Source organism: Arvicanthis niloticus, chromosome X (genome assembly GCF_011762505.2).
Source record: "Arvicanthis niloticus isolate mArvNil1 chromosome X, mArvNil1.pat.X, whole genome shotgun sequence".
Lineage (NCBI taxonomy): Eukaryota > Metazoa > Chordata > Mammalia > Rodentia > Muridae > Arvicanthis > Arvicanthis niloticus.
Genome location: NC_047679.1, coordinates 67,762,585 through 67,834,673, shown reverse-complemented (window position 1 = coordinate 67,834,673; position 72,089 = coordinate 67,762,585).

Here is a 72,089-nt window from a genome sequence, read left to right as displayed (position 1 = left end):
ATATCAAATAAAATTGATTTTCAACCAAAAGTAATCAAAAAAGATAAGGAAGGACACTACATACTCATCAAAGGAAAAATGTACCAAGAAGAACTCTCAGTTCTGAACATCTATGCCCCAAATGCAAGGGCACCCACTAAGCTCAAAGCATACATTGCATCTAACACAATAATAATGGGGGATTTCAACACCCCACTCTCAGCAATGGACAGATCATGGAAACAAAAACTAAACCAAGACACAATGAAACTAACAGAAGTTATGAACCAATTGTACTTAACTGATATCTATAGAACATTTCATCCTAAAATAAAAGAATATACCTTTTTCTCAGAAACTCATGATACCTTCTCCAAAATAGACCATATATTTGGTCACAAAACAGGCCTCAACAGATACAAAAAGATTGAAATAATCCTGGGTACCCTATCAGAAAACCATGGACTAAGGCTGTCTTTAATAACAACAAAAACAATGGAAAGCCCACATACATGTGGAAACTGAACAATGCTCTACTCAATGATGACTTGGTCAAAGAAGAAGTAAAGAAAGAAATTAAAGACTTTTTAGAATGTAATAAAATGTAATAAAAATGAGGACACATCATACCATAACTTGTGGGATTCCATGAAAGCAGTAATAAGAGTAAAACTCATAGCTCTAAGTGGTTACAAAATAAACTGGAGAGAGAATACACTAACAACTTGACAGCAAACCTGAAAGCTTTAGAACAAAAAGAAGCCAATATTCCCAAGAGGTGTAGAAAGCAGGAAATAATCAAACTCAGAACTGAAATCAACCAAGTAGAAACAAAAAGAACTATACAAAATATCAACAAAACCAAGAGCTGGTTCTTTGAGAAAATCAACAAGATAGATAAACCCTTAGCCAGAATAATCAAAGGGCACAAAGACAATATCCAAATTAATAAAATCAGATCTGAAAAGATAAACATAAAAACAGAAACTGAGGAAATAAAAAAAATTATCCTACTACAAAGGCCTATCTTCAACAAAATTGAAAAATCTGGATGAAATGGACAATTTTCTAGACAGATACAGGGCACCAAAGTTAAACGAGGAGTGGATGGACCATTTAAACAGTTGCATAACCTCTAAAGAAATAGAAGCAGTCATTAAAAGTCTCCCTACCAAAAAAGTCCAGGACCAGATGGTTTTAGTGCAGAATTCTATCAGACCTTCAAGGAAGATCTAATACCAATTCCCTTTAAACTATTCCACAGAAGAGAAACAGAAGAAACACTACCCAATTCATCCTGTGAAGCTACAATTAAGCTTATACCTAAGCCTCACAAAGACCCAACAAAGAAATAGAACTACAGACCAATCTCGTTTATGAATACTGATGCAAAAATACTCAATAAAATTCTCAAAACCGAATCCAACAACACATCAAAACAATCATCCATCATGATCAAATAGGCTTTATCCCAGGAAAGCAGGGATGGTTCAATATTTGAAAATCTATCAATGTAATCCACTATATAAATAAACTCAAAGAAAAAAACAACATGATCATCGCACTAGATGCCGAGAAAGCATTTGACAAAATTCAACATCTCTTCATGGTAAAAGTCTTGGAAAGATTAGGAATTCATGGTTCATACCTAAACATAGTAAAAGCAATATACAGCAAGCAAGTAGCCAACATCAAACTAAATGGAGAGAACCTTGAAGCAATCCCACTAAAATCATTGACTAGACAAGGCTGCCCACTCTCATCCTCTCTATTCAATATAGTACTGGAAGTCCTAGCCAGAGCAATTATACAACAAAAGAAAGTCAAAGGGATACAAATAGGAAAATAAGAATTAAAAATTTCACTATTTGCAGATGATATGATAGTGTACTTAAGTGACCCTAAAACTTCCACCAGAGAACTCCTAAACATGATAAACAACTTCAGCAAAGTGGCTGGATATAAAATCAACTCAAACAAAACAGTAGCCCTCCTCAATTCAAATGATAAACAGGCTGAAAAAGAAATTAGGGAAATGACACCTTTCACATTAACCACAAATAATATAAAATATCGTGGAGTGAATCTAACAAAGCAAGTGAAAAATCTGTATGACAAGAATTTCAAGTCTCTGAAGAAAGAAATTGAAGAAGATCTCAGAAGATGGAAAGATCTCCCATGCTCCTGGATTGGCAGGATTAACTTAGTAAAAATGGCATCTTGCCAAAAGAAATCTATAGGTTCAATACAGTCCCCATCAAAATTTCAAATCAATTCTTCATAGAGATAGAAAGAGCAATTTGCAAATTCATTTGGAATAACAAAAAACCTAGGATAGCGAGAACCATTCTCAACAATAAAAGAACTTCTTGGGGAATCACCATCACTGACCTCAAACTGTATTACAGAGCAGTAGTGATAAAAACTGCATGGTATTGGTACAGAAAGAGGCAGGAAGATCAATGAAATAGAATTAAAGCTCCAGAAATGAACCTACACACCTATGGTCACTTGATCTTTGACAAAGGAGCTAAAACCATCCAGTGGAAAAAAGACAGCATTTTCAACAAATGGTGCTGGTTCAACTGGAGGTCAGCATGTAGAAGAATGCAAATCAATCCAATCTTATCCACTTGTACAAAGCTCAAGTCCAAGTGGATAAAGGACCTTCACACAAAACCAGATACACTGAAACTAATAGAAGAGAAGGTGGGAAAGACCCTCAAATACTTAGGCACAGGGGAAAAGTTCCTGAACAGAACAACAATGGCTTATGCTCTAAGATCAACAATTGACAAATGGGACCTCATAAAATTGCAAAGCTTCTGCAAGGCAAAAGACAATGTCAATAAGACAAAACAGCAACCAACAGATTGGGAACAGATCATTACCGATCTTACATCTGATAGAGGGCTAATATCCAATATATACAAAGAACTCAAGAAATTAGACTCCAGACAACCAAATAACCCTATTAAAATGGGGTACAGAGCTAAACAAAGAATTCTCAACTGAGGAAATTGGAATGGCTGAGAAGCACCTTAAGAATGCTCAACATCCTACATATAAATCAAAACAACCCTGAGATACCACCTCACACCAGTCAGAATGGCTAAGATAAAAAAAAAAAATCAAGTGATGGTAGATGCTGGCTAGGATGTGGTGAAAGAGGAACACTCCTCTATTGTTGGTGGGATTGAAAGCTGGTACACCACTCTGGAAATCAGTCCAGCAGTTCCTCAGAAAATTGGACATAGCTCTACCTGAGGACCCAGCTATACCACTCCTGGGCATATACCCAGAAGATGCTCGAACATATAATAAGGACATGTGCTCCACTATGTTCATAGCAGCCTTATTTATAATAGCCAGAAGCTGGAATGAACCCAGATGTCCTTCAACAAAGGAATGGATACAAAAATGTGGTACATTTACACAATGGAGTACTACTCAGCTATTAAAAATAATGAATTCAAGAAATTCTTAGGTAAATGGATGGAACTAGAAAATATCATCCTGAGTGAGGTAACCCAAACACAAAAGAACACACATGGTATTTACTCACTGACAAGACAATGTTAGCCCAGAAGCTTGAAATAGTCAAGGTTCAACTAACTGACCACATGAAGCTCATGAAGAAGGAAGACCAAGTGTGCATGCCTCGGTGCTTCTTGGAAGGAGTGACAGAATGCTTAAGAGAGCAAATAAGGTGACAAAGTATTGGACAGAAAGTCAAGGATGGTCCATTGGTCAACCACTCTATCTTGATATCTGTCCCATGTATAGTCACCAAAGATACACGCAGATATGGATGTCAGGAAGTGCATGCTGACAGGAGCCTGATGCAGCTGTCTCCTCAAAATTCTGCCACTGTCTGACATATCCAGAGGTGGATGCACACAACAACCCATTGACCTGATCAAGGGTTCCCAATGAAGAAGTTAGAGGACTGAAGGAGCTGAAATGGTTGGTGGCCCCAAGAGGAGAGCAACAGTGCCAGCCAACCAGAGCTCCCTAGGGTTTAAAATCACCAGCCTGGGAGCACAAAGGGAGGCACCCATGACTTCAGCTGTATATGTATGGGAGGCTGGCCTTGTCAGGCATGTGTGGGAGAGGAGATCTTTGGTCCCATGAAGGCTGAACACTGAGTGGGGAGGAATTCGAGGGTGGAGAGGGGGGAGTTGGGGTAGGTGGGGCATACCCTTGTGGAGGCAGGAGGGGGGATGAAATAGGGGGTTCCTGGGTGGTTGGGGGAATGGGGATAAAATCTGAAATCTAAACATAATATCCAATAAAAATATGAAAAAAACATTAACAAAATTAAGAGCTTATTATTCCACAAAAAAAAAAAAAAAAAAAAAAAAAGATAAACTTTTAGCCAAACTAACTTAAGGGCACAGAGAGTACCCAAATTAACAAAATAAGAAATGAAAAGGGAGACATCACAACAAAAACTGAAGAAATTGAAAAACTCATCAGATCCTAGTACAAAAGCCTATACTCTACAAAATTGAAACATTTAGATGAAATGGATGATTTTTCAGACAGATACCAGATAACAAATTTAAATCAGAACCAGATCAACTATCTCAATAGTCCCATAACCCCTAAAGAAATAGAAGTCATTAAAAAAATCTCCCAACCAAAAAAGCACAGGGACACAAGATATTAATGCAGAATTCTATCAGACCTGCAAAGAAGACCTAATACCAATACTTCCCAAACTATTTCACAAAATAGGAACTGAAGGAACACTAATTCATTCTATAAATCTATAGGAAAGCTGATACCTAAACCTCACAAAGACCTTACCACGTAAGAGAACTTCAGACCAATTTTGCTTATGAATATTGGTGCCAAAATACTCAATAAAATTCTTGCAAACCAAATCCAAGAACACATCAAAACTATCATTCACCATAATCAAGTAGGCTTCATCCCATGGATGCTGGGATGTTTCAATATAAGGTAATCCACCAACACAATCCACTATATAAACAAAATCAAAGAAAGAAATTATATGATCGTCTCATTAGTTGCTGAATAATTCTTTGAATAAATACTACACTTGTCATGTTAAAAGTCTTGGAAAGACCAGAAATTCAAGGCATATATCTAAAAGTAATAAAAACAATATATTTTAATCCAACAGCCAACATCAAATTACATGGAGAAGAATTTGAAGTAATCCTTTTAAAATCATGGACAAGACAAGGCTGCTCACTCTCTACTTACTCAATATAGTACTTAAAGTCCTAGCTAGAGAAATTATAAAAGAAAAGGATATCAAAAGGATACAAATTGGAAATTCAAGGTATCACAATTTTTGGATGATATAGTAATACATATAAACAACCCCCAAAATTCTACCAGAGAACCCCTGTACCTGATTAAAACACAAAACTTCAGTAAAGAGGCTGGACATAAAATTAACTGAAACAAATCAGTAGCTTTCTCCTATACAAATGATAAATGGGCTGAGAAAGAAATGACACCTGTTACAATAGTCACAAATAATATAAAATATCTTGGTTTCACTCTAACCAAGCAAGTAAAAGATCTATATGGCAAGAACTTCAAGTCTCTGAAGAAAGAAATTCAGGGAGACCTCAGAAAATGGAAAGATCACCCATGCTCATGGATCAGTAGGATTGATGTAGTAACAATGACCATTTTATCAAAGGCAATCTACAGATTCAGTGCAATCCTCATCAAAATTCTAACACAGTTCTTCACAGAGATAGAATAGCAGTTCTCGACTTCATCTGGAATAACAACAACAACAACAACAACAAACAACAACAACAACAACAAAAAACCCAGGATAGCAAAAACAATTCTCAACAATAAGAGAATTTCTGGGGAAATCACCATCACTAACCTCAAGTTGTACTACAGAGCAATAGAGATAAAAAACACATAGTATTGGTACAGAAAATACAAAATAGCATGAAGACACAGAAATAAACCCACATACCTATGGTTGCTTGATCTTTGACAAAGTAGCTAAAAAGAAACAACCAGCAGAACAAACAAAAAAACATTTTCTATATATGGTGCTGATCTAACTGGCAGTCTGGATGTAAAAGAATCCAAGTTGATCCATGTTTATCTCTTTGTACAAAGCTCATGTCCAAGTGGATCAAGTACCTCCACATAAAACTAGATAAGCTGAATCTAATAGAAGCAAAAGTGGGAAGGAATTTGGAACACATTGGCACAGGGGTCTGGGTTCAGTCAGAGAAGATGCATCTAACCCTCAAGAAACTGAAGGCCCCAGAGTTTATAGGTCTGGTTGGGTGGGAGTAGGAGTAGGGACATCCTCATGGAAACAGGGGAGTGGGGAGGAGGTATGAAATATGGTAGAGTTGGAGGGTGAACTAGGGTGGGCAACAAAATCGAGAGTGTAAAAATAAATGAATGAATGAATAAATAAATAAATAAATAAATAAATGACAAAAATGAAAGAGAGAAATTTTTTTAACAGAACAGCAATGGCTTCAGGCTCTAAAATCAGCAATTGACAAATGGGACCTCATGAAACCAAAAAGATTGTATCAGTCAAAGGACACTGCCACTAGGACAAAATCAGCAACCTACAGAATAGGGAAAGACCTTTACCAACCCTTCATCTGATAGATTGCTAATATCCAAAATATACAAAGAACTCAAGAAGCTAGACTCTAGAGAACCAAATAACCCTATTAACATTAGGGTACAGAGCTAAAGAAATAATCCTCAACTGAGGAATTTCTAATGGCCTAGAAGCACCTAACAAAATGTTCAACATTTCTTTTGAAATGAGCAGGAGAGACAGGATCAGGTATGAAAAGTACAAATCAAAACTACCCTGAGTTTGCCCCCTATAACAACGGTTAAGATCAAAAACTCAGGCAAGGTGATAAAGAGGAACACTCTTGCATTGCTGATGGGATTGCAAGCTGGTACAACCACTTTGGAAATCAATCTGGCAATTCCTCAGAAAATTGGAAATAGTTCTACCTAAAGAACCAGCTATACCACTATTGGTCATATTCCAGAAATATACTCCAACATATGACAAGGACACATGTTCCACTATGTTCATAGCAGCCTTATTTATAATAGGCAGAAACTGGAAACAACCCAGATGTTCCTCAAAGAAAGCATGGATACAGAAAATATGGTATGTTTAAATACAGGGATACTATTCAGTTATTAGGAATGAGACCATCATGAGTTTTGCAGGCAAATGGATGGAACCAGAAAATGTCCTGAGTGAGGTAATCCAGACTCAAAAATACATACATGGCTTGTATTCACTGATAAGTGGATATTGGTCTAAAAGTTCAGAACTCCTATGATACAAATCACATACCATATAAATGTAACAAGAACAAAGGCCAAAGTGTGGGTGCTTCAATCCCACTTAGAAGGGGGAACAAATAATCAAGGGATTCAAAAAGAGGGAGAGACCTGGGTGGGAGATGGGAGGGGTAGAGAAAAATGGGGGACAGGATCAGGGCCAGAAGAATGAATAGAAATATGTAGAAGGGGGAGTGTAGGGGGAACCACTAGAAAGTCCCAGAAACCAGGGATGTGAGAGGCACCCAGTACCTAATAGGAATGATATTAGCTAAAATACTCAAGAATGAGGACATAGAACCACATGGCCCCCAGTGGACAGATGGAGCTGCCAACCACTCATCTCAATATCCTTAACCCAGTATTGTTCCTGTCTAAAGGAAATGACACAGAACCTGAAGGTAAAGCAATCTACAGACTGCCCCACTTTGGGATCCATCCCATCCGCAGACCACAAACACTAATCGTCAATCGTCGCAGGCCAGGCAAAATGTTGAGGCCCGGGCTGACCCACGTTTGGGCGGCCACTGTATCCCAGCCCAAGCTGCCGCTCCGGTCAGGGTTCAGCAAGAGTGAGGGTGAGGGCAGACTCGAAGAATGGAGACCAGACAGGGTGTGATTCAATCCCGTTTATTCTTCAGTCTCTCTTCCTCTAAGTGTCTCCTTCTCTGTCTCCTCTGTCTGCTGTGTCTGATTCTGTCTGGAGCCAAGTGTCTTCTACCTAATGTCTGATGTTTCTGATTCTCTGATCTCAGTCTGATTCTGATCTGTTCTGTCTCTGCCTTTTATATGTCTCACTTCTAAGCCACGCCTTTTGGTCACACCTTTAATCATGCCCTTAGGTCTTGTCTCTAACTCTGATCTCTATACTTCTAAGTTATACTCTTAAGTTACACACCTTTAATCTCACACACCTTTAATCTCAAGCACCTTTAATCTCAAGGTATCTAAACCAAGATTATCGGAGTGTGCTCAGCTGTTGTAGGCTACTGTAATCGAAGTCTCATGTCAGGGTATATGGCTCAAGATGGCTGCAAAGCTGATAGCCGCTTTTTGCTAAAAGTCGGCCCCCAACAACTAATACTATTGCTTATTCCACGAAGAGCTTTCAGGAAAGAACCCAGTATGGTTGTCCTCTGAGAGGCTCTGCCAGCACCTAAAACAGATGCAGATACCCAGAGCCAACCACTGGACTGAGCACAGGGTCTCCCAAAGGAAGAATTAGAGGAAGGACTGAAGGAGATAAAGGGATTTGCAACCTCATAGGAAGAACAATATCAACTAATGGGACCCCACAGAGCTCCCAGGGAATAAACCAAAGAGTATATGTAACTGTGTCCATGGTTCCTGCTACATATGTAGCAGAGGACTGCCTTACCTGGCATCAATGTGAGGGGAGACTGTTGGTCCTGTGGAGGTTTGTTGCCCCAGTGAAAGGGGATGTTATTTGGTTGAGGAGAGAGGAGGTGTGTGGGCAAGCACCTTCTTAGAGGCAAAAGGGAGGTGGTATGGGGCTGGTGGTATGTGGATAGGAGTCCATGAAGGGAACCATTTGAATTGTTAATAAATCAAATAATTAGTAATAATAATAATAATAATAATAATAATAATGATTTCAAACTCTATTTTTATGTGTTGGCTTGACTTCATTATTTCTTACATGTTTTTCTCTTTATCATCTGTGAGTTGTTTTACCACAGTCATAATCATTCCGCTAAGGACTTTGAAGGTTTCCTCTCTTTTTAAGTAGGGACCATTGCTGTATGATTTGAATTTTTTTTGATACTGTTTTTATGTCTACATTGGTATTTAAAAATCTAGAGTTACTTTGTTAGCTCAGTTTCTCTTTTCTTTTACAAGCTACACTTTTTCTTTCAGCAGGGTTGTTTACAATGTTCATGAGGGGGTAAATTCATAGACATATTGGGATGTCAATATATTCTGTTTTTCTGGTATTTGGGACTACAATGTCTTTCCCAAGTTTTCTGCTTGTTGGCTTTATTCTAGTACCTTCAGAGCCTAGGTCAAGGAGCTTGAAACTCAGTTCCCCTGGCAGTATAGACTGGTCTTTCATCTTAAGGTCATATAGGTCAATGGCAGTATCCCTATCAAACAGTTTCTAGGACTATGGTGAGTTCTGAAGGGAGATGGTTTTTTGGGTTACTTGGGAAAAGTATTAGTAGTTAGGAAGTCACTCCTGGAGCTCATATTGTAAGTCTACTAAGGATGGAGAAGGGCTGTAAGGATGTAAAAGGTCCCTGGAAAGTTACAGAGATGACCACTATATAAGGAACTTAAAAAGAAATATAAAAGTAGTCTACCTGTCACTCCATGCTAAGTTGTTGAGCGACAATGTCTTTGGTAAGCAAATATCTATGACTAGTCTCAAAAGGAGATAGAGGGTCCAGGGGGATTTGTAATCCTCAATGGGCAGCAAGAAGGTGACTAGAATGCATGTGTGCTGTATAGGGGAGTGCATGTGTATTATTACACATTTTATAACTTAGGGTATACAGTTATGGTGTAGGAATGCATTTTCCATTTCATTTCAATTTTAACTTATGCATGTATGTGTGTTTGTATGTTATTGTCAGTGTGTGGATTTGTGCATATGAGTTTAGGATAAAAGGAGTGTGGAATATACTATCTGATTCACTGAAACTGGAGTTACAGGCAGTGGTCAGAAGCTTATTATGAGTGCATGGCAATAGCTATGGTCATCTGTAAGAATAACACATAATCATAACTACTAAGCCATCTCTCCAGTTCCCACAATTTTTTTTTTCAAATTTAAACATTCTGTAAGTATGATGAGTGTTGCTGGGATTTAGACCAAGAATATGTTACTATCAATCTATCATCTGTATTTCAGGTTTCTGTTGCTGCAATAAAACATCATGAACCTATGCAACTTGAGTAGAAATGGGTTTATTTGGCTTACATATCCTAATTACATAATTCTGAATGGAATTCATGGCAACAAAGAAAATAAATATCAGAAAGAACATTGCATACTGGTTTGTTCTCAATGGCTTGATCAGTTTTCTTTCTTAAACAACTCAGAGCCTACTTCCCCAGGGGTGGCACTGCCCATAGTATGTTAGAAATTCTCACAGCAATCACCAATCAAGGACATAACCCACAGCCCAATCTGGTGAAGATGTTATATCTCATTTCAGATTTTCTCTTTCCAGTTGAGGCTATGTTGCCTAAAATTTACAAAAACAATCCAGCACAATTTATCTGTGAATCATCTATCTATGTATCTATACATCTATTTATTTCATCTCACCCTTTCTATCTATCTATCTATCTATCTATCTATCTATCTATCTATCATATTATTCATCTGTTTAAACATAATTTTGATATAGCTAGTATGAGGATTGTATTAATATAAACTGCATAGTATACATGCCCTATATATTTTCTATTATGTCTTCTATGTTTCTCAAATATGATAAAAGTTGAATCAACTACTGATCTTGTTTAATTTGAAGAGATGTCCTTAAAGTCTGATTAACCATATTTAATGAATTGTGAAATGTTTTTTGCACACACACACAAACACATGTATATATACTACTTTGTTGATATATATATATATATATATATATATATATATATATATATATATATATATCCCAGCTTCTTCTGTTTGTTTTGAGAAAGTAAATTGGAAACACTCATCCAAAAGCCACAAGTAAATTTTGGATTAGCTTGTCAAATGATTTTGAAAATGCACTATGAAGAATTAAAGCAAATCAAATATATGCTATCTAGCTATCTATAAATAATTTTCACTCATGTCAATGTTCATAGTGTGTGATACTTCTGCACACTGATATTTAAATAACATTATTGTGCAGCCCAATTGTCCTACTGCAAATTCAACATTTCAGATGTGCTCAGGATACACTTAAAGGAAAGCTTTGCAGTAAGCTATTTAATATAATTGATTTTGATATTTGTTATTTCTAGTCAATAAAGATGGCTGGTAAATTAACATACTAGAAATTATAAATGAACTTAAGTTGGTAATATTCAGCATATTGAAGATATTGAGTAAGTTGTTTATATATTGTGATTATCATAATACCATATTGGTTTCCCATGGATACAAAGCAAAGAAGCAAAACTAAGAATTAAGAAATTGTGTATGATTTCTTTTTATTAGAAATGATTACAGAGAACTAAAGTAGAGCAGTGAATTAGGTAAGAAAGGTGAAACAGTAATAGGGTGTACTCTCATGCTAATTATTGTTGTGGGCTAACAGACCATATCAAGTTAGAGCTGTCTGAGAAACTGAGTAGATTGAATCCAAAATTTATCTACCTGGAACATAAGATACAGCACCTATCTTGTACATCTTAACCTCTAGTAAGTACTCAATAGGGTCCTCTGGGCATCCCATATAGTAGCTTTTGGTAAAATCCCAGAGCAGACTGTAAGAAATACATGACTTAAACAATAAGAGATGCTATCCACTTACATTTGGACGAAACTGGATTATCTAAGAACTAAGTATTGAAAAGGTAATCAGAGAGAATCTTAACAAAGAAATAATTTTAAGGTATTTTTCACACTTCCCACCATGGGATATAAACTTTACTCATCTGATAGTCTGTATCATTAAAAATGCACTTGTACATTTGATAGCTAAGTGGATTGGTATTTACATACTAGCTTTTGAGGCTGCTTACTGACTGCAATTGTTACATTTAGGTGTTAATAGGAGTAAAGGTTTGCTAGATATCTGCTAAATCACTTTTACTATATTTGTTTCCTTGTTTTCTTTTGTATAGGAGAAGGTTGAGTGCACAGCACACATGTGATTGTGATGGGACAACCCTAGGAGTCTCTTTTCTGTTTCTAGTATTGACTTTTGTCTTCAGGCTTTGTTGCAACTGTCTTTACCCACTAAGCCAAATTGTTGGCCCTTAAGTATCATTTTTTATTGATATGTCTGAATATGTTACAAACAGATGGGCCCAGATGTTAACATTATTCTCAGAGCTGTGAAACTCTTAAAAAATTTTTGGGCCCTCTCTGACAGAGGCTTGTCTCTAGAGGGGGGTTTTGAAATTTTAACCCAGTTTTTTTTTATTTCTCCAATTTCCCGTTTTACCAACACTTGAGGAGCTGCAAACTCCTCAATTTTTTTCTCACCCTCTGAGACTATGAGCCAAAAAAATTTTTTTTCTTCTTCAGGAAGCTTTTGTCAAGTATTTTGTCAAGACAATGAAAAAATAAAAAGCACTCTGCTTCCAGGAGATGGTATTTGAATCTGTCTATTAAGTGGGTAAGAGCATCTTCTTCCAATATAGAGAGTAACCATGAATTTTGAAGAAGGTATAACTGAAAGGACAGAGGAAAGTAATTGGCTCTATATCTTGTAGCTTTGATAAACTTCCTCTGATACTGACAAAAATTCCAGTTTGGGACCAATAGGATTGAAGATTTATCTCAATGTCTTCTTGGTTCTTGGTATTTAAGCCTCAGATCAAGAGTAACACAATCAACTTTCTTACTTCCGTGGATCAGGCGTATATTGAGTTATTATACTATTATCACTGAATCTTCAACTAATGGGTGGTCCATTAAATGAAATTTAATCCTTTAATCCTCTTTAAGCATGTAAGCCTACTCTCCAATTAGTATATATATATATATATATATATATATATATATATATTAGAGAGATATATCATATATCATATACCATATACTTATAAATTTCTCATATATCCATGTACAAATCCCTCTCCAAATGCATCCATCTATTAATAGATCTATTGATTAATCTGTCTATCTGTTTGTCTTGTTGTCTTTCTCTATTATCCATCATCTCTGGACTGTTTTTAATAACAGTGTCAATAATACAAATAGACAAATGTTTATAATTTTATGTAAGGAAGTGTCAAATGAACTAAAATGGTACAGCTGTGATTTATTTCACATTTTTAGAATCTGTGTAGTTATTAGTACATGTACATATGACAAAATTTAGATGGAAACCTGCTTTTATTTTCTACTACTAAGATGACAAGGTTATAAGAAAAAATCTTTTGTCACATCACCTTTAATTCTAATAAACTAATAAAAATGGATATTTCTATAGACAAAAAGAAAAACCTAATGTTAAATGAGTTTACTTCACCTTAAAACAATGCACACAGCATTAGACATCTTGTACTTTTGAAATATATTCAAAAAGCTAATTCATTAATTTAGAAACTTTGGAACAGGTATACAAAAGAGTGTTCAGAGCCTTCAAAATCTGGGTAGATGGAACCAAGCAAAAGCTTTTTATTTAAAATCTTCTGTATATCATTACTGTAGAAAATTAATCTCAATCTGAAAATTGTGTTTTATTGTGTCCATAAAGTAAAAGGAAAATATAAATTATTTTTAGAAATATAAATATGCTTGATCTAGCACTTTAGAAGTAATAACTATATTTATTCTACAACTAAATGTCAAGCATCAGAACTCAAATTGAGTTATTAAAAAAATTTATAGCCTAATTTTTGCCTTAGCAATTATTCATTCTTACCACAAGGCTCCCAACCAAGGTCTGAAATGGCAAATTAAATAAAAATTAAAATAAAAGCACTGCTTTATTATTAGCTGAATTTGTGCCTAATATCTTCTGTAAATACATAAGGCAGAACTCATTGGAGCATAACATTTAATATTGAATATTGAAGGAGAAAATAATTTTCTCTGAAGCTAACTCTCTTGATGCACAACGTTGTGAGAATCTGATGCACCTAAACATCTAGCACAGTATAAGACAAAGAAGAGTGTGTGTGTGTGTGTGTGTGTGTGTGTGTGTGTGTGTGTGAACCAATAATTTGAAACAGAGCACAATGTATAGACAAAACAGTAATGGGAGAAAGTTTTTTTTCCTATAATGAATCTATGCAGATATAACATTTAATAACATTGATATACTGTCAGGTTAAGTTGGTAGAGAATCAGATTTCATTCATCTTAGTTGCTTTCATAGAGTTATGATTATTTCCTATAATAGATGAGAAAATTGAAAAGGAATATTTTAAATGGCTTTCACTCTACTTTTTAACTCTTTGTGATCTAATAATGATATTAGGAAATGCTTTACAATATAGAAAAACAAAGATGAGGATGAGGAAGGTGAGAGATACTTATAATCAGACAAAAGTTGAGTTAAATTCAAATTTATGTGTTCACAAAATTTTATTGAACAGATCCACAATCATATGTATATATATTGTCAGTGACTTCCCAAGTTGAGGCAAAGATGAATCTGGATGTGAGAGCTGTCTTTTGACACTAAGGGATGAAAATATTTATGGCCGGTCCCTTTGCAGAAAGATTTGCTGATACTTTTTCTTTTATGTAAATGCTGATTAAATTAACACCAGTATTTTTATATTATATATAGTTTCTGCTATACTTACTTTCACTGTCTACATTGTTATTTTCCTATAGATAAAAATAGTTCTCATTTCTGTTCACTGTGTCTGGTATATGACTTCTAAAGATATCTGTTTAGTTTCCAAATTACTACTTACCAACAAAAAAACATTATAATTAAGTTCTTTCTTTCTTTCTTTCTTTCTTTCTTTCTTTCTTTCTTTCTTTCTTTCTTTCTTTCTTCTTTCTCTTTCTTTCTTTCTTTCTTCTTTCTCTTTCTTTCTTTCTTTCTTCTTTCTCTTTCTTTCTTTCTTTTTTTCTTTCTTTTTGTTGGATTTTCAAGATAGGGTTTCTCTGTGTATCCCTGGCTGTCCTGGAATTCACTCTGTAGACCATGCTGGCCTCAAACTCAGAAATCTACCTGCTTCTGCCTCCCAGGTGCTGGGATTAAAGGCATGTGCCACCACTGCCCAGCTTTTTTTTTTTTCTTTTTTTTTTTTGAGATTAAGTTCTTTCTTAAAGAAATTTGATCTGAATAGCTTATTCTGTTAAATATTCTATATCTCTATATTATTTAAATACATCTATTAAGTCAATGGCTATCTTTATATCTTACCATGTATTTCTTTATTTGAAAATATTTAAATTTGCCTATACATAGTAAATAATTACCTTCCTTTGTTGGGGTTTATTTTAATATTAAGTTTATCCCTTTGTCATTTCTCTTTCCTACATCAAGGAAACTTCTTTTGGAAACAAGTGAAGACTACTACAAAGTATCAATCAAAATGCAGAGTTGTGGAACCAAATCTGATTGTATACATCTGTAATACACAACAGCAGAAAACATTTAAATTTAAGAGTTATACAACTTTTCTTAGTATTCTTGGCAAGAAAATGCAAGGCAAACAAATGATAAAAATAGCAAAGGACATTTTCAGCTTAGCTTTCTACTAAATTTCAAAATTAACCTAACTTTTCAAAAACTATCACATACTATTGTTTACTTCATTACTTCACTATCACTACCACTGATACTTGAAAAACATTGCTGAATATTAACTCCAACATTTACTATACTTCAAATATGTTTCTTACATAACTCCAATAGATATACAGTACACAGAGTATAAAACTGCTCTAGCAGGAAGGAATACTGTAAATTTAGGTATGTGTGTTTTTATCTTCTGTCCTAGACATATTTGTGAAAAATTGAATTCTTTTTCCTCTAGGCTACTTACCTTGGGACACTTAATCTCATTTTTTTTTCTGCTTTCTACTTTTCTCCTTTCATTTTTTCCCTGACTGCAAAGTTTAGAGGATTTCAAAAGAATATTTTTATGATACTGACTATAGATAGATTTACTGAGAAAATTCCACTGACTAAATTCTCATCTTCCCCCTGTTCTCCTTCACATCAAAGGATGAAGCAATGGAATGTTTTTGCTGAAAAATCCTCTTTAGTTTATCCAGCTGCTAAATTATTTACCACTTTGGTTTCTGTATAAAGTCTTTTGATAGAAATGAAAGCCTCAGCAACAACATATGATTACATTCTATAGCTCAAGTGATCACTAGTCTGAGATGTAGCATGAGAGTGATTTGGGGGAAATCACCTTTTGAAGACAGATGGATAGTATATTAAGAATCCTATTAAGTGTGGTTAGTTGTAGCAAAGAGACAATCATACTAGGGGTCACATCATGACCCATCACAATTTACTAGTCACAGACAAAACGTGATAGCATACATCAGAGTTCTTCTTTCAGTACCAATGTAAAAAACAATCCTTCCCATGCCACGTATGCTAAACGTGCTTGGATTAGACAGTAAAATGCCTATATATATATATATATATATATATATATATATATATATATATAATCTGTCATTACTTATCTATATTTTGACTCTGATTAAAAATTATTACTGCATTTTCTCCTTAATAAAATTTATTAGCCATTTAGGCATTCTATCTATAAAAGATCTACCATGGAGCTAAAAGCACAGGATTTTTTCCGACTAAATTTTGCATTTTTTAAAAAAAATTTGGGTTCCAAAATATTTTGGCCTTTCTGCTTTAATCATTATTATTTAATCATATGCACCCACCTATGCAGAAAACCATGCATATACACCCACATGTGCACTGACACATACACACACGCACACACACACACACACACACACACACACACACACACATGAGTGCAACCTGCTGAGTTCATTTAGTGTTGATTATGTGTGTTTTAGGCTGAGGTCTTGGGATTAAATAACCTATCCCTGGAGAAGACTGATTCTCATTTCTTAGCAACCATTTATCTTTTGAAGTTCTTCATCTAGGGGTTGGAACTTGTGAGATTTCCTTCATCTGTGATGACATAGTAACATGTGTTACCTTTGTGCAGAAATTGGTTAGGTGACTAGATTTGAGATTTCATGGGTACAGATCCCTATCATATATAAAAAATATTATACTGTAGCCCATGACTCAACCTGGTCTTCTAGGTCTTACAATCTTTCTGTCTTCTTTGTCAATGTTCCTGGAGCCTTAAGTGCATTGTTTCTTAATAAAAATATGCTCTAAATATTATATTTTTGATATTTTATATGTCAATCAATAATGTCTATTGAATGTCAGTGCCCTCATTTGAAATTATTAAATCATTAATAAATTGTTCTTAAAACAGTTTCTATATGTGAATAATTATGATTAGTTAATATATAAGAGCATAGTATAAAGCAGTCACAGTTTATATCAAAATTAACATAAAAACTATATATGACAATTAGTATTCAAATATTTGTAGAAAACAGCAAAATGTTGAATGCAGTAGTATAGAGTAAAGAAACCATAACTTTGAGGTAGTAGGCTATACATAAAGATTTAACATACAGGTGTTATAAACAAACACACATTTTAATTCATAGCAAATAAGTGGTAGTAAGAACAAAGAAATATAAACTATGCATGATATCACATGTTATAAAAACCTCTTGGTTTATATTTTGACTAAGAAACCATTTAAACCTTTTGAGCATAGTAATGACATGATTTTGAATATATGGATTATTTCAAGTTAACACAACAAACTGCCTCAACTTTCAGTACTTGGACTTCAGTTGTGAACTACCACACTCAGCTTAACTTCTATTTCTTTAAGAATATTCAAACACCAGAAATAGAAAATTTTAGCTATTTTATGGTACTACCAAATTTTATGATGAGCTATATAATGAATATGAACAAGAAGAAATTTGTATGCACTATATTAGCTGCAATAACAAAATTACTTAGCAATGATTTTAAAAAGAATGTGGGGGATATCAGAGGTCTATATACCAAAAAGATCCAATATTATTTGTTGCCTTGACTACTTCCCCATATCATTTATCATTTGTGCACATATGAGGCCAACTTCAAAGTTCAGCAACAATGTATCTTTATTTTATTTTTAGCATTGTCTCTGGACAATAAATTGCAATCTGTTCTTACTCAAAGAAAACAAAATATCTAAGAATTTAGTGTCACTCTCCCAAGAGCAATTGTCAAACTGTCATAAATGTTGATAGATGAATATCTGAACTTTGTTCAACTTCTTTTGTAAAACAAAAATAAGGTGAGTATTCCATAGTGTTCTCATAGTGTTCTATATAGGATTAAGCATCTCAAGCATTCCATTTGATGAGAAGATCACCATTATTATATTAATTGAGGAGTGAATCATTTTCTATTGAGTATTTACCATTTCTATACTGTGATCTTGGTCTATGTTATAAGTAAAGAAAGGGAGATAAACAGTAGTATGCATGCATCATCATGTACTTTCTGATTATGAATGGCACACACCAGCTACTTTAAGCTTTGCTTGCCTTGACTTTTCATCATGATTAACTGTACCTTGTACTGTGATCCAAAATAAACTGTCCTTATATTGTTTTTTTTCCACAGCATTTTACCACAGCAACGAAGAGTAACTAAAGTAGTGATGAGCCAAAGCAGTGATTAGCATCTGTGTTAAACATCACTGATAGATCAGATAAGATGAAGATGAAGAATCATTATTGTATTTAATATAAAAATCATGGGAGGTCTTAGAAAATCCAATGGAATAAAGATGTAATTGAAATGAGTCAAAGAATGTGGAATAACTAGGAGGTCAGATAACAATTTTTCACATTTTTTTTTGAAAGCAGAATGATTAAAAATATGACTACCTATAGATCCAGAATCAAAAACAAGTGAATCTCATTTTTTTAGTTTATTAATTTATAGTATGTTTAATATGTTTGCCTGTTAATAGAAATTATCTATTCCAAGGCAGGTAATTATTTCTCAGGTTGGTTCCATATTTCAAGATAATCTTGCAATTGGCAAGAAAACACTCTTCTGATGTGAATTTGTGTAGGCCCATTCATATCATTTACTGTTTTGTAAGGTCAGTTGATTAATAATTTAATTAAATCTAAAATGTATTTTTCCATATAACAGAATAGCAAGGTTAATATCAGGTAGCAGAGATTTGTTTCACATGGTTTCTTCTTACTCTTCATTAAAATATAAATTTACCATCTTCTAATTTCCTTAGGTTTTGATCTCATCACACTATTTACTTGTTAGTTACATGTCTCATATCTAGGACAAAATACCCAACAAAAGCAGCTTAAAGAAGGATGTTTCATTTTAATACATAACTTGTGAGTACAGCCTGTCCTGGCGAGAAATCATGATGACAGGAACTTGAGGAAGCAGGTTGACTGGTATTCACAAGAGAGAGAGATGAACACTGGCACACAGCTTGCTTTCTCCTTTTTACTCAGTCTAGGACTCCATCCTAGGAAATGGTTCTGCATACAATTAAAATGGGACTTCTCCACTCCAATTTATTACCTAATCAGGGTAGTTCCCTAGAAGCAGAGCCTGAGGCTTGTTTCCTATGTTACCTTTAGATCTCTCAATTTGACAGGCAACATAAACCATCCCTTCACTTATGTCCAAAATCTCACCTTTGAATTATAAATGCTATTTTCTATTTTAACATAAGCTAAAATTTCCCTTAAGTTGGCTTGTTACAATTGCCAAAACTTTAGCCCCTAATTTAATGTAGAAACAAAGTACCCAGGACTAAAATTTCTGCATCTAAGAACATACAAAAAGAAACAGGGAAGTTAGTTTTCCCTGCTATCTTCAATACACAATGTTAAAATATGTATTAGCAAATGAGTATAGCAGAGACTTGAATCATAGAGTGCAAGTGGGGAGGAAACAGAAGGTGACAAATCACAGGCCCAAGCACGTCAGAAAACAAAATGTTGGATGTTTTTCAGACTATAATCCATGGTCTTGACTCCGTTCTCTTTGTCTCTTTATTTAACTCCCTGGGGTCTTGGAGTCACTGGTGTGTTCATTAGTTTCTCTCAGTTCTTGATTTTCTCCTCTGAGTCAGCCCTCTTTTTTGATGAAATGGAACATTTTTTATATCTGAAAGGTTTTATGAACCTTCTTCCTGCCAGAAAAATATTCAACCTTACAGCTTTTTTTGTCATTGTCGTTCATACTCTTTCCTTTTGACTTGACTTTAAAACATTTTCTCATTTTTTATTGATAGTATCAAATACAAAGATAAATGCTGAAAATACAGCAGTGAGGAAATGGTAAGAAAATGTATATATTCCATTCTGATTTAAAATACCAGCTCCCTTTCCCAAATCCCAGTTTCTCTTTCTCTAGTGTCTCAGTCTAACCCTAGTAATTTCTTCTCCACCATTCATAATTCATATGCTCTGCTGCCTTGCAAGCATCTTATTTTGCAAAACTTTTTTTATTTTTAACCATCTCATGGTCTATTTCTTGTTTCCTGCTAATCTCATCATGTAGTATTTATAAATTCACTGCAGAAACTTGTGGGCCCAAGCTGAATAACACTGGGTTGCATTCCAGTAGACTATCTTTTTCAGATAATTTCTAACTGTTTATAATTTGAGTTCAGATGAATGCAGGATCTTAGGATTTCTAGAGGTGCCTTCATTTGATTGAGAATATATGAGTTATCTCTGAATACCTTAAAAAATGTATGTAACTGAATACTTGCATCTTTTAATCTTTAGCTTTTGAAGGTTATAGAGGCATATACTCTTTCCTCTATGCATCCTTTTCTCAGCTCCTGTTGTTTTATAATTTTTTTGTTGTTGTTTTTTTACATGATAATGTCCTTGAAACTCTAGTGTAGACCCTGCAATGAAAGCACATGTTAGCTTTTTGGATAGGACTAATGAAATGATCATTTTTCCCAGTGGCATCTGTGGCAGTTCATCCTTGAGCAGCAGTGACTGCTGCTGCTATATGGGAGCCATGCTTGCATGCTTTCTGTTAAGTGCTCACCTATAATAAAAATAAAGTTCATTTCTGAAGCTTTCCTATCTATTGTTGATGAGATTTGTTCTTTCAGTTCACAAATCTGAAATTCACTGGCCCAGTGTAAAATTGGTGGCCTTGTAGCTCCCTAAATTTTAGGCTACCTAATGTGAGAAATCTTCTTTCATCTACAAGGATCCCTAAATTACTTCTTTTTTTTTTTGTTTTCAGGTCATTTTTTTAATTAAGAGGATGGGCCAGTAATGTACATACAAATCAGTTCATAGAAGTGATAACAAATATAGACTGTTGTTATTATTGAGACAAATATCATTATGATTACTAAAGTGTGAGAAAGAATCTTAAAACTATATAAAGAACTGGATTGCCCTCACAGTGGAAAAATGAACAAAAGTTTTTAAAGGAATAAGGGTAGCAGACCCCAGATGGCCTCTGGCTGAGGTAAACAGCTAAACAGCATGCTGGGCTCCAGGGTACCGCTATTTAATCAGATAGTTTCACTCAAACCAAAATGTTATAATCCCATATTTTAAAATGAGCTAATGTTTTCTGGGAAATAGCAATAATTGTCCCAGAAAACAATTAAATAAAAACAAAACAAAACAACACTTGGGTCCTCAATTGTGTCCAGCTGACAAATGGAGGAACATGGTGACCCAAAAATTTGTTTCTTTCTGGCCTTTAGGAGATTTACTTGCTCACCAGTCAGGACTAGTTTGCTAGTTTTATGAGGGTAGCTATTGTGCAACTCTATTCAGCTGGCTCTGTGGGCGTTTATTTACAGATGGCTGCCATCTTGATTTATTGTCTGTCAAATTATAATTATTTTTTATTAGATATTTTATTTACACTTAAGATGGCATCCCCTATTCCCATTCCCCCCGACGCCCCTTAGGAGACCCCTATCTCATGCCCCCTTTTCCTTTTTGCATTTATACATTTTTTAAAATAATGTTAATCATAGGCTTTATAAGTTTGGAATTGTTCAATCATAGGTGTAACCCACTGACCAACCTAGATATAACAACTATCTTTGACTGGTGGAGATACATGAATATCTGCCTCCCTGTCTCCCCCCTCTTTCTCTCTTTCATCACCTAGCTTCTCCTCTCCTTCTTCTTCTCCTCTTCTTACTCCTTTTCTTCCTCTCAGTACTCCTCCTACCTTAGCTCCTCCTACACATCACCCTTCCTGTTAAAATGAAACTTTTCTCTCAAAATACAACTAGAGCATAATTATGCCAATTTGTACCAGTGAGGTACAGGATAGTCCTAATACCCAGTCCATCCTTTTGTTGACTAACCAGCACCTCTGTCATCTATTCTAACTAAAACATTTATTTCTGAACCTGGCTTTAGGATGAATGTCAGCTGACGACCATCCACTCAAATCTTTTCTCCTAAGGTCAATAGCTATATGTTTTCAACCCCATCAGAAATCCAGAATGACTGAGTAAACTATAATGGTGGGAAGCACAAATCATAGTTTCTAAAACTTAGCCTATTTATAGAGACCTCTGAACACCTGGACACTCGCTCTACTTCAAAACGTTGGAGCATCTGTTCTTCTGCCTTCTGGCCCAGGATCATCTGACAGACCTTAGTGCTGCAGAATTATTAAGGGCTGATTACTCTGTCTAGGCAGATATAATCAGTCGACTATTCTGCAAGTGTGTCCTTTTCTGGACAGTAATGTGTCTGTAGAAGGAAAGTGGCAATTCTTGCCTAGTGGCTATCTCACCACAACTGGAGTAACTCCAAGGATGCTCAATTTCTTCTTAGAATTCAATATAGGAAGCTGTCTGGAGCAGACAGGTCTCTAATGAAAATGAACATTAATACTGAAATGTTTGTCATGTCAATTCTAAGGATTTCTGATGTTTTGAAAACCAGCTATCTATGTAAGGTAATCTGGACTGTTGCCTGTTAACTCCACTCAGCTATTTCTAAATAAAACATAGAGAACACCCTTATAATAAACTCCAAGTCATGAATTTGCTATAATCCCTTAACTCGCAGGCTGATCATCTCAAATCAGTTAAAAAAGTTAAAGAAGGACTGGGTCTAAGCCTTGTATTCCTAAATGTGTTATACTGGTACAATGCCTATGAGAGTAACAATATTCATCTCACTCTTATATCACTAAGAAGCTCATGCCAATGAAAACCTTAAAATTTGTAAACAAGGTAAATTGGTGCCATTTAAGAATTTATATCTTCATCTTGATATTAATTATACAGATTTCTACTAATAGGTTATGGCTTTGCAATAAAGCCTAGCTAATCCTCTCTATTCCGACAAAACCACTACTTTTCCCTAGAGAGACAGCCCAACATTTACCACCTTAGTCCCCAAGCCCAGGGAATAGGGGCGCTGACTCATCATTAGCTTCTGCAAGCTGATTATGGGCGTTGAGATATTAGAAGAGGAGTGGGGGGGAGAGCAAATTGACAATCCTCTGATGCTGTGTCTTCGCTGCCTCCAGATGTAATTCTCGGACCTCAGAGGTTTGAGCAGGTCTGCCCAGCTTGCTTGTTGAGTAGATACACCAAGGCTGATCATTCTGCAATATACAATTCTCAAAACAAATTTTAGTATTGGGTATTTAGTTACTCCTTCTAAGAAAGACCTAGGCATCCTCACTTGTTCTTTCTTTTTCATGAGCTTCATGTCGTCTGGTAGTTGAATCTTTGTTGTTTCAAATTTTTGGGCTAATCTCTGCTTATCAGTGAGTAAATACCATGTGTGTTCTTTTGTGTTTGGGTTACCTCACTCAGGATGATATTTTCTAGTTCCATCCATTTAACTAAGAATTTCTCGAATTCATTATTTTTAATAGTTGAGTAATATTCCATTGTGTAAATGTACCACATTTTTGTATCCATTCCTCTGTTGAAGGGCATCTGGGTTCTTTCCAGCTTCTGGCTATTATAAATAAGGCTGCTATGAACATATTGGAGCATATGTCTTTGTTATTTGTTGGGGCATTTTGTGAGTACATGCCCAGGAGTGGTATGGCTGGGTCCTCAGGTAGTGCTATGTCCAATTTTCTGAGGAACCGCCAGACTGACTTCCAAAGTGGTTGTACCAACTTGCAACCCCACCAACAATGGAGGAGTGTTCCTCTTTCTTCACATCCTCGCCAGCATCTACTATCACCTGAGTTTTTGATCTTAGCCATTCTGACTGGTGTGAGGTGGTACCTCAGTATTGTTTTGATTTGCATTTCCCTGATGACTAAGGATGTTGAGCATTTCTTAAGGTGCTTCTTGGCTATTCGATTTTCCTCAGTTGAGACTTATTTGTTTAGCTCTGTACCCCATTTTTAATGGGGTTATTTTGTTGTTTGGCGTCTAATTTCTTGAGTTCTTTGTAAGTATTCTATATTAGCCCCCTATCGGATGTAGGATTGGTAATGATCTTTTCCCAATCTGTTGGTTGACGTTTTGTCTTGTTGGCAGTGTCCTTTGCCTTACAGAAGCTTTGCAATTTGATGAGGTCCCATTTGTAGATTCTTGATCTTAGAGCATAAGCCATTGGTGTTCTGTTCAGGAACTTTTCCCTTATGCCTAGGTAGTCGAGGGTCTTCCCCAACTTCTCTTCTAATAGTTTCAGTGTACCTGGCTTTATGTGAAGGTCCTTTATCCACTTGGAGTTGAGCTTTGTGCAAGGGGATAAGAATGGATTAATTTGCATTCTTCTACATGTTGACCTCCAGTTGAGCCAGCACCACTTGTTGAAAATGCTGTCCTTTTTCCACTGGATGGATTTAGCTCCCTTGTCAAAGATCAAGTGACCATAGGTGTGCGGGTTCATTTCTGGGTCTTCAATTCTATTCCATTGATCATCTTGTCTGTCTCTGTACCAATACCATGCAGTTTTTATCACTACTGCTCTGTAGTACAGTTTGAGGTCCGGGATGCTAATTCCCCCAGAAGTTATTTATTGTTGAGAATAGTTCTAGCTATCCTAGGTTTTTTGTTATTCCAAATGAATTTGTAAATTGCTCTTTCTATCTCTATGAAGAATTGATTTGGAATTTTGATGGGTAGTGCATTGAATCTGTAGATTGCTTTTGGCAGGATGGCCATTTTTACTAAGTTAATCCTGCCTATCCAGGAACATGGGAGATCTTTCCATCTTCTGAGATCTTCTTCAATTTCTTTCTTTCCAAATTTACACAGTATCTCAACACAAACCCAGCACTTCTAAGGATATTTGGTGGAAAACTCCATCACAAGGAGGGAAACTACAACCTAGAAAAAGCAGGAAAGTAATCTTCCAAAAACCATTAAAGAAGTTAGCTACACAAACATATCTCCACTGCCAATAACAAAAATAACAGAAAACAACACTCATTTTTCCTTAATATCTCTTAATATCAATGGACTCAATTCTCCAGTAAAAAGACATAGACTATCAGACTGGATACGTAAACAGGACCCAACATTTTGCTGCATTCAGGAAACGCACCTCTGTGGAAAGGACAGACACTACCTCAGAGTAAAAGGTTGGAAAACAATCTTCCAAGCAAAGGGTCCCAAGAAACAAGCTGGAGTAGCGATTCTAATATCAAATAAAATCAGTTTTCAACCAGAAGTAATCAAAAAAGATAAAGAAGGACACTTCATATTCATCAAAGGAAAAATGTACCAAGAGGAATTCGGAATTCTCAACATCTATGCCCCAAATGTAAGGGCACCCACATACATAAAAGATACTTTACTAAAACTTAAAGCATACATTGCACCCTACACAATAATAGTGGGAGATTTCAACACCCCACTCTCAGCTATGGACAGATCATGGAAACAGAAACTAAATCGAGACACAATGAACCTAACAGAAGTTATGAACCAATTGGACTTAACTGACATCTATAGAACATTTCATCCTAAAAAAAAAAAAAAAAAAAAAAGAATATACCTTCTTCTCAGCACCTCATGGTACCTTCTCCAAAATAGACCATATAATTGGTCACAAAACAGGCCTCAACAGATACAAAAAGATTAAAATAATCCCTAGTACTTTATCAGACCACCATGGATTAAGACTTGTCTTTGACATGGACAAAAACAACAGAAAGCCCACATACACTTGGCAACTGAACAATGCTCTACTCAATGATAACTTGGTCAAGGAAGAAATAAAGAAAGAAATTAAAGACTTTTTAGATTTAAATGAAAATGAGGACACATCATATCAAAACATGTGGGAGTCATTGAAAGCAGTACTAAGAGGAAAAATCATAGCTCTAAGTGCTCACAAAAAGAAAGTGGAAAGAGCATACATTAACAACTTGACAGCAAACCTGAAAGCATTAGAACAAAAAGAAGCTAGTATACCCAAGAGGAGTAGACAGCAGGAAATAATCAAACTCAGGGCTGAAATCAACCAAGTCGAAACAAAAAGAACTATACAAAATATCAACAAAACCAGGAGCTGGTTCTTTGAGAAAATCAACAAGATAGACAAACCCTTAGCCAGACTAACCAAAGGTCGCAGAGACAGCATTCAAATTAATAAAATCAGAACTGAAAAGGGAGACATAACAACAGAAACAGAGGAAATTAAAAAACTTATCAGATCCTACTACAAAGGCCTATACTCAACAAAATTGGAAAATCTGGAGGAAATGGACAATTTTCTAGATAGATACCAGGTACCAAAGTTAAACAAGGAGCAGATAAACCACCTAAACAGTCCCATAATGCCTAAAGAAATAGACACAGTCATTAAAAATCTTCCCACCAAAAAAAGTCCGGGACCAGATGCTTTTAGTACAGAATTCTATAAGACCTTCCAGGTAGTCCTAATACCAATTCTCTTCAAACTATTCCACTGAATAAAAACAGAAGGAACAATACCTGATTCATTCTATGAAGCTACAATTATGCTCATACCTAAGCCTCACAAAGACCCAACATAGAAAGAGAACTACAGACCAATCTCTCTTATGAATATTGATGCAAAAATACTCAATAAAATTCTCGCAAACCGAATCCAACAACACATCAAAACAATTATCCATCAAGATCAAGTAGGCTTTATCCCAGGAATGCAGGGATGGTTCAATATTTGGAAATCCATCAATGTAATCCACTACATAAATAAACTCAAAGAGAAAAACCACATGGTCATCTCACTAGAAGCTGAGAAAGCATTTGACAAAATTCAACATCCCTTCATGTTAAAAGTCTTGGAAAGATCAGGAATTGGAGGAAGACACTTTTGCACATTTCATTGTTTTGTGTAGAGAAATGTCTTGATTTTATTAATATTTAAATAAAAATAACATGTATCATGTGAAATACATTGTATCAAACCAAGATCAGATATTTATCCCTGTATTCTCTTTGCTCTGAGATTAAAGATCTTAAACCATTTTTTTATGATAGTTGTTTTCAAATAAGTACTTAAGAGTTATTAAGCAGAAGGAACATATATAGAACATATATAGATTGATATTTTTGCTATTAGAGGTGGATTTATGTTTGTGTGGCTATCTTCTTTTGGGTTTGTTAGGAAAAAATAACTTTCTTGCTTTCTCTGGGGTATAATTTCAATCGTTGTGTTGGTGGTTTTCCTCTATTATCCATTGTAGGGCTGGATTTGTGTAAAGAAATTGTTTAAATTTAGTTATGTCATGGAATATCTTGGTTTCTCCATCTATGCTAATTGAGAGTTTTGCTGGGTATAATAGCCTGGTTAGGCATTTGTGTTCTCTTAGGGTCTGAATGACATCTGTCCAGGATCTTCTGGCTTTTATAGTCTCTGGTGAGAACTCTGGTGTAATTCTGATAGGTCTGCCTTTATACCAAGTAAAAAAAAAAAGAACTATACAAAGAATCAACAAAATCAAGAGCTGGTTTTTTTTTTTTTTAGAAAATCAACAAGACTAACCAGAGGGTGCAAAGACAATATCCAAAATAATAAAATCAGAAGTGGCATAGGAGGCATAACAACAGAAACTGATGAAATTCAAAAAGTCATCCGATCCTACTACAAAAGCCTATACTCAACATAACTGGAAAATCTGCATGAAATGGACAATTTCTTAGATAGATACCAGACACCAAAGTTAAATCACAGTCAGATAAACTATCTAAATAGTTCTATAACCACTAAAGAAATAGCAGCAGTCATTAAAAGTCTCTTTACCAAAAAAAAAAAAAAAAAAAAAAAAAAAAAAAAAAAAAAAAAAAAAAAAGCCCAGGACCAGATGGTTTTTGTGCTGAATTCTATCAAACTTTCCAAGAAGACATAATACCAATTTTCTATAAGCTATTCCACAAAATAGAAACAGAAGGGACACTACCCAAGTGGAGTAGAAACTGGAACACATGGGCACAGGAGAAAAGTTCCTGAACAGGACATCAATGTCGTATGCTTTAAGATCAAGAATTGACAAATGGGACCTCGTAAAATTGAAAAGCTCCTGTAAAGCAGGGACACTCTCAAACAAATTTGCCACCCACAGATTGGGAAAATATCTTTACCAATCCTAAATCTGATAGAGGACTAATATCCAAAATTTAGAAAGAATTCCAAAAATTAGACTCCAGAAATCGAATAACCCTATTAAAAAATGGAGTACAGAGCTCAACAAAGAATTCTCAACTGAGGAATATTGAATGGCCATGAAACACCTAAAGAAATGATCAAAATTTTTAGTCATCAGGGTAATGCAAATCAAAACAACATTCTGCCTCACACCAAGCAGAATGACTAAGATTAAAAACTCAAATGACAGCAGATGTGGCAAGGATATAGAGAAAGAGGAACACTCCTCCATTGTTGGTGGGATTGTTAGCTTATACAACCACTCGGGAAATCAGTCAGGTGGTTCCTCAGAAAGTTGGACATAATATTACATGTGGATCCAGCAATTCTACTCCTGGGCATACACCCAAAAAATGTTCCAACATATAACAAGGACACATGCTCCACTACGTTCATAGCAGCCTTATTTATAATAGCCAGAATCTGGACACAACCCAGATTTCTCTCAACAGAAGAATGGATACAGAAAATGTGGTACATTTATATATTAAAGTATTACTCAGTTATTAAAAACAATGAATTCATGAAATTCTCAGGCAAATGATTGGAACTAGAAAAAAGAATCCTGAGTGAGGTAACCTAATCACAAAAGAACACACATGGAGTGCACTCATTGATAAGTGGATATTAGCCCAAAATCTCACAATACCCAAAACATAACTCACAGACCACATGAAGCCTAAGAAAAAGAAAGACCAAAATTTTGGTGCTTTGGTCCTTCTTAGAAGGAGTAACAAAATTCTCACAGAAGCAAATATGAGACAATGTGTGAGGAGAGACCATCCAGAGACTGCCCCACCTGGAGATCCCTCTTAGATGCAATCACCATATCCAAACACTGTTGTGGATGTCTGGAAGTGCATGCTGACAGGAGCCTGATATACCTGTCTCCTGAGAGGCACTGCCAGAGCCTGACATATAAAGAGGCAGATGCTCATAGCTAACCATCAAACTGACCAACAGGTTTCACAGTGGAGGAGTTAGAGAGAAGACTAAAGGAGTTGAAGGATCTTGTGGCCCTATGGGGAGAGTGACAATACCAACAAACCAGAGCTCCCTGGGTCTAAAGAGCTAGCCTGGAGACACACATGGAGGAACTCATGTCTCTAGTTATTTGTAGAGGAGGATGGACTTGTTGGGCATCAGTAGGAGAAGAAGGCCTTGGTCTTTTGAAGCCTGGATGCCCCATTGAGGGGAAGTTTGAGGGAAGGGAAATGGGAGTGGGTAGGTGGGTGCGGGCACACTCTCATAGAAGTAGAAGGAGGAAGGATGGGTTAAAGGTTTTCTGGGGGTGGGGGAAAGGAGGAAGGGATAAAATCTAAAATGTAGATAAATAAAGTACCCAATAATAAAAAGAAAAACAAAAATAAAAACAAATAAACACATAATGGAACTGGCTATTGCAGTTGAACATTTGAGACTCTTTAGCAGCAATTTAACATTAACCATATTATGGGGATTCCTTATAATTGTCAAAGACAAGAGATGGTGGAATGGTCTCATGGAACTTTAAAACAATGTCTTCATAAAATAAAAAAGGAAAAAATAAAACCCTCTACACCACAAACATATGTAAATTGTGTTCTTTTTATTTTTATTTTAAAGTTATTTTTTAATTTTTATTTTAAAAACTTTGGATGCCAAGGAACTTTCTGCTGAGTGTCTATGACACTCTACAACTAGGCATACTTTTGCATAGGTGAAAGGGAAGGATTTAGTTATTAGCATAAGACATGATCATGATCAGGTATTAAATATGTGGAAGGGGGCAAGTTTTTTATTTTTCTGCAGTATGTTGAAGGAGCATGGTGGCTGCCAGAGCAGTGATTGAGACATGCTGATGCCAGGACAAAGAATGATACTGACCTTTGAGATTGTTGAGTGCCCTGACAATGGTGATTTCAAAGTGGTATTGGACATATGTTCCTGACCCACCATTGCTTGCCTATACCCCTGATGGGACCGCTGACTTGCCTCAAGTTTTTAGACCTTGTGGAAGAGAAGATCAAAAAGAGAAGTTATAATGAATCTTGTATTGTTCTTAAATGTGACCAGTTATTTATACTCAATCATGGACTGGTCTAGAAAACAATCCAATATTGGAAATAATAGTCTTCATTTGTAAATCTGGTTCTGGACATTTTCAGAGACATATTTGAAAATTAGCTACAGTTCTCTGTTAGCAAGAGATAAAATTGGGAAAGGATCTAAATTTCAAACAAGTGTTACCACATTTAAAGCTCTTTTAATTGTCAAGTTAAAAATACTTTTGTTTCTTCTACAGTATCTAATGTAAGTTTCATTGATTGTACACCTTCTAATTGTGTTTGTGTTTTGAAATCTAGCATGTCAGTTATGGAGGTCTATCAACCAGCTTTTGTTTTAGTGCCCTGAGTGTCATAGAACCTCGGTATTCTAAAATAGCTTACAAGTACTAGAAGTGAGTCAGGCTTTAAACAGAAGCAAGAGGGTAATGGGCTTGATTATTGCTGGTAAAAGAGCTGTATTTACATCAATTGCTAGTAACACTGCTTTTGCAATTGCTGTGACACAAGAAATTAAGACAACTACTTTTGTTAGTCATTTAGCAAAAAATGTTACTAATGTGTTGAATATATCAAAAGATTTAGATAGGCATTTGGAAGAAAGGATTGATACTCTTTATACTATTCAAATTACTGGAAGAAGATTCAGAATTTAAGTGTAAAGAGCCATCTTGAGTGTCATGTCAAATACCATTGGATTAATGTAAGTTCTACAATTTATAATGGTAGTCATTATAATAAGAAAGAAGTTTATTGACACGTGCAGTGTATTTGGCATAATTCTAACAACTTTTGGGATGTCTTAACAAAACATAAAGAGCTTATTGTGGTGAGCCGACAAAAGGTGGCTATCATCCCTGCAGCCATCTTGAGCCATATACCCTGGCAAGAGACTTGATTACAATAGCCTACAGCAACTGAGCACACTCTGCTAACACCTTGTTTTAGATATCCAGGATTTTTCCTTGGGTGTGTGAGACTTAAAGGTGTGTGACTTAAGGGCCTGACTTAGAGATCAGACTTAAGGGCATGACTTAAAGGCATGACTTAGAGAAGTGGCTTAGAAGTGAGACATATAAAAAGCAAGAGGCAGACAGAAGAAATTATTAAGTATTAGGCACTTGGACTAGACACTTGGAAGGGAACTTAGAACTAGGAACTTGGTCTAGGAACTAGGGACGTGGAGAGAAGAAGAGAAACTGAAGAATAAATGGGATTGAATCGCACTCTGTCTGGTCTATATTCTTTACAACCATCCTCACTCTCTCTCTCTTGCTGAACCCCAACCTGGAGACAGGAGCTGCTTGGGGCAGAGCGGGCTCTAACAATTTAGCCCCCAAAGCTTTTGGCAGTGCAGGTTCCAACATTGATAGAATGGTCCCTGACTTTTTGGCCCCCAAGCGTGAGGCAGAGCAGTTCTAAACATTTTTGGCCCACAAACATGGGGCAGCTCGGGCCGCAACAGCTTATGAAATTCAAGAATGCTGTTCTGCTTAGCACTGTTGCAGTAGATACTGCAGCTAAAATTACCCATTGCCTGAAGTAAGTATTTCTGTTTTAGTCAAGCTTCAAAAATGGCATATATAGCTTGACCATGCTAGCCCTTTTGTCCAGGTAATACTTTTATTCCTGCCCCGTGTATTAAAGCATTTCTTCAATAACATCAACATGTTGGCAGCCAAGTACATGGCTTGAACCTGAAAATGGGCCCCCAGAGGTATTAAGTTAACAGGCTGGTAAGTCAAGAATGGGTAAGATTCTGCACAGAGCCTTACCAACCTAAGACAAAGTGCATTGCTTTTGATAATGCATATTCCATGATGAGTAAGGAAGGCATTCTTTTCAGAACTACCTAAGACTGGCTCAGCCTTGTTAATGAAATAAAAAAAAGGGGGAGATATGGAAAGTTTTGGGGCTGCTTGACAAGAATCTGAAATGAGCCAAGGACAAGAAAATGGTCTGCTTGGCAGGAATATGATACTGGTCAAGGACAAGGAAGTAGGCTTCAGGCAGAAATTTGAAATTAGGCTAGAACAAAAAACTAATTTCAGGTAGGAATATAAATCTTAGTCTAAAAAAAAGTAATCTAAGGCAGAAACCTAAATATTAGGCTAGAACAAAAGAAGTAATTTCAGACAGGAATCTAAATTTTTAGGTTAGAGCAAGGAAGTAGGCTTCCGACATGAAAATGACTTTGGGTTAGGAAAGAAAAGTAGGCTCAGATATGTTGATCATTCTGATAAGCCCTTAGAAACAGTGATCAGGAGAGTGTTCACATAATCAGGTTTTATGCCTTGCTTTTTCTTTGACTATTTGTGTTTATTGTCTTGCTTGTTCCCTGACTGTTTGCATCTATTGTATTGCTAGACCTTCAGCCTGGAACTGACCTCAATATATGCATTTCATTAAAATGGTATAAAAGCATAAAGGAAGAGGGGAGATAAGATATGGGTTTTCTAGGGAGGGGATATGAGGAAAGGAGATGATATCTGTATTGTAAATAAATAAAATATCCAATAAAAATAAAAAAAAATTAAAAGTAAGAAGGACTTACTTTCAAAATCAGACGCTGGTACTTCTCTAATCATGTAGAAAACTTGATAATGTTAGAGAAAACACTTGATTTTAGATAAAAGATGCTTTCACTTGGAGATTCTGACATCCAGTTGTTTTAAAAGTATCAGACTAAAGTATTTTTATTCTTCTAGGCTAGTCATTAAATCAGAATATAAAATCTAATACTTATTAATTATGTGTATGTGTACACATGTGTCTACTCAATCCTCCAAACACATGCTGCTTACTGGAGAATTTACATTTAAGACTTTTGGTTTGAATGCCACTCACTTATTCAACTACTTCAGGGATGCTCCATATGCCATTTCTATATTACAGTCTATGTTGCAAATAACAAGAATACCTAAATATGCTTGCTATTTTTTCTTTTCTTGTTATTTATCTCATGTTTTCATGATAATTATATCTTAACATTCTATCACTTAATAAACTTTAGAGTATAAAAAGATTAAAAATATGTTTATGAGTGTAATGAAATTATAATATCTTTGTATGCATTTATACATCAAATAATTATTGAGATCATTGACCTTTATTACAGGCTTAAGGGGCTTTGACAAATAGACTAACAATTATATAAATGGGTTTATATAGTAACTATATTGGCAGTCTCTTGTGGGAAAAACACCTCAGCGGAGTCCCAGAGGCTTTCCCTGCTGGTAGGTCCCACATAATGGAGAAAGTCTAAAGTTTCAAAGGCAAGAAGCTTTGGTGGTGTCAGGCCCAAAGATAAGAGAAATCTGCGGATTTCTGAAGTTTTATTGCCATACTGTGGTAGGTGGATCTGGATGTGTGCCCCATGACACTCAGGCCAAACCTGAGCTAAATAGGGAGGGAGAGAGGTGGGAGGGGCTGGGGAAGAATGCTTAATTGGCTCCAACCTCTGGCCTTCAGGCATCTCATAAATATGTAAATCTCTGTAGGGCCTGAGGCCTGTAGTCAAGCCCTCTACCTGTGCTCTTTGGGTGGGGGTGCATTGCAATGAACATGACTAAACAGTGAAGGTCAATGGAGTTCTATGCCACATGTTAGGAGCCTGGATTCTGGGAGTGCAGCAGAAGCGATTCCCATCCCTTACAGGCAATGGACACCTGTTGGGACTCTGGGCTTTCCAGTCAGCACTTCTACGAAAACCAGCCATCCTATAACAATCCTGCATACCACTCTCTTTTCTTTCATAAAAGAAGGGGCATCTCTGTGTAATCTGTAGTGAAAATTTTGGATTAGGAAGTCAAAAGCAAACACTAAGAAGGCCACATGGTGTGGCACAATTAAGCCAAAGTGTAAAGGGAGCTGGGGGTGGGGGTTAGGAAGGCAAGGTGTCATTGAAACAATTAAATATAGGTGGTACAGTTTGGGGGTAATAACATTTGATTAATCTAGATAGACATTATATAATGTCTAACATGTAACTTTTAGCTATTTGACTGGCAAAAGAGTTTATCTGTAGCTGGAAGGTCTGTATTTTTCTTCTGTAGGACTCAATGTGTGTCTCTGGCTTTTAGCGTGTGTCTCTGGAGTCTTCAGTCAAACGCAGTGGGTAGAAGAAGGTAGCTTGGTGTCCCAGGCAGGTTCCAGGAAGTGGCATTGTCTCTGCTGGATCTTAACATGTCTCTGGAGTCTTTAGTGTGTGTCTCTGGATCTCAGCATGTGTGTCTGGGTCTCAGCATGCAAGTCTGGGGTCTTCAGTCAGACAAGGTGGTTGGAAGAAGGCAGCTTGGTGTCCCAGGCAGGTTTCAGGAGATGGCATTGTCTCCTCTAGACTTGTGGGAGCACCTATAGGATAATCACAAGAAGGAAGCAGTACCCCAGCAGGGAGATGTCTGCAAAGAGTGTGTAGCAAGCATTAAACTACTTGGGAGCAAGCACATCATGGTCTGTTGTTGAGATCCTAGAAAAGCAAATGTGTTTGAGGAAATTTAGTCCTGGAATGCACCTTTGAGTCTCCTTTGGATGGCTGAGGAAGAAAAACATCATGTTAATTATGTATCTGGGATAAGCAGCAAAAGTTTGTCTGTAAAAGGAAACTAGTTGTTAATTAAAAGCTGAAAAATGGTGATCATAATGGTGATTTAACCTGTGGAAGTAGATTAGATGACTTTCAAACCTTAAAGAAATCTTAAAAAGTTGAAAAAAAATATTGGACATATATCATGAGTGTTAGAGAGAAAAGGAAACATTTATACATAAAAAAAGAAAAATTTCAGTTGAATAGCACAAACATTTTTGCTTTAGGTGTTCCTTTTAGGGAGAAAAGAAAACGTTTAAAATTTTTGGTTGAAAAACAGGAACATTGTTGCAGGTCTTTCTGTTGGAGAGAAGAAACATTAATGGTGGTTTAAGAGGCAGTGAGGGAAGGGTGTTCCTCTGCTATGTGGCTTCTGTGCTCTAGCAGAGTAGTCATGGTATTCCCCCTTTGTTTTTCTTAGGAATCATTAATGTAGAGAAGAAGAAGAAAGGCCAACCTTGAGAAAAGCTCAAAGCAAGAAACATGGGCTTGTTACAAGAGTCAGAAGCAGTGAGATTCTGTGTAAAAGACTAAGCCACAGGAGACATGTAGGACCTGGGTTAAAGTCGGCAGCTCTTGGGAGAAGCTGGCAGGTGGTAAACAGGCCTGGCCTGGCATTTTTAGCAGAGGAAGAAACTATGAGGAACACAAGGGTGAAGGGAGCAAACAGGGTTTGCTTCAGGTGAGTCAGCTGAACTAGGTAATTGTAGCCTGCTTCAAATGACAGAGGAGGAGGGGAAAACTACACTAGCAGGAAGTATGTGAAAGACTGACCCCCTGGAGAAAACACTGAGAACTAGAGTTCGGAGTCAGTGTTCTTGAGAAGTTATCAGGTGACTCTTGAAAGACTGACCATTTGGGGAGGAGCAGAGAGTGAAGATTATGGAGTCACCACCATCTTGTTGAATTAGAGAACATGTGTGGAGAGAGAAAGAGAAAAAAACCTATGCTAGCAGGCAGCGTGCAAAGACTAAACGTGGGCTCCTGAGAGCTCAAAACAAAAGGGGAATCTTTCATTTAAGGAAAGTCTTAAAAGGAGGGTCTCTGCAGGCACTGTGGCCTGAAAGACAGTTGTTAGCTGAGAAGGAGCCCCCTCTGTGGAGTTGGGGGTTGAGCAAATTGGAGGCTAGGGAGTCACTGCAATCTTGCCCTTGAGCTGGGGAGCTTGTGGAGGAGAGGGAGAGACAGAAAGAAAGAGAGAGACACAGAGAGAGAGACCTAGTCTTTTTGAACTAGGCAGGAGCTAGTGGTAGCTAAGAATCAGAAAGAAGATGCTAGCCAGGAACACATGGAGAGAGAAAGAGAGGGGAGGGGAGATAGAGATAAGCCTGCCTAGTCGTAAAAACAAGGCTAGGGGTTACTCACTGTCCTGGAGTTTTGTGAAGAAGCTTTTTTGTGGGCACCAGCGGGGGGCACTCTTGGAGCTGGCTCTGCCTGCTTCCTCTACCACCTGTAGGGAACAATGTAGACTTGCACATGGGCATGTGCAGACATGAGTCTCTGTTGTGTTGTGGGTCCCTGTGTCTGCCACAACTCAGTCGACTGGACTGTGGCTCAGCATGGCAGAAGCAGAAGTGCAAGATCTTTGACTGAGTTGGTTCTGTACAGCACCAGCAGGTGGTCCAGGGGAGTTTTCACTCAGTATGAAGTTCTGTGGGATAGAGAACTCTTGCATGGGGACCCTTGGGCAAGAAGGATTGCAGGGAGCAACTGGTTTCAGACTCCTGGGCTCACAGGCGCCTCTGAAAGCCATGGAAGAATTGAGACTGGGGGCGTGTGGGCTGGACCAACCTGCAGCAGAGAGGGGCAGGAGGGAGAGCTCTGGCAGCTTCCTACAGGGTGAGCTTCACTCACATGGCAGGGTCAGCTAGCTTTGTTGAATCAGTGGGGAATGATTAGCTTGCACGTGGGCACGGGCATGGCTTCTTGAATCTTGTTGGGCTGTTGTGATTCCCACGTCTCTAAAGAGACTAGTTCACTAGTTCTTGACTGAGTTCACTCTATGCATGACACCGGGCAGGCACTATGGGTCCCTGCCAGGCTGGGGTAATTTTTACTCAGTCTGGGTCCCGTGGAAGAGGGGTGGCAGGGCTCTTGAGTAGGGATCCCTGAGCTGGGAGGTGGCCAGGGACCAGCTGATCTCAAACTCTTGGACAACCAGGCGCTATTGATAGTCACCGAAGAGTTGAGATTGTGGACTTGTGGGCACAACCAGCCTGCATGCTGAGAAAAGCAAGGGAGAAGGAGAGGGAAGCCTCAGACCCCACATCCCATGAAAAAGGAGTTCAGCTACTTCCTTGGCTAGAAGATGACTATTCAACTAGCTTGTTTAGTTTCTATAGCTGCAGGGTTGTTCGAGGCCCCACGTTGGTTGCGCCAAATGTGGGAAGGATGGCTGGGAAAGCTGAAAGGTGGGAAGTTAGGCACAGCAGCAGCTGCTGCTACAGAAGCTCATTAAAGGCCTTCTCCTTGGTTCCTCACAGTGCAGCCCCAATGACATAAGAAAGTCCTTGGGTTTACAAAACGGTTTTTATTGACATGACGAATGATGGTTGAATCTGGATGTGCACCCCTGTGAAACTCAGAGCAGACAGACCTGAGTTAAATAGAGAGGGAGAAAGGGGGGGAGGGGCTGGAAAAGAATGCTCAATTGGCTCCAACCTCTGGCCTTCAGGCATCTCATTAGTATGTAAATCTTTCTACCGGCCTGAGGCCTGTAGTCAAGCCCTCTACTTGTGCTCTTTGGGTGGGGCTGCATTGCCTTGAATATGACTGAACAGTGCATGTCAATGGAGTTCCATGCCAAGTATTAGGAGCCTGCATTCTGGGATTGCAGTGGAAGAGATGCCTGTCCCTTACAGGCAATGGAAACCTGTTGGGTCTCTGGCCTTTTCAGCCAGCACTTCTACCAAAACTAGCCATCCTATCACGATCCAACAGTCTCTTAATTTTATGATAAGTTACTCAATAAATCTAAAATAAATTTTCTTCATTAAAAGTTTAAATTATTTTATTTAATATATCAAAACTCTGGAAATATTTCTTGAAGTTTTATAAGAAATTTTTCTTTAATTATTTTTAATATATAGTATTCAGAATATAAGTTGTACTTCAGTGACATATCGCAAGCCATTAAATTTCCATATGAATCAAGATTAAACTAACATTTATTAATTGGGGTTTTTGGCCTTAAATATAGTAGTGTCTCTTTGAAGATTACTCACTTATTTATGTTGACTTATGCCACTTTTATATTTATACACTCATTATAGTTACAGATGCTACATTTATTTTCATCTCTTGTTCAAGAACAGAATTTTTCCTAAAACTGAATGAGGTACATTCCTTTGATACAAAGCTAGCATGAAGCACTTTTAAATATAAAGAATTCAGCTGTATTCATATTTAGATGAGATTATGGAATTGTGTGTTAAATTATGCTATTAAACAATGGAGTAATTAAATTCATTAGTGCATCTATTCACATATACCTTTATTATTCTTTCATAAAAAAAAAACTACAAAAAAAAAACCAATTTCTAGTCCCTGACTTAAATGTAGGTAGACCCTCATTTGTCTACTCCAGCTCATGGCCAATATGAAATCTATTTTGTTCATGAATGAGCTTTAAGATATTTCTATTGGATGTAGGGTTGGTAAAGATCTTTTCCCAATCTGTAGGTTGTTGTTTTGTCTTATTGACAGTGTCCTTTGCCTTACAGAAGTTTTCACTTTGATGAGATTCCATTTCTTAATAGTTTAATTTAAAGACTGAGCAGTAGATGTTCAGACAAATTCAGGAAAATTTCCCCTATGCAGATGTGTTTGAGGCTCTTTCCCACTTTCTCTTCTGTTAAATTCAGTGTATCTTGTTTTATGTGAAGGTCCTTTATCCACTTGAATTTGAGCTTTGTACAAGGAGATAAGAATGGATCATTTTTCATTCTTCTTCATGCTGACCAATAGTTGAACCAGCAACATTTGTTGAAAATGCTGTCTTTTTTTTTCCACTGAATGGTTTTGGGTTCTTTGTCAAAGATTAGGTGACCAAGGTAGGTGGGTTTATTTCTGGGTCTTCAGCACAGGGCGATGCTAGGGCTGTGAGGCAAAAGTGGGTTTGGGGACTATAAGGGGAAAACACTTTTAGAGGCAAGGAGGATGAAATGGGGGATTTCCAGTGGGGAGATGTGGAACCAGGAAGGAGAACAATATTTGAAATGTAAAAATATAACCAATAATATATACTTTTAGTTCATTAGATTGCAGTTTTCAACCCTTCAGTATGTTATGTATAATCCGAATTATTTTTAATTGTAGATAGAAAGGAACTTGAAGATGTCCAACTATGTTTCTTGATTGCTTGATATCTGCCAGTATGTTGTTAGGATAATACGTAACTATTAATTTTTATAATATACTTTAAAGAAAAGTATTGTTATTTCCCCAAACATTCAGACTTGGGAAGCATAGCTAAATAATTTGCCAAGTATATATTATCATTAAATAGAAGATCTTGTACTTTAATTACCTGGTTTCAATATATATATATATATATATATATATATATATATATATATATATTTCAATATATGTTATACTATATGTGTCACAGATGGTTTTGATAGCAGATAATGAAGATTCATGTGTTTTCTATCTCTTCACATATTAATTTGTTTGAGATTTCTTGATTTTCTTTTTTTCCTTTTTCACACTTACATAATTCCCATAAATACTACTTATGAATTAATAAAATAAGTTGACTATATGTTTTCATTGATGCTCAGTGTATTGGTAGTATTTTAAAGACCAGCATTACTTTAGAGTGAATTAGAATTGCAAATCACAGCCCAAGCTCATGCTGAAGCATTTAAGAAATACAACTCTTCCCTACAAGGACTCATACCTCAGTTTAATATTCTTTAAAAATCTATATATTCTGCCTGAATCATTATATATTTTTGTGTTTAAATTCTTTAAGGTCTCAGCATTCAGAGCATTCTAAAGTATTATTTTATGATTTAATCTACATGGGCTTTTAAATACTTTAGATTTTATTTACAGCTGTAATGTTTTACAAATTTAATATCAAGAAAACCTCCACACAGCACCTTTTGAATCTCATGAGGCATGAACATATTAACATTTAATGCCTTAACAACTAAATTCACCTATATAGAAAGCATGAATTATATTAAGGAAACATATAAAGGCTATTAAAGTAAGATAGCTTATGGGAGTCACAGTAATGGAAAAGTAAAACTTTAATACACAGACTTCACTTTGATTACCAAACTTTATTAATGAGACTATTGAATGATTCTTTTTATTTACCTTAGGTTTCCAAGAAGTAGCATGCATTCATGATTTAGCTGTTATTTATAATGTCTTCTATTTTTACTTTAGGTGTAAAGATGTATTTAGAAATAAAACATAATTCAATCAAGTGAAAATAAATTTAAGAATATCATAATCTACATCTTCTTGTCTTTAAATATTTAATCCTTGGAAATAAATACAAAAAGTGTAATGGAAGTTTTGTATACTATGAGTTGTCTGGGTTTGAGTGACTGCTAGACCTTCACTTTATAAATAGTTGACTAGGACAGATAATAAAAATGCCAAGAATGTTACATTTACTTTCATAATGAGCTATTTAATAGAATACAAACAAGATTCCTCTGTTTTTTTTTTCCTGAAATAAGTACTTTTTAATGGCAGAAAGTTTGCTAGTTAGCAATTTGTATAACCCTGCACCCTTTGGGGTTAATAGGATACTAAGCTGATTCATCTTTTCTTAAAATAATTAAGTGCTATCATTATGGATCATTTAATTTAGAAAATAAGAACAAAGAGAGAGATCTACTGTCTTAATAAGTCACTAGAAAATTATTACATTTGCCTCATGGCTTGTACTTAGAAAAAAAAAAAAGGAGGTAAGTATGTTACTGAAAATTTCACCTCCTACATATACAAGTTGGTGATTTTATAGATTAAATCCAAAGAAAATAAGCTAAGTTAACCATTCTTTTTACTTCTGAATTTTTCAAAAACTTGACTATTCATATCTTGTCAACAAACACATATTTTAGAAATATAATTTAGCAGTAATTAGCTATAAAACATAAGCATATTTCCTAGAGTGAAACAGGAGAGACACTAACACTATCTATTTGAAAAAGGTACTTTCACTGTTTTCTTTAAAATACACAATATTTTATCAAATCAAATAATGTGGATTTCAATAAAACGAAATAATTAGTTTATTATGGGTTAAGTGAATAAATAAAAATGATATGCCTTTTTAAATATACCTCTTTCAAACCAATAACAAATAAAATTTTACACAACTTTGAAATAAAATGGGGAAGCATTCCCCTGAAAAATTTACTCTAAAAATCTCCCTTATTGCAATTACTCTCATTTCTATGGCTTTATCTTTTTAAATCACTTCCATAATTATAATTGAATTTCATAGTTGTGGAGCAATTATAATTTCATTGTTCTAAAAATAATTTCTCATACACTTTATCTTCTTGTTTCTTACAGGGATTCTTATAAGGCTGCCTGGGATGATTCTACTGCCCTTCGTAGATAAGGAAGTAACCTAAGTGATATGGAGTGAATTGCAGAAGACCCAAGCTCATACATGGTAGGAACAGGAAGTGTAGTTTTTCTGACTCTGTTATCAACCTTCATTATAAACTTGGAAAGTGTTTATGTGGGTTTCTGATTCCTCACCAATAAAACAAATATTTACCCAAGGGGATTTTGGTGGTGCCTTAAAATTCTCAAACCATACAGCTTTATGATTTGCCCCCTTAATCCATCCAATATGTTTTTTTACTGGAACTCATAATTTCATAGATATTTTGGAATACATATTTCTAAAATTGTATCTATAGTTATTAAAACATATTACACCAAAATTTCTTTATATACTCTGACATTTTTCCAAATTGATATTTTGTGCATTTGTGCAATATCATTATCACGATATGGACATAAAGTGTCAATCTTATTCAGATTTTTCTAATTTTACTAGTACTCAATTAAGTATCTATGTGCAATTATTAGTATCATCTGTTATACAAATGTTATTTATTTATTTTTATTTGAGTAAATGAGTATGTAATCATAATAATTGTTTGGGGGCTTTTCTATGCTCCTTTTTATTTTCAAATAACTGTAGGGTGTTTCTATGTCTGCTCTAACCTGTTTTAGCTCCTGGAAAAAAAACACAGAGACCTGGTATTTTTATTAATAAGCAGCAAAACTAAGCTGGACATATATTCATTTATTCTAACTCTCTATGTTATCTAATTTCCACCCACAGGTTCTGTGGTACTTACAGTTTGAGTCTTACTCAGGCTTGCTTTCCTCCATGTGTATTCTCATGATTACTGCCTTGGCGACCTGCCCATCATAACTCTTCCTGGACTCTCTACCTCATTACCATCTTTCCTCTGCCTTTCTGTCTCCATGTGCCTTCTTCTGCCCAGCCACTGGATCGATCATTTCATTATTAACAATCAGAGATAATTGAGAAGCATACTTTACAAAATACTGACACAGGAGATGATTCAATATTCTTGACAATGCTAATGTCTGGACTGTAGCCAGATCTCTGGGTGAACAGAAGTTAGCATCTGAAAACACAGTATATAAGATGAACCTCTTACGTGAGTGTTTTGTCTGCATGCATGTAAAGTTAATAACATGCTTCCATAGTATCTGCAGAGGCCAACAAAAGATATCAAATCCCCTGGAACTGGCATTGCAGGCTATAGTGAGTCACTGTGTAGCATTTTCTGCAGGAATAGCAAGTCTTTAATGGCTAAATCTCTACAGTCCATATGTTATTATATATGTAAGTATGCATTGATACAAACAATTTAATATTAATTTATATTTTTCATTTAAAATATATCTTTGTTAGAATTAGCTATTTAACACTGGCTTATAGAGTGAGTTGGAAAGTGTTCCATTTTCTGGGGAAATTTTTAAAATGTTATAATTTTATATAAATTGGCTAGGGTATTTCAATAAAATAATATGGGCCCAGAAATTACTTCTAGCAGAGACTTTAAAATATAAACTCAACTTATTTTATGATTAAGTGACTATTCTGATCATTTAGTTTCATGTAGATAATTATTGGCATTTATGACTAAGGAAGTAGTTACTTAAGTAACCAGATTTTCTTAATTAGGGTTTCATTGCTGTAAAGAGACACCATGACTAAGGCAGATCTTATAAAAGACAAGATTTAATTGGGGCTGCCATAGAGTCTCAGATTTTCAATCTATTATCATCTTGGTGGGATGCATGGCATATATTCATGGCAGTATCCAGACAGACAGGGTACTGGAGAAGGAGAGTTTTGCATCTTGATCTGAAGTCAGCCAGGAAGACACACTCTTCTACATTGCTAGAGTTTGAGCAATAGTAGACCACATAGCAGGTCTACATAGTGTCATACTTTCCCCTACAAGGTTACACCTCTTCTAGCCAGGCTATAATTCCTAATAGTGATGTTTCCCATGGACCAAGCATATTCAAACCAACATATGAATATAACAGCTAAATATAAAGTTGATCATAACACTGTCTTATCATTTCAGTGGCTCTAGGCTTTGTAGTAAAATCTTCTATTTTATCCTAGATATTCATGATTTCTCTATCTTTTTGTCTTATTTTGTGATTTCTGTTTGTTCATTTATTTGTTTTGAGAGAGGCTTCACCTGCCTTCCATGGTCACACTACCATAATCTCACAAAACCTAGAATAAGAGCTGTAAGGCAAAAAACATAGCCAATAATTCAATTTGGCAACCTACAGATTGGGAAAAATCTTCACTAACCCCACATCCAAAATACATGAAAAACCAAAGAAGCTAACCACCAACCCACCCCCCCCCCATGGGGTATAGAACTAAATCAAGAATTCACAACAGAGAAATCTCAAATGGCTGAGACGCACCTAAATAAATGTTCAAAGTTCTTAGTGATCAGAGAAATGCAAATCAAAATGACCCTGAGATTCCATCTTACATCAATCAGAATGGCTAATATAAAACAAAACCTCAAGTGACAGCACATGTTGGAGAGGATGTGGAGAAAGAGGCACACTCTTCCATTGCTGGTGGGACTGCAAACTGGTACAACCACTCTGGAAATCAATCTGGAGGTTCGTCAGAAAACTGGAAATAGATCTACCTGAAGACCCAACAATACCACTCTTGGGCATATACTCAAAAGATGCTCCACCATGCCACAGAGGCAAGTGTTTTAGTGTGTTCATAGTGGCCTTGTTTGTGATAACCAGAAGCTGGAAACAACCCAGATGTCCTATAACAGAAGAATGGATACAGAATATGTGGTTCATTTACACAATGGAATTCTACACAGATATTAAGAATGAGGACATTCTGAGTTTTGCAGGCAAATAGTTGGAAGTAGAAAATATCCTGAGTAAGGTAATTCACAACCAAAAGGACATGCATGGTATGTACTCACTAATAAGTGGATATTAGCCAATAAAAAATGTACAAAGTAGCCAAGGTAAAGGCCAGAGAACTCAGAAAGTTCAACAAGCTGAAGGGTCCAAGTTAGGATTCCTCAGTCCTACTTGGTAGGGAGAAGAAAAGAATCACAAGACAGGAGGGAGAGAGGGACTAGGGAGGGACAAATGGATGGAGAGGGAAAGAGGGATATCTCATCTGGTATTAAGTGAGGTATAAGATGTGGAACAGTCAGAGGGTGGACCATGAAAAAAATAAAATTTGTACTTTAAAATTAATTAATTAATTAATTAATTATAAAAATGCTGTGAGTCACCATGGTGGGTTGTTGGTGTTGATTTGCTTTGTTTTGTTTTCTTTAGTTTTTGTTAGTCTTTTTAGAATTTTATGTGCTGTTCTTTTAAAGAAGTGGTATGCCATATCATTGATATTAACTAATATACTATATTAAATTTTATTTTTCTCTTTATTGTTTCTTTTCCTCTAATTTACTGTAGATACATTTTGTTCTTTGTAAGATAGAATATAGGACCACTACTTGAAAACACTCTTAATTTGTTATTTAGTAATTTCAAGTTATAATGTATCCTCTTAGCATATCCTTATCCTGAATATTTGATACTTTTTCTTTAACTGTTTTAATTATTTCATTGTATTTTTATTGCTTTAAGTCTCATATTTTATATCACTAATATGTGTTACTATAAATTTTTTTCTTTATTTGCTTAGTTATATTATTCTTTATGTTTAGTTTATAAAATGGCTACATATTGACTTATTATTCCTCTATTATAGACTTAGCTTTATTCTATAGTCCAGGTGACACAGATAGTAGGGTGTTGTGGCCTGAGATGCCCCACATTTGGGGGCCAAAATGTCGGGGACCGCTCTATCAGTGTTGGAACCCACACTGCCAAAAGCCTTGGGGGCGAAGTTGTTAGAGCTCGTACTGCCCCAAGCTTCTCCTGTCCGCAGGTCGGAGTTCAGCAAGAGAGAGAGTGAGGATGGACTCGAGGAATGGAGACCAGAAAGAGTGTGATTCAATTCTGTTTATTCTTTAGTCTCTCTTCCTAGTCCAAGTCTCAAGTCTTAAGTTTCTAGTCCCTAGTTCCTAGTCCCTAGTGCCTCCAAGTTCAAAGTTACTTCTTCTAAGTGTTAAGTGCCTAATGTCTAATAATAATTGCCTGTCTCCAGTCTCAAGTGCCTACTCCAAGTGCCTACTACCTAATAATAATTTCTTCTGTCTGCCTCTCGCCTTTTATATGTCTCACTTCTAAGCCACTCCTTTAAGTCACGCCTTTAAGTCATGCCCTTAGGTATTGTCTCTAAATCTGATCTTTAAGTCACACCCTTAAGTCACACACCTTTAAGTCTCACACACCCAAGGGAAAATCCTGGGTATCTAAAATAAGATGTTATCAGAGTATGCTCAGATGTTGTAGGCTATTGTAATCAAGTCTTTTGCCAGGGTATATGGCTCAAGATAGCTGCAAGGATGATAGCTGCCTTCTGTCGGCTCCCCACAGTATGGTTTTAATATGTTAGTTTTTTAAAGATATATTATAGTCTGTATAAACTAGGACTGGGTTAATGAATGTCTCAAGTGCTTTTAAAATATTAGTCTCTTTTTAATAAATAGAATTTCTGTTTTCTATATCAATTAGACATTTTTGCTTGATGCTGCGATTTAGCAGTTATTCTTTTGTTATAGCCCTCTATAAATTTGCTAACAAGGTTTGGATTTTGTGTGTGTGTTTTCTTTTTTTTCAGCCCAATTAAATTAATGTCTTCTTTTGCTTCCAGAGTATTAGTTTTTCTTTCTGATTTCTTAAACATATTTTGTGCTGTTTATATACCTAAGACCTTGATGTTTCCTGAGACTGATGGATTTATGCATATTTTTATCTATAGCCATTTTCTTTGCTCTAAGATCTCTATTGTTATCAGTTGACTGCATTTTCTCATTCTAGTTTGTATTGTTTGCATTCTTATTGTGAGTAGTGATTTCTATTTTCATTATAGTGCTTCTGCTGTCATGCTATATAAACTGTAAGTCATATTTGAAGGACAAAAATGATTTATATTTACATTATTTGAGCATATGTTTGTATATGTATATTATAGATGTATGTTCATGACATGAATGTCTGATGGCTACAGAGGTCCAGGAATTATAGAATATTGTAAGCCATATTGTGGGTTATGGGAACCAAACTAGTATCCTTTGCTGTAGTGGTTTATATATGCTTGATCCATGGGAAGTAGCATTATTAAAAGATGTGGCCTTGTTCAATAAAGTATGTCACTGTGTAGGCAGGTTTTGAGGGCTCCTAGTACTCAAACTCTACTCATCTTAGAAGAGTTATTCTCCTACCTGTCTTGGGATGAAGATATAGAGCTCTGTTTCTTCTCCAATACCATGTCTGCCTGGAAACTGCCATGCTTCCTGTCATGATGGCAATGGATACAATCTTTGAATCTATAAGCCAGCCCCAATTAAATGTTGTCCTTTATAAAATTTGCTTTGGTCATGCTGTCTACTCCCAACAATGAGAACCATAAGACATCTGCCCTGTATTTAAATTTTTAATTTCTAAGGTATACTCCTTCCTTGTCTTAGCCTTTCTTTGTGTGCTGTGATTTTAAATGATTTTGATTTTTAGAGATTTTTTTCTGTCATTTGTTCTGCTATCTTTATCTATTAACTGGAGACTCCCAGTGTCACACTTATTATTGCCAGGAGTTATCTTTTTACATGTCTGATCTCTAGGTATTTTTATCTATCTCTTAGACATTGAAAATATTTTTTGAAAAAAAAATATATATATATATATTCAAATATATATATTCCCCTCTGGGTTGTTTGATATATGTGCATCCCTTACATGGGTCTTCCTGACACTGTGTGTGTGTGTATGAAAAAGGCAAATCTCATATCCACACACTTCTAATACACTTCTAAGAGTACTTCAATTAGGCATATATTTATTTTGTACTTTCTCTCATATCATCCTTGTGTCTATAGGCAGATCAAGATAATTTATGTTAGTGACAGCAAGGAGGCTTCTCAGTCCATGCAATGATTGGGACTTCTATTCTGAGCTCCTATAACTGATGATAGGCAGAAAATGAGATTCCAGCTTCATAGGAATTCAATTGGCCATTCATGATTTTTTCTCTGTTTGGTCTGCATGCTTGAGTCAACATCTGAGTTAAGTAGAGAAATCCTGACACTGGTAACAAAGTGTTTTTACCTCACTGGGTCTATATTTTGGCTGGTTATTTTTGCTAATTCAGCAATCTTGCCTGTCTCAGTAACTCTATGTGGGGAATTAAAACTTCAGGCTCTTGCAGAAAGAAAAAGAGCTTGCCTTGAGTACTTATTTTTTTACTATGTTTCTATATATGTTGAACTTGAAATATCCCCCAATGGCTAAATCCCTTTTTTAAAAGTCTGTCACTCTCTTGATAGTTGGTAAATCCTCTAGGAGGTGAGACCTAATAGATGGAAGTAAATAATGAAATCATTGCCTTTAAAGGAGACATTAAGACTCTGGAAACTTTCTTCTTGTCCTTTCTGACAAGAAGTGCAAATAATGGCATAAAATTTGTGAAGCATTCCATTTTTTTTTCAATTAAAACTTCGAGACATATCTGTCAGCACTGTTGCACACACACAAAAAAATCCCTCCCAGTATCATGAAAAAAAATGAGTGGCATTGATGATGCAATGTTGTGGACCATAAATAAACTTAATCAATTGTAATGTTTTCTTATGAACTTTCCTTTTATGAAATTGGTTAAACTCTCCCACTAATTGGTATTTATTTTTAAACTTATTTATGTATATGTGTGTGTATGAACCAGTTATAAAACATATTTTATGGTGTTTTAATATTCACATGTAATATTATGTAACATATATTAATATTATATGTCATATATGTTACAAATATTCTTGTATCTTAGTATTATATTTTCTCAATGCATTTTTGAATAAAATTCATTTATATTTTCACCAAAAAAATGAATCCTTTGCAATATAGTCTTGTCTCTATGCAGTTTTATTTCATGAGTCCTATAATCAATGGAAGCAACTGGCCATGGACTAGAAGGTTGATATCAAGAGACAAAATCAAGCTTTCCTCCTTTTAAGTTGTTCAGCAATGTACCATGGGCAGGGTTAGGGTTGAGGTTGGGATGTATGAGTGTGTGTCTTACTAACATGGAAAAAAACAATACAGAGAAGTGGGAATGTTGTAATTGTATCTGATCATGTACTTCAAAAGAACCTTTGAGAAATAAGCTCAAATTGTTTAAAATTTTGTATTCTAAACATAATTGAAAGCTCTGCTTCAAGTTCAGAAGACCAGAATGCTGATGGAAGTAGAGAGTCTTTGGGATTCTTACTAGAAATCATTCATTTAACAAGTTGGTAAATAATGTGACACTGCTTCTTTACAAATGATTGTAAGTCTGTACATTTTGTAAGGATCTGGTTTATATACAGGAGGAAACATAAAATGCACAAAGACTTCAGGCTGTGGAATTGTTTTTGCTTTGTGATTTTAGCCAGTACAAGAGTGATAAGCAGAAGCCAAAAGCAAAGAAGAAATGCACAAAATGGGAATAAGTACACATTAATGGTCACACATGCCGTTTTTGACCTTTACAACATGCCAGAAAAGGAACAACCTGCAGAGATGTAAAGTTAAGTTCATAGTAATAAAACTAACATTATAACCAATAGAAAGCATACATTGTAATCAAGAAAAGTTCAGTGCATGAATACAAGAGCTTTTTCAGTTCAAGAAAGTAAATCATCATGACAGCAAAACTTTGAGAAGCAAAAGAAAACATCCTGAATTAGACTTCATCAAAATGAAAAGTTCTGTGCATTAAAAAATACTTTTAAGAAAATAAAGGTCAAATTGTGAGTTAAAAAAATTACCTTCAACACATATTTAAAACAGTTCTATTTTCCAGTTTATAGAGAATATTGCTAAAACTGAACAGCCAAAAAGCAAGCAGTTCAATTAAAATGAAGTAAAGACATTATACATATCTCATATGAAGTTATTCAAATGACTACATTAATATATTTTTCTCTAAATGTAACAAATACCTTAGAAAAGTCACTTCAGAAAAGGAAAGATTTATTTTCAGTGACAATTTCAGAACATTCATTTCTTAACTTGTTAGTTTCACTGTTTTGAAGTTTTTGCGTGATAGAACATTGAGATAAAAATGATGGCAGAGGAAGGTTTGTCACTCCATGATTTCTTGAAAGGAAAGAAAATAAGGAAGAGCCCAAGGTAAAATATAGCTTCAAAGATCTGGGCACACTCCCTTATCTAGTTTCTCAATAGAGGCCTACCTTCCAAAGTATCTCCATTAACTAAGGAACAAGACACTAATGTACCACACGTAGGAGACAATCCATACTCATGTGACTGTAAGTAATATTTATATGAAAAGTTAAGTGGTATCATTAGTTGCTAAGAGGGATCAATGAGATTTCTTTTCATATCTTTTAGAATGAATGTTAAAGAAATTAAAGACAGAAAACGTCAAGTTTTAAATATTGAGAAAAAGCAATTATCCATTGTTTCTGGGAATACTAAATGGCCAAATTACAAACAAAATCATCTCAGAACTATTTTCAAGGGCCAATATTGATATATCATATAGTCTGACTATTCTACATCTGAGTTTATATATCCAAAAGGGTCAAAAGCAAGACTCAAAGTGATACTTCAGTGGTAACTTTTGTAACGCTGTTTAGAAAATCTAAAAACATAAAAATATATGTTCTTAAGCAAATCCATAGTTATCCATACTGTGAAGTATTTTTCAGTCATAAAAAAGGTTAAAATAAATGGTGTATGCTACAACATAAATGGAGTTTAAAAATACTGTTAACTACAATAAATCAGATACAAAAGAAACATATTATATGATTTGCCTTCAATAACTGGCACTGGTAAATTCATAAAAGTGGAAAGTATGGTAGAGATTACTAGAACTTAGGAATAGGGAGAAAAAATATATTTTCTTATATAGTGGTGGAAATTTTGGGAAATAGAAAATAACAGATAGTTACACTGTAGGGATTGGTTCTGATGCTAAGGTGCTGCTCCCCAGTTAGTTCTTGATCTGTCAGTAAAGAAAGCTATGGGCCAATTATTGTGTAGAAGGGACAGACATCCGGGTCTCTGTAGGCAAGCAGGGAGACAAAAGGAGAGAGAACAGAGTTTGCAATGCTTTGGAGGAGAACCAGGCAACCATGTGAGATCTCAAAATGGAGTGGCCACACAGGCTGCTCCTACAGGCAGGGGGTGTGTCAAGTTTAGCAACTGAAGCATAGGGCAGGTGGGAAGTACAGAGCTAAGAGTATAGATAAGGGTGCATTTTCCAGGCAGGAGATCATCCAGACAGCACTCATCAGTTTTGCCAAGAAGGAAAGTTGAAATTGAACAACTGCATGTCTATGTTTTTTGTCCTAGAATTCAAGGTAGGCTGGGAGAGGGATGAAGGTGTAGTCACTTCCCAGGGATAAAAGTGGGTAGAACATAAGCCTACATGCTACATTACACAACATGAATATCATGAAATCACTGTATATTTACAAATTCAAATTTCTAATTTTGTTTCATATATGTTGTATAATAATGTGTATTTGTAATAAAGCATGTATGGAGAAGCACTTTGATGTAAAGTTCCAGTTTATAGATCAGATTATATTTCAATAAACAATAGGAAAGACTCAAAAAATTCAAAGAAAGTTGTCATAGTTATGCTTCTAATTCATCAAATATAAAAGATGTAGTTTATAATCAGTCAAGAGAAAAGCAAAGAGAGCATATTTTCAGAAGTATAACAAACTTAAATCTTCAAATAATTATTCTTTCTCCATAAAATGAATACAGTATTACTTTCCCAGCAGGAAAATATGACAATATCCCTGGGATACTTCCAGAGTTGGTACTGGTTCTTCATTAAAGGAATGTTTGATCATCTTTGATGTCACCTGCATCCAGATCTTCAGAATATTTTAGATCATATTATGTAAACATAACAAAACAAAACAAAAACAACTGATGAATCCCACATCACATTTTTAATATCTGGCTTTTAACAAAGTTTCCAAGCAAACAAGGACATTTCTATTAAGTAGTGCATCTGCAGTGCTTTAAAGAGTTTTCTTCTTTACTATAAGAACAAAGGCTAGTCTGTGTACTTAGAGCAAGGTTAAATTAAGAATGATGCAAATCTCTATAATAGCCCAATGTTCCCACTTGGCTTTGTCCTCTACTACTTACCTGATTTATCTTGTTTCCCCCTGCTTTATACCAACTAACCTATTATTCTGTGAGCATGCTGAACATGTGCTTTTATCAGGGTCATTGCTTCTGCTGCTTGGTGCCTACAGTCCGCAGTAATCTAACCCTGGAGAACTACATTATTTTATTTTCTACATGTCTGTGATCAAGTGTTTTCTGATCAATGAAAATTTTCCTAACCAATTATATAAAGTGTCAAACTGGTGCTCCCTATTTCATTATCCAACTTATTGAAGTTTATTAAATTCAAAACATTCATTGCAGTAATTATGTATTATATCTTTATTTGCTACTGTTATTGAGGGTGCTTGAGCAATAGCATTTTTCATGTTTTTGTTTGTTCATTTTTTTTCTTTTTGGGTGGTCAGTGAGAAAGTTGCTGTGCTCCTCCTCTTCCAAAACAACAATAGATAGAACACATTAGGTTCTGATAAATTTTAAATTTTAAATATTCCCCAAATTAACCATGAGTATTGTTGCAGAACTGCAGTCCAATTTACTAGGGAGGCTAAAGCAAGATGATGATTATGAGTTGTTCTGTTCTCTCCGCTACATTAATAGCTAAATATCAGATTACAGAACAAAAGATAAAACATGGAGAAAATGGGTAGTGGTAGAATATTTTCTGGCATGCATGAAGTGCTCAACATAATCCATACACCTCCAAATAAGTTCTCTAAAGGATCATATGTTAATTATGTTTTCATCTATAGGACCATTATTAAGAAATTGTCTACATGTAAAAAAGTTATAGCCGTCATGAAGAATGGTGTACATCTCAAACCCTCCCTCTTTTTCATTTTTTGCCATGACGTGAGTGCTTTGTACCAACAAGTGTTTTAACCATCATGTGCATCCTAATTACAGGACTGAAAATAGTATGAATTGACCCTACAGTAGAATCTCCTAAATCTCTGCTCTTTATAAATTGATTACTTCTGGTATTTTAAAATAGTAGGTAATTAATAGAGATTCCTAAGAACCTTTCTTGAACATAAAAGTGAAAAATGGGGCTGCCAACATTTGTCAGTAGGAAAGGACAATTTCTACCAAGACAAACAATCTGAGTTTGATCCATAGGACTTGAATGACAAGAGACAAGTGGTTATACTAAGTTATCCACAGTTCTCCACAAAAATGTTCATAGACAAACTGAAATACACACACACACTTGCACAAACACACCCCAAAACACAAACCAACAAAACAAACAAACAAAAGGGAATAATGACAATTACATTTTGGGGAGACAAGTAAGGTGATAGGAAAACCAGGATTATACACTCTCATGTGTCATGTGATATAAGCAACTCAAAAATAGTTGTAAGTCTGCCTAATTAGTAGAGAATGTGAGAACTGAAATTTGAAGTGTTAGATTTGTCAAATTTAGGGAGCAGTGACAACACTGACAAAGTAAATAGTTAAGGCAACTAGCATACTTTAAAGATAAACAATTTCAAATATGAATGTGAGGATAAGATATTGAGAGCATAATAGTATCTTAACAGTGAGATATGCTAGTTTTTTAGTGTTTTCTAGTCTTGATGAAGAGTACAACTTAATGATTAAGATACAAGTTAACGGTTTATGTCCATGGAAGACATTTAGATTGAATTATATTATCTAGGACAAACAAAGAGATAAACGGTAGAAAATCCAAATAATTTGCATAAAGAAAGCAATAAGAAACAACAGATACTACTAGATGGGCTTGGTGTAACATGTCTGTGAACTTGACACTCTATGTAGAAGGCAAAGCTTCAATACTTCAAGGTCCATCACAGCTACATAGTAAATTCAAGGCCAACTCTGGCTATATGACACATGTCTCAAAGGAAAAACAAACAAACAAGAACAAGATAACTTCTCTAAATTACACAACTCTGGCTGTAAATCAAGGATTCAAATGTATTAAACTGTGGGAGCTATTCTTATGCAAACCACTACACTGAGAGAAAAATAACATAACAAAAGAAACTGATGGAAGAAAGAGGACTGTTTTTGGCTTGTGGTTCCAGAGGGATAAAATTTTGTCATGGTGTGGTGGCATAGCAGAAAGTAGCAGACATGGCAGTAGGAGTACTGAAAGGTCATGTCTTTTTTTTCCAATTCTCTATCTATCTATCTATCTATCTATCTATCTATCTATCTATCTATTATTTTACACTCCAGATTTTATTATACTCTGGTCTACCCTCTGACTATTGCACATCTCATACTTCCTCCTCACCCCCCTGTCTCCACAACCCTTTACAGGCACAAATTCTATCAATGTATTGTTCAAGGGAACTTTTACTATCTCATCTGACCTAATTATCTTCGAAAAGTTTCATCTTTTAATATTACAACTTGAGAAATTAAAATATAAGAAAATAATTTCATCAAAATTTCTAGTTTTAAGAGCTACTAATCCAATAATGAAACAAGTTTGAAATAAAATACTAAAACTCATTTCTGATTTAAAAAAAAAAAAACTAATGGCAATTATATAATTTCTTTTTTGATTTTTTTTCAATTTTGTCTCTAAGCCATTGTAACAACAGCTTCTAAACAGAAGAGAAAAAACTGTTTCAAAAAAAAAAGATGTGGAACAAACAAATAACAAAAGAACCAGTTGAACTGCTTATTATTATAGAATTATCCATTTCTAAAAGCATAAAAGATTATATGTTCCAGTAAGAATGATAATGATTGAAGTTAAAATGGCAGGAAAAATTATACAATGTACTCATTAACAAAAATAAAAACATAATGTCACTAACATAAAACAAAAGGAATAACAAAAACAGCATGCCAATAGGATGATGTAGTAATATAAATATACTAAAAATATGCTTTCACACACACAAAAGTTATTCTTCAAGATACTAATGAATCCACTATTTATGTGGAGATTTTAGTTTAGCTCTCTAACTAACTATTGAATGGTATATTCTTTTTTCCAGGCACAAGATCATGTTGTTTTGGATGTTGTTACTCACTCCAACCATCCAACCATTGTAACTACAGCAGAACAATTCAGTAGTAGGCTGGTGCATAAAAATAAAACTATTAACACATGTTAATGGTAATCTTGAGTTCCTCACCTAAGATTGCAGTTTTTAATTACCTCCTACAATTTCATCTGGAGATGGAAGATGTTATATTATAAGTGATACATTAATTGAAAATAAGAATACATTACACAGATTTCACATGTTGTAGTATAGTAGAAATTTGCTTTAGCTGTTTTGGTTTCATCCTAAGCTCCTGTAAGTAATCCCTCACCTGTGTTCTATAAGAAAGTCCAATGTGTTTTTTAGACTCACCAAGTAGGCCTTTGTTGAAACTGAACTTGATCTATCGTTGGTACCCATCTGCAGTAGATACCCATTTAATTGCACCTCCCCAGGAAAAGTTAATGCAATACTAATGGAAAAGTTTCAGTTAATATTAGTAAATGTATCAAATAGAAAATATAAATAGACTGTGCTCATTGGCATAAGCTTAAAATTGTATCATGTGTTTGCAACTTAAAACCTACTTCCAAACTTACATAAAAATATGAAAATAATAATTATTACTCTCAAACATAAAATATGTCTCAACAAATTTCAAAACTCAGAAGTTATTTACTATTTATTATGAAAGTACAGTGTAATTAAATAGAAACCATTTAAGCAAACCTTCAAAAATGACCAAATGGTTGATGAGTTTGTTACACATTTTCAAATAATCCTTTATCAAAATACATGACTAATTCTATACTTTGAATAAAAATAGTATATAGCAGGATTGTAAGTTAGTAATTTTTTTATGAAAAGAACTAAAAATACTTTTAAATCAGATATCTGACAAGTTACTCAACTCCAGTAAAATAAGCCAATTCAAACCAAATTAAAGTATAAAGCAAGTTTATTAGGAACCAACTCATGGGCAAATTCATCAACCACACAGGAAGGACTCATTGAAGTCACCATGCAAAGTGGGAAGAAGGAAAGTGGGAAAAGATAGAGAGAAAGCCTGCATGGAGAGAGTGGAAAGTTCAGGGCAGAGAGCAGGCTATATCATACATTCCCTATAACAGATAGCGACTGAGGGATGTTGGAAGAACCTGCAGACTAGGTCAACTTTGGTATGTTAATAGGCAACTCAATAACATGTTCTTGGTTTGAAACCCAGCAATAACAACAAGTTAAAATAAAATGACATAAAAAGCAAAAATACCTAAAATATGATTTATTTATCAATCTGAATATAGCACATGAGATAATAAATATTACTTTGTACAGTAAGGAAAATGTGACTATATGGATAGACAAAAGAAGAGAAAGTAGCAAAACTCATACAGAATTCATAATATTATAAAGATAACAGATTGATAACATAATGAACTGTTAGGAAACAGGCCTGCATTTTTTTTTTTTTTTTTGCCAGCTCCTACAGACTCAATAAAGTTACATCTCCTTGTACATCTCTAGGATGGAGAGTTAGGAAATAGACTGTATGATGAATTGACAGCTCTTGATTAATGATACCTCACTACTCTGTGGTCCTTGTCAGGTATGCTATGGTGTACTGAATATTGTAATATAAAATTTTCTATCACCCATAAAAAGTGATATATAGATTTTACCATACCTTTATTCTGGGGATTGATTTGAGACTTTTCAGGGAGACAGTTAATAGGGATTTGGTTTGCAGATAAAGGGTACTCTTTGAAATAAATCTTCAGGAGTATTCCTGTTCTGCCTCTCAGGACAGCTTTCTTACTCTTCATACTTCTCTCTTATTCTGATTTTTAAAATAACTTTTAAAGTATTATTCTCTCATTTATTACATCCTGACCACAATTTGAACTCCCTCTCCTCCTTTACCCACAACCTTCCCTATTCCCCAGATCCCCTTTTCCTCTACTCAGAAAAGAGCAGGACTCCCATGAACATCAACCAAACAGCACATAAAAAGATGCAATAAGACCAGACACATACCATCATATCAAGTCTGGCTATAAAAGTCAAATCTGTTGGGGGGGAAGCGTTCCACAAGTGAACCAAAGGACAGGAACAGCCTCTCCCTAACTCCTACTGTTAGGATTTCCACAAGAGTATTCATTCTTAATGAAGCTACTTTCTAAACTATAAAGGGAAGTCTACTACTTACCCTTAAAGCTAAAAGCAACATTATGTTTAGATTTCTCCCTATACTGTATAGTTTCTGCCTCATGTTCTCCTTTTCATATTGTGATCTGACCATTCTAAGAAACATTATTGAAGGAAATTATGTAGCAGTTTTTTTTTTTTTTTGGAATGAGCATATATTCTATTCCTTATGTTTAGCAATAATAGTTTGAACTCTCTCCAATTTGTTTTATAAGAAATAATGTATATGCACTATCTACTATTTGTTGTATTGGAAGCCAAAGGAAGTGCACTAAATTAAGTAAAACTAATAAAGGTTGTGAGGATTTTAAAAAGGCAATTATTATTCATAGAAATTAAAATATAATGTACCATAATATGTTTAATAGCTTAGGAAATCAGTTTTAAGAAGAAGTATAATAAGGGATGCAAATACTTATAGACTGAAAATTACTAAATATCATAGGAAGAATGGAAAAAATGTCATATAACAAATACTTCAGATCCTGAATTTCATAGAGTTATGATATATATTTTTTCCATATATATATATATATATATATATATATATATATATATATATTACAAATAGTCATAAATATACCTTAGAGAGTTTGGATTCATACTGACTATAGGTTTATACATCTTAAATTGATATAGAAAATCAATTATCTACACAAAGCTAAGATAATTTACATAGTATAGTCAGTTAATTTTATTTCTGAATTCTTAATTTATTAACTATCTCTTTATTCAAGCAATGAGGTCCCGTTCAATAGCTATTATTTTTATGGGGTTAGTCTGCAAATTTCATTCCTTATATTGACTGAATACTAAAATGATTCATTTTGTCAAACATGCCTAAATATGTATGTAATTAATAGCAGTTTTCATAATTCTGTTTATTATTCCATTGATTGTTATATATAAATTGTTAATTCCCATGGTTTTTAGTTCATTAAAATTTTAAAAGATCTCATATTTGTTGTCGTGAGTACTATTCAATATTATTTCAAATATAAGGGGCTTGTATGTATTTATGTATAAATATTATTAAATTAAATAGCTAATATTACCTAGTTTCTCTATTTCAGTTTAACAAAACTATGTGTATTCTAAAAATTTATGTATGATGCAAAGATTTTCAGAGTACAAAGTATCATACTAAATAGTAAAATATTGAACAAAAAGATTTATATATTGGAGTAAAATATAATCTCATTTAATTAATTCTTTTTTAAGGTCAGTACATGTATACATGGAGAAAACAAACATAAATACAAATCTTGCTTATTATGAAGCTTTTAAAAACAGAATCAGACAAAAATTAATTTTACTGAGGCTTTATAATGAAATACGAATATAGTTTTCACACATGGTTTAAACATGGACAATCAATATCTTAAATACTTCAATATATTCATAAGTGTATATGCAAAATAGTATATATTCATGTAGTCTTAATGTGAAGAGAACACTTTAAGAATGGATATTATTACCTTTAAATTATAAAAATTATTGTTATTAACATACTGCTAACAATGTACTTCCAGATAGAAGTGTGAAATTTAACATTTTCCTTCATTAAAAAAATATTTATGGGCTTGCATTTTAAAACAAAATTTGGCTTTCTACAGTTAATATACTAGACTTAAAGTATTAACTCATGCAATGAAATATAGAGTAAGGATCTAAAGTTTTACCTGATCTGGTAGATCACAAGTAAACCTGCCAAGCTTTTATAGAAGAACATAGAATTTCAAGTCACAACAATGAACATCTAATATAAAGCAGTTGTTACCCTGTGAATGAGATTTTCTGTAAAGAAGCACTGTTTGCAAAGACTAACTGGTTCCAACTATAGTGATATGAAGAGGTTGGAATGGTACAGGTCCAGAGGCTAATAACCTTATTTTGGGTTAGCTGTAGTCCCACAAATAGCCATTCCTTCCTGAATTATGTGTCAGAACCAACATCCTGTTACTAACAGATAAAATCCCTTTGAAATCTATTAATGTAATAGACCACTAGCTTTCACCAACCCCAAAGGTACCTTGCTATCAAATAGCCTCTGAGGCCTATAGCATCATGTCTTCCACCTTGTATTAGCCATCTTTCTGAAGGTATTTCAAGGTATTTTCAACTTGATTTATGATTTTCTTTGTTCTGTAACACTACAAAACTTTATGAAACTGCTTCTATGTTGGAACACTAAATTTAGGATAGCCTAAGTCTGTGTTCCCAGGCCATAGTTACTCAAAAGGACTCCAGAATAAACTATCTTTTATTCATTTTAAGGTGAGAAATGTATCTTCTGCATTAAAACAATCTCTGGAATTTACATCTCACTTCAAGGGTTCCTGGTGACACTGGAAAGGTAAATAGCAAACATTGCCATTCCTTAGGATTTAAGTTAGCATTGAAAAATGGGAAGATGTCCAGCATTTGTTGAGGCAAGGATATCCCCTGTTAAAATAAGAATCTAATCTCAATCTGATATTCCAAGCTTCCCAAAACACTATATACATTGCTTGACCTCTGTAAGATTTAATCCAGCTAGCCCTGTCAATGACCTGGCCAAGATATTATCTTTCAGCAAAGCTGGTTTGCCTTAACCAATGTTAAAGAAATGGCAAAAGTCACTATTATTTACCATTTTAGAGTGTTAATCTATAATCATCATGGCAGGAAGGAGGCTGGCATAGCACAGAACAGTAGCTGAGAGCCTTAGTTGCTTATCTGCAGGCAATAGGCAGAGAGAGACAGGGAAACTAGGCCTGGTGTGGGCTTTTGAAATCTCAAAGCCAATCCTCAGTGACTTGGTTTCTATAACAAGGCTATGCTTTCGCCAATAAGGCCAAACCTCATAATGTCTTCCAAAAAGGCTATGGGGGCTATTCTCATTCAAACCATGAGAGTTCCCTGACATATTTCTAGTCTACATTTGACTTCAATGTTTCTACAATTTAAATTTTCAAATGAACTAGCAGTGACAAGTAGTCCAGAGAATATTGCATGCCAGGTTTTTTAATCAGGGGTTTCTCTAACTTTCATTTAGCACTGAATGGATATGTGAATTCTTGATCTTGATAAATAAAGAAATTTATTTTTCTGAGCAAGTCTTCAGCCAGTGAAAAATAAGAGTAAAAAGATAAATTCTCAATCCTTCAGAAGGAAATTTGGAAAGATCTATACAAATTCCCTGTCAGAAGTAAGTGTATTTTATATTTATAATGTTTTATGGAAATTGTTGAGCTCCAAAAGAGAACCATTCAGAATAACAAATGGGTGAGTATATGTGATTGTCATTTTTGATGGTGTGGTGTCAGCAGAGCTGAAATTTATGACTGGATGGTATTAAGTACATGTTTAAATGAAGTCAGTATTTTATGACTAGTATTTTAACATATTGTTTTATTTTTAATTGATAATACTAGTGTACCTATTTATGAGGTATATTATATTGAATTAATAAATACATGTAACTATATATACATAATGAATATATAATATCTATTACCTCAAATAATCTACAATTTTTCATGTTTCAAACACTCTCTACTTGGTTTGATGTGACAGAGTTTAATAACACATCAGGAATAGTTGGTTCCTGATTCATGATAATCTTGAAGTCTTGACTTAATTTCTATAGAAATATGGCAAAAATACTGAAGTTATCTGAGATTATTTAGAAGAAAAGGCTGCTGTAAATATTAGAACTGGCTGAACAAATGACATTAGAGAACCTAACTAGGTTCTTATCAACTAAATACTCTGAAGGGTGCCTTCCACCTTAAGTTCCTTTTCATTACAGCTAAAAAGGAACATACTCATGTCAAGAGCACTATAATTTCTAAAAATCTCCAGTGGGCATGTTTTCTAGGTTGAAGTGGATAGCAGGAGATCGAATTTGGCTCCCTTTTGCCAATGAAATGACAGGTCTCTTGAAAAGCAGAGTACAGGTGGTGGTGTTCAAGTATCAAAGGTTACAAACACATAATTGCCTTGAAAGCCACAGTGAAATCTGGACACTTTGATCATTTTAACCTTCAGAAATTGATGGCAATTGGCAATAGACCTAGGGATGAAATAAGTAACAACCACCCAAAGTGATGCCAGATGGGTCCAGTCACATAAACTGAGACCCAGAAAACCAATTCTAAGTCACTCATCATGAAGGCAAAACACCAGAATTTCTTATCTAGTGTTCAAATGCTATATTCATTCTTGAAGCTCACACCTGTTATTTGAGTGAAACACTACTCATCTTTGAGAAGGACTAGGATTGTTTGTTAGGAATACATAGCAAATATTCTTTCAGTCTTTCCTTGATGAGAGCTGAAGCAATGTACCAAAGTAAGGCTATTCTAGACCAGCTGTTCTTAACTATCCTAATATTGCAACCTTAAATATGGTTTCTTATGTAGTGGCAAACCTCTAACCTCAAAATTATTTCATTGCTGTTTCATAACTATAATTTTGCTACTGATATGAATTGAAATGTAAATATGTTATATGCAGGATATCTGCTATGCAACTCCTGGTTAAGGGTCATTGAATTTACATACAGATTTCAACCCTCAGAATGAGAATGACTGTTCTAGAGAAGATGAACAAACTACTTCTTTTGAGGCTTGTCATATTAATGATATGAAAAAATACCCCAAATAGAAATATAAAATCTCTTTTGGGCAAATTTTTAGAAATAACACAGTGAACATACTTTTGGTGTAAATTAACTTCCCAGTATGAATGCTGTAATTGCAGAAAAACACTAAAAGTTATTTATACATCCTTTATAATTCAGATGAATATACTCATGTCTGATAGAGCCTCTCTCGTACAAGAAAATAAATCAGGACCAGTACCACATACAAAGAAAAATTGGAGAAATGAGTACCTGCTTTCAAGTTGAAATAATGCAAAGGTGGTAAATCCTACCATGTTGCCTTTCAATTCATATAATTGACTTTCAGAGCTCTTCTTAAATGTGTTTTTTATCCAAGAAAACTTTTAGTTATAATTTTATGCCTCACAATTACTAAACCTCAAAATATTGTTTCTGGAAATTCTGGTTCCTATTCATTTTATTAGATTTTAAAATTATTTTTAACTTTTCATATAAATTCCCCTGTTACACGTTCTTCCTGATATTCCCCACCTTCCATCTCTCCCATTTCATTTCCCCTCTCTTTCAAACAACAAAAACCAAACTCAAAAAGGAAAAAAATAACACATAACTTAGGACTTCTCTTTATTATTGCTGTGATAAAACACTATGACCAACACAATTTGAGGAATAGAAGGTTTGTTAGGCTTATATATCCTCATCATTATCCATCACTGAAGAAAGTCTAAGTAGGACTGCAAACAGATCAGGAACCTGTATAATGGAACTGATGTAGAGGATTTGATGAGTAGTGCTTACTGCTTTTTCAGCCCAATTTCTCATAGAACTCAAGAGCAGCCGAAGAGTAGCCTCATCTACAATGGGCTGGACACTCCAACATCAATCACTAATTAAGAATATGCCTCACAAGCTTGTCTATATCTCAATCTTATGTTTCCTTCACTCAGATTACTTTAGCTTATATCAAATTGACATAAACCTTTCTGTCACAACATCCAATTATAACAACCACAAAACAAGTCCACAAAATAGCATGGAGTCCATTTAATGTTGGTCAACTACTCCTGAGCATAAAACCTGCCTGGAGTGTGGTTAATATACCCAGTGTTATTCTACTGAAGAAAGCAGGTTTTCCTTTTTCTACCAGGTATCAATTGGAAATAACTTCTTGGTTAAAGATAGGACTCATTACTTTTCCTTCTCCTTTACTGGGATTTTGTCTGTCGTGAAGTTGTATAGTTTTTATGCATACTATTATTGTCTCTCTGAGTTCATACATGCCTCATCTTTGTTGTGTCTGGAAGATGCTCCTTTTGAGGGAGTTGCCCACCAGCTCTTATTCCTAAAATCTTTCTGTCTATTTTTCCACAGAGATCACTGAGCCTCGAGTGAAGAGCTTTGATAAACACATCCCCTTTTTGGCAGAGTGCACCAAGGTTTCTCAGACATCTATGCACATTGTTTATTTATGGATGTCTGCATTAATTACTATCTACTGTAAGAAGAAGCTTCTCTGATGAGGCTTGAGTGGTGCACTGATCTATGAACACAGCAATTAAGAGTCATTTTGTTACTGTTTATTTAGCAGAATGATAGAATTAGATTCCCTCAAGGTTTATCATCTCATGTGAATACTATTTATTTTTAAATATAGTATCTTTAAAGTATTTTTTCAAGACAAGTTTTTAATATGCAGCTCTGGCTGTCCTAGAACTCTGGCCTCAAACTCACAAGTGTCTTTGCCTTCCAAGCACTCAGAAACAAGGCTTGCACCAGCCTTCTCAGCTTAGAAATATTTCTTATTTCTAAAGCTATAAAGATAATTGATTGTATCTGTATAAAAAGTTAGAAAGGTAAAAGCTGATGTGATTGATGATATGATTGACAGATAAATAAAGACATGGTAGACTACATCATTTGGGATATGATATGAAAAGAATCTCTAATGTACCTTAGCCTACTTATCTTTAAAGTATGAAATATTTCTATACATTAATATTATTATAATGACAACTGTTATAATAATTGTTAATTATTGATAGAGCTTACATTGCACTGAAGAATTTTCCAAATGTATATGGTAACAAATTTAATCTGCATATCAACCCTCGGAGGTAACTATGGTACTTCTTACCAATTTAAAGGAGAGCAACTGATTATAAAATGATTTTAAGAAATACCTATCTCTGTTTATCATACAGCTACTATTACAGCCTGGTAACACAGCTGTAAAGTCCATTTATAAACATATGGAAGATATAGTATTCATGTTTTATTTTCTATAAGAAATTGAATCTAAGTTTTGTTTTAGCCAAATTGAGATGAGATGAATATACATTCTAAGGGTGATAGATATCTAACAGCAAATAATATAATATTAGATCTCCATAGTTTCTAACACCTATTCATTCCAGTGGAAATACTAAGCTGTTATTGTACAGGGATAAATTTCAACTATGTGTGATTTTAAAATATGTGTAATATTATCCACTAATGACATATATTATTATTCTGCTTTTATAATTTTCATGGAAATAACAAATTCTGTTTAAAATAAAATAATTTTTAAAGTTGTCACTGAAAGCATGGCTTTAGTAGTCATATTGGCCAACAGGAAGCTAAGCTTTGCCAGGAACCTAACAAAGTTATTTAATTTCTACAAGCTTTAGTTTTTTTATATGGAAAATTGCAAGAATATTGGTACATGTTCCATAAAGTTTATTTGAAAATTAAAAGCACAAACCTTGAATTTAATTGACACCACTGACACAGTCAAATGCTCTCCAACCTTAGATATTTTCATTATCACTGAGAAACAGGCTTTGTGACTTTGCACAAATTAATATCACAGAATTTCAGCATCCTTCTCAGTAAAATAAGGGGAAAGTCAGTATCTAAACTGTAGGTTATATGATGAAATGAAATCAAACATAAAACATAAATGTCTGGCATTAAATGGTCTTCAATAAATGTCACCTACTGTTTAGAGCACTTCAAGATGAACAAAGATATGAATATGGAAGTTACTGGACAAAAAAATAAGACAATAAACACAGCCTGTTTTGCTCTGCTTCTGCAGAGAAGCATTGCATTGTAATGGGTAGGAAGAATGGTTACAAAGCAGGCTATAAAAATAGCTCAATATCACAAAAATCAGTTAGTCATGCAATTCAATAATGAGCATACATGAAACTTCACAATGTGTGTGAATCAGCAGGAGTTATTATTATTATTATTATTTTTAAAACATAAAATTTATGCACATGTAAATGTAGAATCTTTTATTCTGCTCTGGAGGAGAATCTGGCTCACAAAACTGTCGTAAAATGACATACCAGAATTATGGTATTGGAACCAGAAACGCATAGAAATGAATAGACCCAAGACAGAAAGCAAAAATATTCTAACAGTATCTTGTAGGTAATCTGGAGGTAAATTTTTGTTATTAATTATTTAAGATTTTCATTGATGTGGATCAAATAGGTGCTGTCCATTGAAATGGAAATAAAGAAACACTTCAATATTTTTAAATCTAAGAGTTTTTTTTTTTACTTGATAAGAAAGTTACTATTGCTTTCAATCTTCCATTGACTAAGTAAAAAATTCTCTGAGTATACACTATAGTATTCAGTAGGAGGCTAGCAACATTTGCTTCCATTAAAAAGTTTGCCCTTGGGGTATTGGTATTTTAACATTAAGCACTTTACTATATGGATGAATAAAATAAAATTATTTTCCAAAGCAATCATTCATATGGTACATAAATGGAGGCAATATATAGTTTGATTTGATAATAAAATCAACAATGTAGCAAGCTAATATTTATTGATTTGCTAAATAAACTCTGTATGAATGTCCATATTACATCAATTCTCATAATACCAGAAGAAGGGCAGATTCATCTGTTTAATTTATACATGAGAAAATAGAGGTTTGCCATGGTTGTAGGGACTATGCTAAAGTCATACAAATAGAATCAATAGTAACATTTTAATTTGGATGGCCTATGCAAAATGTATTCTCCTAATTACTATCAAATACATGCTAATGTTTAGACATGATTAAGAAACAACCATAGTACTTTGCAGATTAATAAAAAAAGAAATTATTTTTCCATATAAAGAATCCTAATTTTGTTCTCTCACCCTGTTATGTAGGTAAGGGTTACAGTTATTTTGAAACTACTTAAAATAAGAATACTCCCAGAACATATTAGAAATTTTTATTGATTCATTATTTCACCCTTAATATAAATGTGCTTGAAAACTCACATAATGTATTTGATTAGATGATACTGTGATATTTTTTATTTACCTGAAACTATGAATGAAGTGGCTTCCATCATGCTGTGTACATTAGATAGTTTTAATAATTAAAAAGATAAAATGTGTATTTATTGTATTTGTTTTAGTCAGTGTTGTCATCTGTGAATATTGTAGCATAAAGTTAAAAGCAAAATATTTTATATTTCTTCTAAGTTACAGTTTGGTTAAAGTCTTTTCTTGTAAAATTCATAACAACAAGCTGTTTGTGTTAAATATTAAGGTAAAAACTTGTATTTTTAAAGGAAAAATAATATTAAGAATATAAGGTAGTTTGAGTGAAAAGTGTTATACATATGCTAAGGTGTTTAAAAACTTGATGCCCTGTTGGTTATGTGATTTTGGGAGGTTTGAAAAATATAGCCTTGCTGGAGAATGTATATAACTGGGGACAGGCAATGAGATTTCATACTGAATACAATATTTACACTCTTCCCATGTGTCCTTCTTGACCTTCAACTCCTTCCCTATGTGACTCACTCCATTTTCAATTGATACAAACTCTCTTTAATTTGTGTGTGTGTGTGTGTGTGTGTATGCGCATGCAAGTATAACCTGAGTTTATTTAACATTGTTCTTATCTGTATCTATAAACTATGTTTACCTAATCATGATATACACAATGACAATACGAATCAACATGACAATATGGATGGAGGAGTTTTCACAAGGTTTTATTCCCAGTTTAAAAGCTGCAGGTAATTTATGGCTCCTAAGTGAAAGAGAATCAGTTATGTGGATATATAACAAATAGAAGCAAACTGAAGAAGGAAAAATAAAAAATGTTCAGTTCAAGGAGAAAGGTGGCAGGAAGAAGTCTAGTGAATATATATCCTGTGTTGAATAAGATAAAAAGATTAAAGAAAAGCCCAACACTAGGGCACTAGCCCAAACTGCTAAACTTCCAACTTGTGAAAAGGAATTAATGAAAATCTTAGGGCTTTGTGATGCACAACTTTAATATCAGCACTCAGAAAGCAGAGGTTGGTGATTTCAGAGTTCAGAGCCAGTCTAGTCTATAGAGCAAATTACAGAATAGTCAAGCATTAGCAGCAAAGGAAACCATCAAAAAAAAAAATGAAAATACGTATTTGAACAAGGGAGCCATGTCCCAGCTGTAGTAAGCAGCAGAACCTGACAGCTTAAGCTAAATGGTTCTGATTTTAGAGAAAAGTACAGATAAAAGGGGGTTTACATCTCATCTTGATGACTAAAGAAAACTGCTAAGACCAAGCATGTGGCAGGTGTGTTCCTGCATGAAATTCCAGAGAAGCTATGAACATGGACATGAAGCTTGAAATGTTTTGAAGCCTCCAAGATGCTGGAGATCCCAGAGCTCTAAGATTCCTCCTAAGGAGAGTTGCTAACATGGAGTTTAAACAGCCTAACAGAGAAGTATGTTATAGGCAATAAAGCTGGAAGGAGTTGGACATCTACAGATGACATCAGACATGGAGATGCAGAGTTAAAAGTTTGCCCTGCTTGTTTTTCATCTTATTTCAATCAAGTACTTCATCATTATGCTCCCATTTCTCCATTTTATAATTGGAATGTAAATCTTGTCAGAAGTATGTGATCTTCTTTTTTAAATTTTGATTTTACTGGGTCTTATAGTTAATCGATTGCTGTGATGATCAGAGACTTTGAACTACAAACTAAACTTTTAAACATTGTTGAGACTGTGGTAGACTATGGGGACTTTCAAAGTTGACTAAGTGTATTTTACATTATCATATGGCTGTAAACCTATGGGTTCCAGAGAACAGAATGTGGTATTTGAACAAAAATGACTTCCATATGTCCATAGGGAGTGTCACTCTTAGGTGGTATGGCTTATTGGAGTATATGTGGCCTGTTTAAAGAATTCATGTCAGTTCTCTTGCCTACAATGCAAGGGAGCCCTGGTGCACCAAGTATCACTAAACCTCATACTGTTACAGCAAATCCCATCTGTGTGAGTTTCTGGGGGAGCGCATCCCCTGGTTTTGGATTTTACAATCCAATATTTTGTAGATCTCACCAAGATATGCTCTTTCAGAACCCCATGACTCAGGGATCAGAGATTTTTGCACAAGCAAGTATATCTTCTATTTTATGTTTTGTGTCTAGGAAATGTCTGTGCCCATTGCACGGGCAAGTGTGTGTACTGTGTCTGTGAAGTTTCTGTGCCCATGGCAAGGCAACTGTCTGTGTCCCTGTGACAGGGGCAACTGTCTGTGTCCCTGTCACAGGGGCAACTGTCTGTGTCCCTGTGGCAGGGGCAACTGTCTGTGTTTGTGAACTATTTGTGTGCCTGTGGCAGGGGTGACTGTCTTAGTAGCCTGGTTTCTGTGCTCATCGCAGGAGCAAGAACTGGGCAGCCACAGAGGACAGGACCCTGGGATAGGGTCAGGACACTAGGATAAGGTTCAGGTTACAAGTTCCAAGAAGGAATCCATTGATAGTGAAAGCAGTGGGACAGATGTGTTGGCTCACTGCAGGCCACAGTTCTCTGGGGGACACTCTGCGTTCATTTGTATGGAAGATAGAGTTAGGAACAACCCTTCCCCATGTGAAGGTGATCTTTGGCCACTGCCTTCTTGGGTGGTATTTGTTGCACCCTCATGGCAGTGTGTTCACATCTAATTCTGTTTGTGTTGTTCATTGCTGGTGGTATTAGAAATCTGTTAGATTTGGTCCAGCATGGGCTGGCCAAGTCGTCTGAATCTGTTAAATTATGTCCAGTGTAGATTGGCAACATTGTCTGGTAATTGGAGTCTTCTACTGGCAGTCTTTCTATGTCCTGATTGTGTAACATGGTCTTGGTACCTGTGACATGGATGAGAACTATCTGTATCACCCGGTTTATGAACTGCCCATAACAGGGGTGAACTGTCTGTGTTGTTTTTCTCTGTTTTCTTGGCAAACTGTCTGTGTATTGGTTGTTGTTCTTTGTGTTCTTGGACATTGACTGACATTATTTTGGACTGAATCTACTGTGTTCTAGCATATCTCCCCCAGGGGTCAGTCTTTCACATGTCGCCTGCTTCTTTCTCATCTCCTTGTCATTTGCGGCCTGCTACAGCCCAGCCAGCTAGCCTGAAGCAGCAGGTCTAGGACCCTGCTTGCTACCATCGCCCCTGTGTTCCTTCTCCCCCTTGTATGAAAATTTTCTTTTTCATTTTGAGACAGTTTTCTTTCTCGTGGCTGAGAACTCCATGATGGACCTAAAGAAAGCTCCCAAGAGCTTAGGGCTCCAAGCCAACCTCTATGTGTCTTTCTCCCATAACCCAAAATCTCACTCCTTCTGACTCTGACTCCCTTATCAAGCCTCTATGTTTCTTCCTCCAAGCTTTTCTTCAAAGTTGGCCTTTCCTCTCCCTCTCTACATTTAAGATTTGCCAGTTTTCCAAAAAACAGGAAGGAAGCAGGGAATGCAGGGGACTTCTCTGCTGGAATACCCAGGTACCACGTGGTGGAAAAGCTGCTGCATGGCAGTGTAAACTCCTCCCCCACTGCTTCTAAACTCACCATTAAGATAGATGCTGAGTTTCCGCTGACCAGATCCGATGGAGACTTCAACATGCCTGACAATAGAGAGTCTACCGCTAGACTCTAATGTCAGGTCTCTGGGGAGCTGCATGGTGCCCTCTTGGGGGCCGACTTTTAGCAGAAAGCAGCTATCAGCTTTGCAGCCATCTTGAGCCATATACCCTGACATGTGACTTGGATTACAATAGCCTACAACAGCTGAGCACACTCTGATAATCTTGGTTTAGATACCTTGAGATTAAAGGTGCGTGAGATTAAAGGTGTGTGAGATTAAAGGTGTGTAATTTAAGAGTATAACTTAGAAGTATAGAGATCAGAGTTAGAGACAAGACCTAAGGGCATGATTAAAGGTGTAACTTAGAGGCGTGGCTTAGAAGTAAGACATATAAAAGGCAGAGGCAGACAGTAGACACATCAGATATTAGGGAGACACAGCAGAGAGAAGACAGGTAGCAGGCACTTGGGAGAGAACTCAGAAGAACTAGGTAGTAGGCATTAGGCACTTAGCACTTGGAGGGACTAGGAGCTAGGGACTAGGCACTAGGAACTCAAGACTTAGGACTTAGACTGAAGAATAAACGGGATTGAATTACACTCTGTCTGGCCTCACTCACTCTCTTGCTGAACCCCGACCCGCGGACCGGAGCGGCAGATTGGGCCTCAACATTTTGCTTGGGCCACGACATTTTTTGGCCACCCCAAACTGGGGCTAGTGTGGACCCCAACAGTGCCCCATTAATTTGGCTAAGAAAGAACTTGGTATAAGGTATTGGATCCTAAAGATGCCTTCTGTCTCTATCTGAGCCTGAGAAGCCAACAAATCTTCGCTTTTGAATGGAAGATCCTGGGATCAGGAATATATAGACAACTAACATGGACTCAACTTCCACAGGGGTTTAAGAACTCCCCTACCATCTTTGATGAAGCTCTACACCAGGATCTTGCCCCATTCAGAGCAAAAACTTCAGGTAACCCTTCTTCAATTCATAGATGACATTCTCGTGGTTGGCCTTAACAGAGACATGTGCCTCTATGGAACCTGCTGGTTACTAGCTGAACTGGAAAAACTAGGTTACAGGGCTTCTACTAAGAAGGCCCAGATCTGCAGAAAACAGGTCAGTTATTTGGAGTATCTGTTCAGAGATAGAAAGTGAAGGCTTTCAGAGGCTAGAAAAGAGACTGTGTTTCACATCCCCTCTACCTCCAATGCCAAACAAGTAAGAGAATTGCTGGGGATAGTGGGGGTCTGTCAGTTAGTGGAACCCACATCTCCATTCCTATATATGGAACAAGATCTGGCCTTAATGACTCAAGTAAAAAAGGAGTTCAATACGAACCTGAAGGTGTAGAAAACCCCAGCTAGAAAGATAATTCTGCCCCAGAAAGAGGCAGAAGAGATGGTGAAACAGATGCACCAGTGGACTCAACTAGGAGTCAAGAAACTTGTGGCCACCATGTTAAACACCAAGTTCCACGTGCTTGGACTCACATGGCTGGTTGAAGATACTGTACATGCATGTATATCCTGTCAAAAGATAAATGCCTGCCGAACCAAGGCTGAATCTGGCAAACACCTCCTAGGTGACAGATGGAGAGCCTGTTGAGAAGTAGATTTCACAGAGATCAAGCCTACCAGGTTTGGTAATAAGTACCTCCTAGTATTTATGAACACCTTCTCTGGCTGGGTAAAGGCTTTTCCAACAAAGAAACAGCAATAGAGGGGGCAAAAAAGATCCTAGAAGAAATCTTTCCATGGTTCAGGGTGCCTAAGGTAATCTGCTTAAATAATGGGCCTGCCTTCATTACCCAGGTAAGTCAGGGATTGGCCAAGTACCTGGGGTTTGATTAGAAACTTTATTGCATTTATATACCCCAAAGCTCAGGTCAGGTAAAAAAAAATTATAAAAACCTAAAAGAGACCTTGACTAAATTGTCCATGGAGATTGGCAGTACAGACTGGGTGATGCTCCTTTCTCTGGCTCTTTTTGGGGTTAGAAACACCCCTTCAAGGTTTCACCTAACTCCTTTTGAGATTCTGTATGGGGCACCTGCTCCTTCACCTTAAGAGAAGTGACTAGACTTACTTGTCATATAGTAACAGTAAGTTATATGCTAGGTTTAAAAGACTTCAGGTGATACAAAACAAAGTGTGGACCCTGTTGACCCATGCCTATGAACCGGGGACCCTGTAACATTCCATAGTTTCCAGGTTGGAGACACAGTCTACATCCAGCTGAAAGGGACTATTCCTGGTGTTGCTGACCACTCTCACTGGTGTGTGGGTTGATAGAATATCTGCTTAGATCCATGCCATTCACGTGAAACCAGCT